At 33.3% G+C, this 72,089-nt stretch overlaps 4 protein-coding genes and 1 non-coding gene across 15 annotated transcripts; 4 read left to right on the top strand and 1 right to left on the bottom strand.

Annotated features, from left to right (window-relative positions):
* Positions 1-511: 511 nt before the first annotated feature.
* Positions 512-1,081, top strand: LOC112729771 (F-box protein At4g22390-like). Its single transcript, XM_025779920.1, has one exon. The coding sequence runs from the start codon at positions 512-514 to the stop codon at positions 1,079-1,081; it is 570 nt and encodes a 189-aa protein (XP_025635705.1).
* Positions 1,082-13,895: 12,814 nt separating this feature from the next.
* LOC114924895 (uncharacterized) lies at positions 13,896-15,173 on the top strand. The gene has a single exon (XM_029291041.1). It carries the CDS (start codon positions 13,896-13,898, stop codon positions 15,171-15,173), a length of 1,278 nt encoding a protein of 425 aa, XP_029146874.1.
* Positions 15,174-19,760: 4,587 nt separating this feature from the next.
* LOC112727003 (polycomb group protein EMBRYONIC FLOWER 2) lies at positions 19,761-32,822 on the top strand. Of its 11 annotated transcripts, none has more exons than XM_072208933.1 (24): positions 19,761-20,168; positions 20,965-21,049; positions 21,127-21,196; positions 22,383-22,491; positions 22,619-22,766; positions 23,135-23,190; positions 23,847-23,949; positions 24,071-24,242; positions 24,360-24,428; positions 25,096-25,235; positions 25,401-25,591; positions 25,890-25,922; positions 26,138-26,169; positions 26,759-26,811; positions 26,914-26,967; positions 27,051-27,110; positions 27,683-27,729; positions 27,835-27,959; positions 29,487-29,625; positions 30,345-30,393; positions 31,060-31,143; positions 31,559-31,638; positions 31,802-31,891; positions 32,419-32,822. In XM_072208933.1, the coding sequence occupies exons 4-24, from the start codon at positions 22,427-22,429 to the stop codon at positions 32,537-32,539; spliced, it is 1,911 nt and encodes a 636-aa protein (XP_072065034.1). In that variant the 5' UTR covers positions 19,761-20,168; positions 20,965-21,049; positions 21,127-21,196; positions 22,383-22,426; the 3' UTR covers positions 32,540-32,822. The 11 variants fall into 11 exon arrangements, with proteins under 11 accessions (XP_072065034.1, XP_025632382.1, XP_025632384.1 ...); XM_025776597.3 differs by having other exon boundaries at positions 29,478-29,625; XM_025776599.3 differs by having other exon boundaries at positions 22,371-22,491.
* Positions 32,823-43,745: 10,923 nt separating this feature from the next.
* On the top strand, positions 43,746-48,091 carry LOC112727002 (uncharacterized). The gene is made up of 8 exons (XM_025776594.3): positions 43,746-43,960; positions 44,744-45,058; positions 45,293-45,492; positions 45,655-46,005; positions 46,096-46,296; positions 46,470-46,540; positions 46,719-46,855; positions 47,552-48,091. The coding sequence occupies exons 1-8, from the start codon at positions 43,921-43,923 to the stop codon at positions 47,884-47,886; spliced, it is 1,650 nt and encodes a 549-aa protein (XP_025632379.1). The 5' UTR covers positions 43,746-43,920; the 3' UTR covers positions 47,887-48,091.
* Positions 48,092-64,945: 16,854 nt separating this feature from the next.
* On the bottom strand, positions 64,946-65,053 carry LOC112730892 (small nucleolar RNA R71). The gene has a single exon (XR_003166695.1). It is a non-coding gene; the product is annotated as a small nucleolar RNA R71 (small nucleolar RNA).
* Positions 65,054-72,089: the final 7,036 nt, after the last annotated feature.

Raw genomic sequence — 72,089 nt, 5'->3', positions numbered from 1 at the left:
TTTTCAAAGCAATTTCAAGTCCTGGGGTTGAGTGAATTGCTATATATGAATTGCGAAAAGCTGAGCAATCCAAGCATGGAGAAGAGTATGAATCAGCAAAAGCAGAAGAAGAGCATCAACGAAATTCTCCCCGTGGAGCTGATTCAGAGAATTCTACTGAGGTTGCCGGCCAAACATCTTGGTCGCATGAGGTGCGTTTCCAAACTTTGAAGCTCTCTCATTTCCGATCCAAACTTTGCGGAATCGCATCTTCACCTCTCTCTGGCACCCACTCATGCATGCCTCTATAGAAAAGACTCCACGAAAGCTTACGTTGTTCACCTAGAAGAAGTATTTAATTGCGACAATTACCAAGTAAATGAGGTATCTTTTCCTTTCAAGAAGCAGCCACATTCTGAGTTTCATGTGATGGGATCCTGCAGAGGCTTTGTTCTCTTAAGCCGACGGCCATGTTTTTTTGTAGTATGGAACCCACTCACCGGATTCAGAAAAAAGAATATCTTACTCTTGTATGGGTCATCGTAGTAAGCGCAGGAAGTTTAAGTTTCCCCGTGATGCGAGTCTCTATGGATTTGGTTATGATGCTTCACGGGAAGATTACTTAGTTGTTGTAGTTTGGAAGGATAGGAACTGCCAACTCTTAAAATGCTTTTCCTTGAGAACCAATTCATGGATTAATCTTGATGCTGCACTTCCCAACCCATTGGGTCTTATAGAGTGGCGGCGAGCACGTGGGTTGTTCTTGAATGGCTCTATTCATTGGTTGTTGTCCTCAATCCTTGTATTTGATTTGAAGAAAAGAAGTTTCTCAAAGATATCTTTGCCTGAGCAACTCATAATGCATGATCCTGCCACAATTGTCACACTAGAAGGGTGCCTAGCCTTGTATTCTCGGGACTATGTTAAAGGTAAAACACACATATGGGTAATGAAAGAATACAAAGTGAACTCATCTTGGACTTTGTATGTCATTCCTTGTTTACAGTTTGAACCTCTATGCTTATCCAATGGTAGTGACATTATCGTACTAGATCCTATTTCGGTATCTAGATCATTCAAGTTTGCCAAATATAATGTTTGAATCTTTATGCTTATCCAATGGTAGTGACATTATCGCACTAGATCCTATTTCGGTATCTAGATCATTCAAGTTTGCCAAATATAATATTAGGGAAGAGCTGCTCCAACATTTTACATGTCGTCCTCATGTTAGACAAGATATATACTTCTATGGAAGTTGCACTGTTTATAAAGAGAGTCTCTTACTACTCTCTAATGATAGTAAGCATAAGGATAAGAAGAACAATAATATTACTTAACCACATTATTCCTGCTAGTTTCTACTTTTTATTATTATTTTGTGATTAATGTAAAGTACTGAGCAAGATGCATTATGTATTATGCATTTTGTTGCATTTAGATGTGTCTTTTGACTATCCATAATGAATTTGATTTATCTAATATAAATATATAATGCTTGGGGGATTATTAATCGCTATCTTGCTTTCTAAAGGTATTTTTTATTAACAAAGGTAAAAAAAATTCTTTTGCTTCTACGTTCTTTTACTTAATTTTGCATTGGAATTTGAAGTTGCTTTGAAAACAGGAGACTAAGAGAAGGGAAGAGTCAGATTTGGATTGGCAATTCCAAAAGAAGACTAAAATATTTTATTTTATATTTAAATATTTAAAAAAAATAAATATTGAAAGTATTTTTAGATTTATTCAAATAAAAAAGAAAATTATCTTTTAATCAAATTGTATAAAATGATAAAGTTAGATCTGACAACTACGAATGATAAAATGATGTTTAGAAGGTTTGATATACAGGGAAGTGAATTCAACTAAAGATATCAATAAAATTAATTTAATAAATTCGTTACATATCACTATAAATAAACTTTTTATTCAATATATTTTCCACTCTTACAATCTAATTATTTATTCAATATTTTTTACTTTAATTTTTTACAAAATATGGTGCAATTAACATCAAAATATTTATACTATAATAAATTTATCAAATAAAAATATTTTAATAAATAATTTTGTAATCACTTCCTGAATGAACGACAATATTTTTATTTTCGCTTTTCTTAAATTATCTTTTGTTTTACTACATTTTGTGTTGCCCTAAGAAACTATATTACACTTTTCATAATAATAAATTTTTGTGGTTTGGCATACAAGCTGGTTAAGCATTTTGATACCAAATCATTGTGAGATGAGCTTATACTATATAGCTACTTTCTATTGTGTTATATCAATTATTTTAAATAAGTGGCATTATATTTTTTTTTTATAAAAACAGTATTCCATTAATCAATATAATACCCTTAATTATTTGAATTTACTACAAATTATTAAGTATTTTAATTATTAAATAACAATTAAATATAATTAATATCTATATTAAAAATTGTAATAATAATAATAATTTTTAATTATAAATTTTCAAATTGTGTATTATAAATTTATAATAGTCTATTATATATATATATATATATATATATTCAACAGCACTCATCTTATTATTACAATACTATTTCATCCATATATATATATATATATATATATATATATATATATATATATATATATATATATATATATATATATATATTCAACAGCACTCATCTTATTATTACAATACTATTTCATCCATCTCATAATCTCTCATATGAATTGCCATAAACGCTTTAACTACTTTTAATTTTGGCACAATATCAAAATTATAATATAGAGAATCATTCAATAAATTGGCCAATATTTATATTTCCTTTATAAGTTTGTTTAATATTATATATACAAAATAATCAAATACAATAATACTAAAAAAATAGCTAACAAAATTATGTATGACAAATTTTGTTATCATGTGATTGTGCAAAGAAATACACTTTACAAATTCAAATCTTTACTAAAGCAAATACTTCAATCTATATTTTATAGATTGTTAAATCAGTTTTTATTATAATTATTGTCATAAAATTTATTATGATACAATTCTTTATTGTAAGAGTTAATTATAAAATAAAAAATGTATCTATTATTATTTTTAATTATATAAAAATTATAAACAAAAAATTTATAATATTAGTTTTTGCGCATCGCGCGAGTCTAAATCTATTTGGTGATATTGCGAATAGAATTTTTTTTTCTTTTTTGATTTGTCATAATTTGTTTGTAAACTCCTAAAACCAATAGTGTTTAACAATGGATAAGATTAAAAAAAAAAGTGTATATAATTAGCAAAAAAAAATTTTAATTTTGCATAATTTGATGCTCAATTTACTATATATCCCAAAAAATAATGCCTATTATACTAAACATTATAAAAATAACTTAGATCCTTTTTATAACAATGCAAAAGTAATTTTTATGATATAGAATTAAAATAGTTTTATGAAAAGCCTTAGATACAAGGATCTGAGGCAGATATGATTGTTATCTAACATTACAGCTTTCATTACCTAATCTTTAGCTATTAAACAATCAAATCAAGGAAAAATAGGGACAAGCAAGTGAAGTAGTTTTTTTTGTTGTGATACTTGGATAGAGTCGCTAGAAAAACAGGGGAAAGAAAAAAAGGAATATAAAACTGTTATTAGTATCCACAACATAATTTACAATGCAAAATTTGTAACACAATCGCAAGTTTTATTTTCTCTTTTTTTAAATTGTCTTTTGTTTCACTATATTTTGTATGCAAAAAAATCTGCCTTAAGAAGTTATATTATATTCTTCATAGTAAAATTTTGTGGTTTGGCATACAAAGTGATTAGGCATTAATTTTGTGTGATATAGCATCTGAAATTTTTTTTCTTTCTGGGTTTGCCATAATTTGCCTATAAACTCCTAAAACCAATCGTGTTAACAACGAGTAAGATTAAAAAGAAAAGTGTATATTTTATCTATGTAATTAGAAAAATAAAACATCTTAAATTTTGGATAACTTAAAGTTCAATCTACTGAAAAGTCTAAAAAATAATGTCTATTACGACTAATAGTATAAAATTAACTTAGATCCTTCTTATAACAGTGTAGGAGTAGTTCTTATGATATAGAATTAAAAATAGTTCTATAAAAACCTTAGATACAAGGATTAGTAACAATGTTGAAACAAATATGATTGTTCTGTAACATTACAATATCCATTACCTAATTTTTAGCTATTAAATAACCAAATGAAAGAAAAATAGGAACAAGCAAGTTAAGTAGTCTTTTTTCTTGTGATACTCGGATAGAACCGTCTAGAAAAACAGGAAAAAAAAGAGATACAAAACTGTTGTTAATATCCACAACATAGTTTATAATGCAAAATTTGCGGCACAATCCTAAAAATTATAAAAGCCTATACACAATTTTTGAATTTATGTGATATTCTATTTAAACAATACACCAATTATTAAATTGATTCTAAGAACCACAGCAAAGAACAAAATGCAATTAATTATGTAAGCCCTTTTTATATTATAAGAAGAGGGGTTAGTACTAAAAAAACACAAACCAGTAACTTAATGAGTGTTAGAAAATTAAATCAAGAGGTATGCAAGTAACAAAAGTTTAGAAAAGTCAAAGGCAAAATTCAATTTGAATTCAAAGTGGTTACAAGTTCATGGTTCATCACCAAGATTCTACAAACTTCTTGTGCTATCTATCAACTTGCATGGATTAGAATTTTCATGAAACATGGTTAAAGAATTGAAGAAGAAAAGTTTGAGTTGAAAACAATAATCATCTATTTACTAGAAGATGTTGGAAACTTGAAGAGTTTTGAAGAACATTCAAAAGAATAGCACAACTACAATATACTACAACATTGAAGAAATTCAAAATCAAATTGAATTGAAATTAGAAGATTATGGAAACTACATGAATGCAAGTTGAAAGAAGGTTCATGAAGCCAACTCATAAAATGGTGGTCATTACAAAATTGATTTGTGATTCATAAATTATTATTTTAGTAAGAAACATTGCCTATATAAAGGCACATATGTCTTGTGTATTTTGTGTGTTCCATAATGAAATGTGTATGTTTTGAAATGTGAAAATTATCTCCTTTGTTTTATGAGTATTAGTGAGTTTGAGAGATGAAAAATATGATAGTGTCATTTATATGAGTGAGTGATCCTAGGGCCAATTAGTTGTGGGTATTATACTTACATTTGGTATCAGAGCTGGTTAATCCAGCGCCTGGTGTTTGAGAGTTTATGAGGTGTGGGAGAGTTCTCACATAGTTGTTTGTTCATAGAGTCGGTATGGCAAACACTTTTAATATTGTGTGGTCCGGTCCCAAGTTAGATGGGAAACTTGATTATAGTTATTGGGAGACTTTGATGTCTACCCATTTGAAGGCCCAGAACCTGTGGAATTTCATTGAACCGGGTTTGCAAGAAGGAGCAGATGCTGCCCAACAAAGGAGAGATCAATTGGCGCTATCTCAAATTCATCAAGGAGTAGATTATACGGTGTTTGGCAAAATAGCAAATGCCAAAAGTGCAAAGGAAGCATGGAACACGTTGAAGCTATCATACAAAGGCGTAGATAAAGCTCAGAAAGCAAAGCTACAGTCTTTGAGAAGAGAATATGAAAGGTATGAGATGTCGAGCTCAGAAACTGTTGAGCAATATTTTACTCGTGTTACAGATCTTGTCAATAAGATGAGAGTCTATGGAGAAGATATGCCCGATAGCAAAGTAGTAGAGAAAATTCTTCGCACCATGCCAATGAAGTATGACCATGTGGTGACTACGATACTAGAGTCCCACGATATGGATACTATGACGATTGCAGAATTGCAAGGAACCATGGAAAGCCACATCAGTAGAATACTAGAGAAGTCAGAAAAATCAACCGAGAAAGCCCTGAAAACCCGAGTGAATTTCAACAACGTTGCAGAATCAATCCGTACACAAGAAGGACGAGGTCATGGTTTTAATTTTCAAAGTAGAGGCAGAGGAAGTTTCAGAGGTAGAGGTCGTGGCAATTACAACCAAGGAAGTTACAATAACTTTACACCACCTAATCAAGGAAGAGGTGGAACGAATTTTAGGCCTGTCAACCGAGGAAGAGGTCGAGGCAATTTTTATCAAGAAAGAACCAATTTCAACTGCTTTCATTGTGGAAAGTATGGACACAAAGCAGCAGATTGCAGATTCAAAATGGTGAATAACAATCAAGCACACGTTGCAGAAAATCAGCATCAAAATACTGATGATAATCCGGGTACTCAAACTTTATTTTTTACAAGTAATTCATGTGCTGAAGATGAAAATATATGGTACTTGGATAATGCTTGCAGTAATCATATGTCTGGTAGAAAGGAGTTATTTTCTTCATTAGATGATTCCGTTAAATTATTATTGAAGTTTGGTAATAGTACGAAGATCCCTATTGAAGGAAAAGGGCACATACCAATTAGATTGAAGGATGGTTCTCTGAGTTATATTTCTGATGTTTTCTATGTTCCTGAACTTGATTACAATTTACTGAGTATGGGACAATTATCTGAGAAGGGATATAGGATGATAACTTATCGTGGATATTGCACTATATTTGACAACAATGGAAGGTTCATTGATAAAGCAAAGATGACTTCAAACAGAATGTTTCCATTAAAAATTCAACATGTTAATCCCTCTTGCATGAGTTTTGTGATACTTGATGATAATTGGCTGTGGCCTATGCGGTTTGGGCACTTTCATTTTTCTGGCCTAAACTACCTGTCAAGAAAAGGACTTGTTTCTGGTCTACCACGGATTCATATTTCCAATTGTGTTTGTGAGATTTGTCAACTGGGAAAGAAGCACAGAGATCCATTCCTTACAGGAAAGTCTTGGAGAGCTAGAAGATTACTTGAAATTGTGCATTCAGATCTCTGTTCTATAGAAGTTCCAAGTAATGGTGGTAGCAGGTACTCTATCACTTTTATTGATGATTTTAGTAGATATACATGGGTATATTTTCTGAAGCAGAAATCAGAAGCATGTGATGTCTTTAAGACATTCAAAGCGTTTGTCGAAAAACAAAGTGGCTGTAAAATCAAAATTCTCAGAACAGACAGAGGAACAGAATATCTTACATGTTCAGAATACTTTAAGCAACAAGGGATTCAACATCAACTAACAACTAGATACACTCCTCAACAAAATGGAGTTGCTGAAAGAAAGAACAGAACCATCATGGATATGGTCAGATGCATGCTCAAGTCAAAACAAATGCCTAAAGAGTTTTGGGCAGAAGCAGTCGCAACAGCAGTTTATATTTTAAACAGGTGTCCAACAAAGAGTGTTCGTGATAAAACTCCAGAGGAAACTTGGAGTGAAAAGCGGCATTCCATCCATCATTTCAGAGTCTTTGGGTGTATCGCTTATGCCCATGTACCAGATCAATTAAGGAAGAAGTTAGATGACAAAGGCGAGAAGTGTATCTTTATTGGCTATAGCACAGACTCAAAAGCATACAAGTTGTACAATCCAGAAACAAAGAAAGTAATCATCAGCAGAGACGTGACGTTCGACGAGAAAGACATGTGGAACTGGAACACAGAGACAGAAAAGCAGCTGACTATAATTCCAAATACATGTGACGAAGTAGAAGAAAGACAACCTGACATAACTGAACAACCAGAATCATCTAGAAGATCGCAAAGAGAACGGAGACTACCTGCTAGATTAGCAGATTATGAAGTTGGCAATGACAACGATCCGTCCGATGAAGAAATCATAAATTTTGCTCTATTTTCAGATTGTGAGCCATTGAACTTTGAAGAAGCCTCTAAAAACAACAATTGGAAGAAAGCAATGGATGAAAAAATTCATGCCATTGAGAAGAATAACACATGGGAGCTGACAGATTTACCAGCAGATAAGAAGCCAATTGGAGTAAAGTGGGTTTACAAGACTAAGTACAAACCCAGTGGTGAAGTTGGTCGTTTCAAAGCAAGATTAGTTGCAAAATGATACAAACAAAAATCAGGTATCGACTACTTTGAAATATTTGCTCCTGTTGCTAGATTAGACACTATTCGTATGATTATTTCACTCTCGGCTCAAAATAAATGGAAGATACATCAAATGGATGTTAAGTCTGCATTTCTAAATGGCACTTTAGAAGAAGAAGTGTATGTTGAGCAACCTGCAGGATATGAAGTTCTTGGAAAAGAAGATAAAGTTTATAAGTTAAAGAAAGCTTTGTACGGGTTAAAACAAGCACCAAGAGCGTGGTACAAGAAGATTGATTCTTATTTCACTCAAGATGGTTTCAAAAGATGTCCATTTGAACATACTCTTTATATCAAGTTCATTGAACCTGGAGATATCTTGATCGTGTGTCTTTATGTTGACGATTTGATCTTTACTGGCAACAATTTGAAGATAATTACAGAATTCAGGGAGGCTATGATAAAGCACTTTAAAATGACGGATATGGGCTTGATGTCTTATTTTCTTGGCATTGAAGTGGTTCAAAGAGATGATGGTATTTTCATTTCTCAGAAGAAATATGCAAATGATATTTTGAAGAAATTTCAGATGGAGCACTCAAAACCAGTTTCTACTCCAGTCGAAGAGAAGTTCAAATTGTTGAGAGAAGATAAAGGAGGAGCAGTAAATCCCACATACTACAAAAGCTTGATTGGAAGTCTGAGGTACTTAACTGCGACTAGACCAGATATTGTGTTTGGAGTTGGTTTGCTTAGCAGATTTATGGAGGAGCCTTGTACCAACCATTTGCAAGCGGCAAAGAGAATTCTTCAATATATCAAAGGTACTTTAAATGATGGAATTTATTATGAGAATACTAATGAAGTAAACCTTGTTGGCTACACTGATAGTGATTGGGCCGGAGATATAGAAATAAGAAAAAGTACTTCAGGGTTTGTATTTCATCTTGGTTCTGGTGCAATTTCATGGTCGTCAAAGAAACAACCAGTAGTAGCACTATCTACAGCAGAAGCAGAATATATAGCAGCAGCAAGTTGTGCAATACAAGCAGTTTGGCTAAGAAGAATTCTTGAGGAATTGAACGAGAAACAAAATACTCCAACAACAATATTTTGTGATAACAAATCAGCTATTGCACTTTGCAAAAATCCAGTATTTCATGGAAGATCGAAGCATATTGATATTCGGGTTCACAAAATCAGAGAGTTGGTGAATGAAAAAGAAGTTGTGATCGAGTACTGTCCAACTGAAGAACAAGTTGCAGATATATTTACAAAGCTATTGAAGACTGAATTATTTTACAAGTTGAAGAAGATGCTTGGAATGATTAATTCTACTAGCTTGATTTAAGGGAGGCAATGTTAGAAAATTAAATCAAGAGGTATGCAAGTAACAAAAGTTTAGAAAAGTCAAAGGCAAAATTCAATTTGAATTCAAAGTGGTTACAAGTTCATGGTTCATCACCAAGATTCTACAAACTTCTTGTGCTATCTATCAACTTGCATGGATTAGAATTTTCATGAAACATGGTTAAAGAATTGAAGAAGAAAAGTTTGAGTTGAAAACAATAATCATCTATTTACTAGAAGATGTTGGAAACTTGAAGAGTTTTGAAGAACATTCAAAAGAATAGCACAACTACAATATACTACAACATTGAAGAAATTCAAAATCAAATTGAATTGAAATTAGAAGATTATGGAAACTACATGAATGCAAGTTGAAAGAAGGTTCATGAAGCCAACTCATAAAATGGTGGTCATTACAAAATTGATTTGTGATTCATAAATTATTATTTTAGTAAGAAGCATTGCCTATATAAAGGCACATATGTCTTGTGTATTTTGTGTGTTCCATAATGAAATGTGTATGTTTTGAAATGTGAAAATTATCTCCTTTGTTTTATGAGTGTTAGTGAGTTTAAGAGATGAAAAATATGATAGTGTCATTTATATGAGTGAGTGATCCTAGGGCCAATTAGTTGTGAGTATTATACTTACAATGAAAGATCACTCAAAGATAATGCAACACAAGGGAGAAAAAGAATGTACATAGATAATATAAAAAACAAATGAAAATTTTCAAAAGATATATTGGATTTAACAAGATGCTAAACTCCATTTGCACTTACTCAAATTGATTCTTGGTATGTTGTATGCTACATGAAATAACTTTTTTTATTTAATTTTTTTAAAATAAAATGAAATAAATAATTTTTTTATGCACTTATTCAAAAGATATATTGGATTTAACAAGATACTAAATATTTTTAATATTTAAAAAGTTTTCTTAAAAAATTCATACATAAAATAACTTTTTTATTTAATTTTTTTTAAATAAAATGAAATAAATAATTTTTTTTATCTCTTTTTTCGATTGGCCAATCCAAAACTGACCCTTCCCTTGCCAAAGTCCTTTGTTTTCAAAGCAATTTCAAGTACCTGGGTTGTGTGAATTGCTATATGAATTGCGTAAAGCTCAACAATCTAAGCAGGGACAAGAAAGAGAGGCTGAAGCATACAATGAACAAAGCAAAACAGCAATCGACCATGGAGAAGAAGATGAAGCAGCAGCAGCAGAAGCAGAAGAGCATTCACGACATCCTCCATCTTGAGTTGATTCACAGTATCCTGCTGAGGGTGCCGGTCAAACATCTCGCTCGCCTGAGGTGCGTTTCGAAGCCGTGGTACTCTCTAATATCCGATCCACAATTTGCGGAACTGCATCTTCACCACTCTCCTGTACCCACCAACGCATTCTTCTGCTTAAAAAAACGACACCGTGGCTTACTTCGTTTACTTAGATGCACTATTTAGTGACGACAATGATGCATTACAAGTAAAACAGGTGTCTCTCCCATTCAAGAAGAAGCCACCTTCTGAGTTTCGTGTTATGGGGTCCTGCAGAGAGTTTGTTCTCTTAAGCCGACAGCCACATTTTTTTGTAGTATGGAACCCACTCACTGGATTCAGCAAAAGAATATCTTACTCTTGTATCGTTCCTCCTAGTAGTAATAAGCGCAGGTACTTTATTAAGTTTCTTCGTAAAGCCAGTCTGTATGGATTTGGTTATGATGCGTCACGGGATGACTACTTAGTTGTTGTAGCTTGGCAGGATGGTGACTGCCAACACTTAGATTGCTTGTCTTTGAGAACCAATTCATGGATTAATCTTGATGCTGCACTCCCTAAACGATTTGGTTTTATGAAGTGACAATCTCGTGGGTTGTTCTTGAATGGCTCTATTCATTGGTTGTATTACCCTCTTAAAAAATATCACAGTGAAGGTCTTCTTGTATTTGATTTGAAGGAAAGAAGTTTCTCAAAGATATCTTTGCCTGAGCAACTCATAATGCATGGTCCTACCACAATTGTCACACTAGAAGGGTGCCTAGCCTTGTATTCTCAGAACTATGTTAAAGGTAAAACACACATATAGGTGATGAAAGAATACAAAGTGAACTCATCTTGGACTTTGTATGAGATTCTTTGTTTAAAATTTGAGCCTCTATGCTTATCCAATGGTAGTGACATTATCGCAATAGATCCTACTCCGGCATATAGATCATTCAAGTTTGCCAAATATAATATCAGAGAAGAGCTGCTCCAACATTTTAGATGTCCTCCTCATGTTAGACAAGATACATATTTCTATGGAAATTACACTGTTTATACAGAATATCTTGCTGCTCCCTAGTGATAGTAAACATAAGGATAAGAAGAACATAATAATGTTATTTAACCACATTATTCCTGCTAGTTTTTACTTTTTATTATTATTTTGTGATTAATGTAAAGTACTGAGCAAGATGCATTATGCATTATGCATCTTGTTGCATTTAGATGTGACTTTTGACTATCCATGGTGAAACTTGATTTATTAAATGCTTGGGAGATTATTAATCGCTATCTTGCTTTCTAAATATATTTTTGGTAAAAGAAATTAAACATTTCTTTAATTTTTTGGCTTTTACTTTCTTTCATTTAAGCTTGGAATTTGAAATTGCTTTAGAAAGTAGAAACAGAAGACTAAGAGAAGGGAAGGGTCAGTTTTGGATTGGCAATTCCAAAAAAAGACTAAAAGATTTTATTTCATATTTAGATTTTTTTAAATAATAAATATTGAAAGTATTTTTAGATTTATTCAAATAAAAAAAGAAAAATATATGAGAGTACGTGAAATGGAGAGTGGGGAGAGCGGGGGAGAGTCTTCGAGGGTGGCACATAGCGAGGCAGCCGGCCATGTCGGCGGAAGCAATAAGGGGGAGAGCGGAGGGGGGCATGCATCTGAAAAGGAGGGGATTAAAGGAGATGGTAACAAGACTCAAAGTCAGCGGATATCGTTCAGAGATAAAGTTGTTGGTGCCTCAGCAAGGAGAGCTTTGGAGGTTGCTGATTCTCTTGATGGGGATAAGATGGCTACCGTAGTTGGTAAGTAAGGTGATTCGGAGATACCAACTGTGACGTTCACTGAGGAAGCAAAAGAGATATTGGCAGAGCCCTACAAAGATGCCATCGTGATCAAAGTTCTTGGAAAAAATTTTAGCTATACAGCGATCACGCACAGGCTTAAAGGTGTCTGGAGAACCAAAGGAGGATATGAGGTACTAGATGTCGGTTTTGGCTATTTCTTAGTCAAATTTGATCTCTTGGAGGATAGAGAGAAAGTTCTCCTTGGAGGACCGTGGATGATTACTGGAAGCTATGTTGTGATTAAACCTTGGAGTTCTTCATTCAGACCTTGTGAAAACACTTTTGGGTCTACCATGGTTTGGATAAGAATCACAGGTTTAAACATTAACTATTATCAAGAGAGAGCCATGAAAATGATTGCGTCAGCTGTTGGCAAACCGATCTGCATCGACTTAGCCACCAAGGGGGAAAGTATGCAAGAGCATGTGTGCAAATTAACTTGGGACTTCCAGTTATAAAAAAAAATTCAAGTTGATGGTCATATGTATGACATAGAATATGAGCACTTGAATTTAATTTGTGAAAAATATAGCTGCTTTGGGCATGTCACAAGAGAATGTGTGAAAGAGAACAACAATGGCATTGGGAAGGAAAGCACGGTGAAGGAGAAAAATTTGCCGTCACTTTTTCCTGTAGATAACAACGAGAAAACGGTGGAAGGTAGTCAAATCCCAGTAAAAAATCAAAATTTATCTTTTGAATTTGGAATTAATGCCAAATCAATTCCAATTATGGAGAAGCATGGTGCAGCAGATCTTGTGCATGATAATTTGTAAGACTCACGTATAGAAAGGGATACTCGTGTAAAAGAGGGTGAATGGGTTACAGTTAGTAGAAAAGGCAAGGAAAAAGTGAGTAAAGGCCACAATGTGGTGCCAAAAAAAGCCAATGTAGCAATATGCTCCAATTTGGTGAGTAAGAAATTTTCTTTTGGGTCTAATAACATGCATGCTGGATCCTCATCAAATGCAAAGGTGAAGCCCTTATCAAATGCAAAGGTGGGGCCTAAGAAAAAGAAAGATCCTCCATCCACGCTTGGCTCTTTAGGAACAACTCAGGTGGCTTTCAAAGATCAGAGTACTTCCTTTTTTAAAGCAGGGCACAAAAAACAGCGTCCTATTTCGCTTCAAAACTCACCTACTGAAGCATTATCAATGGATTCTCGAGTACAAAAAGAGCTTGATAAAGTTAGTGCAATAACAAACTTGGAGACCCAACCTCAACAGAAGAATGATGGTTCTGCGGTGCAAGTCCACAAAGAGACACTTGGAGACAGGGGTCCATCAACGTAAGGTAGAATGATTAAACATTCCAATTATTTAATTTATTTTTTATGGATTGTGACCATTTAAATATTATTAGTTGGAATGTTAGGGGGCGTCAAATAAGATGTCTCGGGTGCACTGTAAGGAGTTGGTACGAAAATTTCAACCAACTTTTTTTTATTTTGGTGGAAACTCATATTGGGTTTGAAACTATGAAAGAATTTTGGGGGAGATTAGGCTATTATCCTGTAGGGATTGTAGATGCTGTTGGACACAAGGGAGGAATTTGGTTCCTCTCTACTAATTTAAAATTTTCTTGTAAAATTCTTTGGGCTATGAATCAATGTGTAACTTTGGAAATTGATGGTGGTGGACGAAGATGGATCTGCAGTGCGGTTTATGGCAGCCCTCAAGCCACTAATAGAGTAGAATTATGGAGTCATCTGCTTGATATTGGTTTGTGCATTCAGGACCCGTGGGTGGTGGTTGGGGATTTTAATGATATTTTGAGTGTTCATGAGGTGAAGGGGGGTAATTTCTATTCAAATCGCAGTAGTATCTTTGCAAGTACTCTAGATTCTTGTGGTCTTTTTTATCTAACAACCTCTGGAAGACGGTTTACTTGGTTCTGTAAAATTCAAAGAAACAAAGAAATTGTAAAGAGATTGGATAGAGCTTGCTGTACTACAGAATGGCGCCTTCTTTTTCCAGAAGCTTTTGTTGAAGTTCTCAGTCGTTCCCACTCTGATCATTGTCCCCTACTTATCCGATGTCAAGAAGTTCCTATCAAGAAAGGAAACCAGCCTTTTAGATTCCAAGCGGCATGGGCAACGCATCCTGATTACAAGGCCATTGTTCAGAAATCTTGGGATAGTACAGACTTTGGCATCCATAGGAAGTTGCTGGGGGTCCAAAAAGCTTCGTTGGAATTCAACTCTACGGTCTTCGGCAATATTTTCATTAAAAAGAGGGAATTGGAGGGTTATTTGAATCGTATTCAACGAAAAATGGAAGCTGACGATGATCCGATTCTGAAGCACAAAGAGGAAGAATTGAGAGCTGAGTATAATATAGTTTTGGCCCAGGAAGAATTGCTTTGGTACCAGAAGTCAAGGGATCAATGGGTTCGGTATGGTGATAGAAATACTAGCTTTTTCCATATGCAAACCATCCTTAGAAGAAAATCTAACAAGGTTCATGGGTTGCTAGTCAGTGATGGGTCTTGGTCTAATGATCCGGAGGTTTTGCAAATGGAGGTTGTTCATTTCTTCAAAAATATTTTTTGTTCTACTGAGCCTGTTGAGGTTAATTGCATGGGAGAAATTCCTATGCCATCTCTTAGCCAGGATGCTTGTGATAATTTGTCTAAACCAGTAACAATGTTGGAGGTTAAAAAAGCTCTGGATAATATGAGCTCGTTCAAAGCTCCTGGGCCGGATGGTTTTCAAGTTTTTTTTCTTCAAGGAATATTGGGATGTGGTGGGTCATGAGGTATGGCGTACTGTTCAGAAAGCATTCTTAGGGGAGACGTTAAGCCATTCTTTGTTGAAAACTTTGATTGTTCTTATCCCTAAGTGCGACCCTCCAACTAGATTGAAGGATTTTCGGCCAATAAGCCTTTGTAATGTAATTTAAAAGCTAGTGACTAAAGTGCTGGTTAATAGATTACGACCATTTTTGGATGAGATTGTTAGCCCAACTCAGGGAGGGTTTATTCATGGTAGAGGAGCACCTGATAATATTATTGTCGCCCAAGAAGTTCTTCACTTTCTTAAGCGGACAAAGTCTAGAAAAGGAGCTATGGCTTTTAAGATTGATTTAGAAAAGGCTTATGATAGAGTTGATTGGAATTTTCTTGAGCACACTCTTGAATCTTTTGGCTTTCATTCTCTAATTATTCGGCTTGTAATGAATTGTGTTCAGGCCTCAAATCTTTCCATCCTTTGGAATGGGAATAGATTGGACAGCTTCCAACCTCGCAGAGGGCTCAGGCAAGGAGATCCAATTTCTCCGTATTAATTTGTTTTGTGCATGGAGAGATTGGCGTGCTTCATTTCCAAACAAGTTGACGAGGGTATTTGGGATGGTGTGGCTGTTTCTAGAGGGGGACCTAGAGTTTCTCACTTGATGTTTGCAGATGACCTCCTCCTTTTTTGTAAAGCGAAGAAAAGTCAAGTTCAGAATGTTGTGCACACCTTAGAGTTGTTCTGTAAAGCTTCAGGTATGAAGGTTAACATTGAAAAATCTAAAGCTATTTGTTCTAGAAATATCTCTAATAGAAGGAAGGAAATGTTGTCTGGTGTTTCTCATATTCCTTTTACTAGTGACCTAGGCAAATACTTGGGGGTGAACCTTAATCATCCTCGAGCTGCTAGATCTATTTTTTCGGACTCTTTAGAGAAGATCAAGAATAGGCTGGCTAGTTGGAAAGGTCGGCTCCTTAACAAAGCAGGCAGGTTTTGCTTAATTAAATCTGTTGCTTCTTCTCTTCCTATTTATCAGATGCAAGTGACTCTTTTCCTACTTCAGTTTGTCAAAAGATTGATTCTGTGCTTAGACAATTCTTGTGGAAGGGAAAGGTGGGGGAGCGTTGCTTAAATTTGGTCAAGTGGAGCAAAGTTGTCACTCCAAGAAAATATGGAGGCTTGGGAATTAGAGATACTCAATGCATAAATTTTGCTTTACTCGGAAAGCTTGTTTGGCAATTATTGCATAATAAAGATAAGCTTTGGATAAGAATTATGTTGGCAAAATATTTATCTGTGAGTTCTTGCTTTTCACCCAAATTTTCTAATAATGTTTCAAGCACTTGGCGAGCGATTTATAAGATAATAGAAAAGCTTCGTGATGGTTTTGATTGGTGTACAGGCAGGATGTCTCAATCCTTTTGGTATCATGCTTGGCGACCATGTGGAACGCTAGCTCCTTTGGTTCCTTTTGTGCACATTTCTGATTCTCACTTGAAGTTAGAAGATGTCTGGTACCTTGGGCATTGGCGGTGGGATATTCTTTGCACAATAATTCCGGAAGAAGTTAAACTTGATTTGATGCTCTTTGATCCTATCAAGCAGGTAGGAGATAAAACAGGTTGGTTTTGGACAAACTCAAATACTCTCACCTACTCGACTAAAAGCGGGTATGAATGGCTATTGAAGAAGAAATTTGGCTGGAATGATAATGAAAATTGGCTTTGGCTTTGGCGCTTGAGAATACCGGAGAAGATAAAGTGTCTGCTCTGGCTTTGCCTCAACAACGGAGTTCCCACAGTTAGTTACCGATTTCAAAGAGGTATTTCTACTTCTGATTTTTATCAGAGATGTTATCTTGCTCTAGAGGATATTAACCACTGCTTTAGGACTTGCCAAAAAGCTCGTCAGATTTGGATTAGCTTAAATTTGGGAATGACGGCTGAGGACTCTAATTTGGATTTTGTTTCTTGGATTCGTTCTAACCTCAACAAAAATGAGTTTCTCTTTGCAGCGGCCTTTTGGTGGATTTGGAGGGATAGGAACAATGACATCTTCCACCAAGATGATCCATGAAATAAGGAGAAAATTGTTCACTTAGTTAAACATGCTGCTCGAGATTTCTCTAATGTTGTTATCAACCAAAAACATATTATTCCTTCTTCTTTGAAATATAACTGGGAACCACCTCCAATGAATGTCTGTAAAGTGAACTGCGATGCAAGCGTTTTTGAAAATGAGCAATTAGCTGGCTGTGGATGTATTATTAGAGACAGCATGGGAATTTGGATAAAAGGTTGTTCTGCCAGTATACCTCTTTCTAGTGTTCTCTGTTGTGAGCTTCATGCTATTTGGAGAGGGCTTGTTATGGCTTGGGATTGCGAGTGCAAAGAGGTCATATGTGAAACTGATAATTTTGATGCGTTTCTTCTTGTTTCGCGAGGCACAACCAGCATGATTAGGAATGACTCTGATCTGCTTGACAAAATCAAAGAGATGCTCCAGCGCAATTGGACAGCTACTTTAGTAGTTACTGCCTCCTAATAATTTAGACATTATTATTAGAGAGAAGTACTACTCTTTTTCTTAGGTCTTTTTTCTTTGTGTTATGTTCAGTCACCAAAAAAAAAAATAAAAAAAGAAAATTATTTTTAAATCAAATTGTATAAAATGATATTGTTAAATTAGGCAACTACGTATGATAAAATGATGTTTAGAAATGTTAATTTTACTCAACAATTTAACTTGTTAGATTTGAAGTTGATATATACAGTTAAGTGAATTCAACTAAGATATCAATAAAATTAATTCAATAAATTTGTTACATATCACTCTAAATTAAACTTGTTAGATTTGAAATTGATATATACAGTTAAGTGAATTCAACTAAGATATCAATAAAATTAATTCAATAAATTCGTTACATATCACTCTAAATGAACTTTGTATTCAATATATTTTTTAAGTTTAATTATTCTATTGGTCCCTATAGTTTTACGAAATTTTCAATTAAGTCTCTATATTTTTTCTTTTTAATTGGGTGCTTGCACTAATTTTTTTTTTAATTGGGTCCCTACACTTTTTTTTTCCTTTTATTTAGGTCTCTATACCAATTCTTTTTTTTTTAGTTGGGTCCCTATAAAATTAAGCCAATTACTATTAAGAAGGACTTAATTGAAAAAAAATTAGTGCAGGAACCCAATTAAAAAAAAAAGAAGTATAAAGATCTAATTGAAAATTTCACGAAATTATAGGAACCAACAGAGTAATTAAATCTATTTTTTAATAATCTCACATTTTTATTATTTATTCAATATTTTCTACTTTTATCTTCCACAAAAAGTAGCGCAATTAACATCAAAATATTTATACTATAATAAATTTATCAAATAAATAATTTTGTAATCAATTCCCGAATGAACAACAATATCTTTTCATAAATTGTCTTTTGTTTCACTAATTTTTCTCTGCAAAAAATCTGCCTTAAGAAATTATATTACATTTTTCATAATAAACTTTTGTGGTTTGGCATACAAACTGGTTAAACATCTATCTATCTATTTTTATTATATAAAAATTGATACCAAATTATTGTGAGATAAGCTGATACCATATAAATATAGTTACTTTTTATTGTATTATATCAATTATTTTAAATAAGTGGCATTATAATTTTTTTACAAAAAAAAATCCATTAATCAATACCCTTAATTATTTGAATTTACTATGAATTATTAAGTATTTTAACTATAAAATAACAGTTAAATATAATTAATATCTATATTAAAATTGTACTAATAATAATAATAATAATTTTAATTATAAATATTTAAATTGTGTATTATTATGGTCCACTTACATCTATATAATCAACAACACTCTTAGTCTCATTATTATTATAGTACTACTTCATCCATTTCATAATCATATAAATTGCCAAAAATTGCTTTAATATAGAGCATCATTCAATAAACTGGCTAATATTTTTATGGAAAAATATAGGATACTAATATATTATCTGTCAATTATATTTTTAAATATATATATAAAGAGACATATCCAAAAAATATATTTATAAAAACATTTATATTAAACACAATCATAAAAAAAATATTTTTATTAGATACATCCACAAAGATATTTTTATTAAACACAATTATAAATAAGAATTGGCAGAAATTGACAAAAATATTGTTAGTAACGTAACAAAATTATATTTTTATTTCTTTTATAAGTTATTTTAATATTATATGTACAAAATAATCAAATACAATAATACTAAAAAAATTACGTATCACGAATTTTGTTATCATGTGATTATGCAAAAAAATACACTTACAAATTTAATTATTTATTAAAGCAAATACTTCAATCTATATAAAATATAGATTGCTAAATTAGTTTTTATTATAATTATTGTCATAGAATTGAATTTATTATGATACAATTCTTTGTTATAAGAGTTAATTATAAAATAAAAACATATATATTATTTTTAATTATATAAAAAATTATAAACAAAAAATTTATAATATTAGTTTTTAACATCCGATATTTAAAATGTATTTTTTAAAAATATTATTTAAGAACTTCTGAAAATTCATCCAAACCAATCCAATGAGGATCTGGGAATTAACTTTGTTTAATAGGTAGATTAATTTTTATAATATTAATTTGATAAAGTATTTCAAAAATTAATAAAAAAATCTTATATTCTAAAAGAAAATAGAAGTTTCAATTAAAAGCAAATGAAAATGGTTCTTCAATCAGAGAATTTACCCTAACGAGGTTCTCCAGCCCCTCCTCAGCCGCGTTCCTCCTCATCTCGAAGCCACCGCCGAGCAGCCCCGCAGGTCCGCCGCCTGGTCTCTCTCACTTTCACGAATCCGCTGATCAGGATCGCCGGTCCGTTGCGTTGTCTGTCTCTCGCTTTTACATAGCCGCCGCCTCCGCCGCCGTAGGCAAGCCGGTCCGTCCCCCTTTCCAGTTGTTGTGCTCTTTCCTTGTTTTTCATCAAAGGTTGTTATTCCATCCATCTTATATATTATTGTTTTTATTCTATACTAATTGATTCTTATGATGTTAGTATTAAGATTGATTGTGCTGTTTTTGTTCTTCCCTCTTTTATGTGGGGGAATTTCATCAAACATGTTCTGTGCACTATGCGTTGCAAAAATATGCTTGTGGTTATCTTGGTTTTGTGATTGCATTACACAGTTATTTATTTCCTTGCTTTCCGGAACTAGAGTTTGTTGATTAGAGTAAGAGAAGTTATGCGGAGAATTTTCACTCTCCACTGCAATTGAACTTTGCTTCTGAAATGCCTATGGCTCTTTGTATCTAGAAGTGTGACTAGAAAATACTGATGTTATAGTAATTCTCATCATGTGTAGGAACTTAGAAGTGTTAGATTAGACTAGGAAATTGTAAATATAAATTGTTGTCTTGCCTTTACTTTGTTTCTTCTTGTTGACTAGGAAATTTTAATGCCTCATAATTCTTGTATCATATTACATGTGGTGTTTCTCATGTTAAGTCTACAATACTTAGCAAATTAGAGTCATCTTTATTCAAGTCTTTAAATCCAAATTGAGGATTCTTTGGGTTGACTTAAGCTAGAGCCATAGTTCGAATAACCTTGATTTGTCTTAAATAACAAGGAAATAAATACTTAGTTGATTACAGTCATCCTTATTCAAGTATTTGTTCTTATACTATGTAAATATCAAGCAACACAATGTTATATTACCTTGCTACATGTTCTGTGCACTAAGCAATATGAAAGCTGCTTAGCTATCCTTATTGTTGTCCCTAGTCAGAAGAAAGGAACTAGAATTTTTACAAGGAAAAGAGGGAGAAAACAATCAAGTTACCCTTGTTGTGGATTGATCTACAATCAAGTAAGTGATTATGATGTTGAATTTGCTAACTGAGAAGTTAGGACTAGCAACTTCTTCACATTTGCAAAATGATGTAGGTGATGGAAGTGAATCAAGTGACCTGATTATTGTACTGATGAAAGTGCTGACGAAGATGACGACGACGAGGTTGAGTATGAAGATTCTGATGATTAGTAAATATGTCGTATTTGGATATTATATAGTTCATTTTTCTTTGGACAGTATATTGTCTATCTTAGTATAATGTCAATTGAGCTAGTTGATGTTTCAGGCTTGATAATTATTAGACTTACCTATGTTAGTTTTAATATTGTTTTACTCATCTATTTACTTGAATGTTGATTGTTGATGCCTATTTTTATATTTTAGTAGTTGTATATAGATTTATCAAATTAATCATAATGAATAAGGAGGAAGTTATCTACAAATTAATTTGTTGATAATTTTACTTGCGGATTTTGTTATTGATATTACCTACAAATAAAATTTTTATCAATTTTTCATTTAATCCTTAGCTGCGGATTTTGTTGCGAATTTAGTTTTGAATTTTATTTGCGAATGTATTACCTGCGGATTTACTTGCAAATCTTAAATATGAAATAGTATTTTTGTGGGTTTACTTGTGAATTTTGCTGCCGATTAGTTATTTGCAAAATTTGCTGCAAAAGTTAGCTGCAATTTTTGGAGTATGTTGCAAAAATTAGCTGAGAATTTCGCTATGAATGTATTACTTGTGGAATTTGTTGCCATCTGTACCTGCTGATTTTGTTGTTAATTTAGTATGTGCGAAAAAAATTCGCAACTAAATTTGCAAAAAAATTCGACAAAATTGTCTGATTTTTCATGAAATTATTTGCGGATTTCACAGGTTTTTCACGACAAAATTCACAGTTAAATTGCCCGTGAATTTGAAAATCCGCAACAACAGTTATCCACGAACTCATATGCTGCGGATTTAAATTCGCAGCAAAAAGTGCAGAAAACAAAATTACAAATTTTGACCGAAATTTACAGCAAAATCCGCACTTAATCTGCTATTTTTTAATAGTATACGAAGATTTTTAGTGATTGAATCATATTAGGTAATTCTACTTTCTACATTCAAGTGATCGGGATTTCATATGGTTTATGTTAAAAAAGAAATTATTCTGGTATCCAAACTTTTTGTTCAGTAGCAATAAACAACAGAAAACATTCAATTTCAAATAGGATAGGTGATTTTATGGAAAATAGATTTGTGGGTTAAATAGTTGGTCTATTTTCTTTAATTATAAATGGGGACTATAATCTGTTACATGGTTGTGATGATCTCTTGCTGCAGTTTCAACTGCAGGTTTGCTGCTTGAGAAAGTTTCAAAGATTCAAAGGTTCAGATAAATGTTATATATATCTGAAACTTCTTTAACGATGCCAGGCTTTCCTGTTGCAACTTGCGAAACATCGTATGTCCTCTTATGACCATTCTTTGATGTTCTCTTGGTAGTTTCCTGTTCTAGAGAAACAAATGCAGGTGTCTTTTCAGAAAAGTGGTGCAGCATAGTCAGTGTTTATATCTGTTTGCCTGTGCAGATATTCCAGAAACACAAATCAAATAAGCTATCCAGATGCTCATGGGCATTTATCTGCTGAAGAGGAGCTTGCTGCAGAAGAGAGTTTTGCAGTTTATTGCAAGCCCGTAGAATTCTACAACATTCTTCGGCGACGTGCTTTACGGAATGTACTCCATCTGATTGGTTAAAATTATCTGCCATTGTTAATTATATCAATGTGATTATTTATAAATTTTTCTTTGGATATGTTGCATGAACATAGTGGATTTTATTCTAGGTAGCATTATTGTTTCCCTTCCTGATGTCTTAGAAGGATTTCTTGCAGTTTCTGTTTACTTGCCTAGTTGCCTTGTCACTTGCTTACCTCAGACTTGGTTATTTCATTCTCTTGTTAATATTTCTTCTTATTTTTTGCGAAAAAGAAAAAAATTGAAAAAATTATCCTGTTTGGTTCCTCATGTTATGCTGATTTCTGGTCCTTAAAGATAATGACTTTGCATGTTTTATTCTAACAATATGCTTTTCTATTGTGTAGCCTACATTTCTTCAGAGATGTTTGGAGTATAAGATAAAGGCTAGGCAAAAGAAGAGGTAAGAACTATCATACATAGTCTTCATTCTCCTATTTACATCCTTCTTTTTCAATTTATGCGATGTGATTTTATGCCATATGCCTACAGGGTGGATGTGGTACATTGAGTTTAGACAGAAACTTTTGTGAAGTCTAGGAGTCATTTAGTGGTTTTGGGTTGCTATAAATTTGATCATTTGTTTTGATTTAATAAGAACCGATGGATATTCATGTTTGTGAGTCTGATCACCATTCAGCCACAAATCAACATCAGAGCATAACCTTCTTGTTGTCCAATCTATACAAAGACCTAAAAGTCAGTGTTGGTATAGCTCCAAAGGTCTCAGTAAAATGGGATGAGGATTTTCCAACTGTGTCTGAGTAGTTCTTGCAGACATATGACATGCTTTCTCAAATAGCAACTAGTAATCTTTTCTAGCATGGGATTCTATGCAAAGATAAATGAGATGTACATTATGTAAACCTTGTGATCCCATTTTTAATCTTCATATTCGGCTATGGATATGTACCTGTTTATACATCTGGTTGAATTTTATGTAGTTTGTAATGATTTCATTTAAGCCATAATTTTTGTCTGGTTTTGCCTAATTTTCTTTCATTGTACCTAGGTAAAGTATCTTATTTGTGATACTGATGAATTACATTTCAATATTAGGATACAATTGACAGCTTTGCTGAGCGATACAGATGAAACTCAAGTTTCGTTTCCCTTGTATATTTGTCTAGCAAGGCTGGCTTCTAAGGATGAGGATGCCGAGGTAGGAATTCTGTATGTTATTCTGAGCTAATAAATATTACTCACACTATTTAGTTTCTTAGTTCATATACTTTATCTAATAAATGTTTCTGCTTCATCGTGTTTTAACTACAAAAACAAAGAGGTATTCTGCTGAATATCGCATTGGTCGGGTTTTCATCCTTCGAGATCCTTCTGAAGTTGATGGTGATACTGGTGATACTCACCTCAAAGCAAACTTTTTGCTCCCCGACATTCATAGGCTAGCTCTGACAGCTAAATCTGGGTCACTTGTTCTGTTGTTTTTCACAGCTGGTATGCATGTGCTTGTCTAATCACACACATAATATGCACGTGCACACAGTCACACACACACACACATGCACACATGAAGTACAATATAATTCTTGCTAATTTTTGTTTCACTTGCAGTGGAGGACCCAAATTCCTCATCTGGGGTCAATGCAAGCCTGATGCCTTTGGATCCAAGTTCATCTGAATGTGAGATATGCTTTTATTGCTTACAGATGAAATGTGAAATTTAGTTGTGAAGGACCATATTGATATTACCTTACTGCCAGTTGAGCCACATGTACACACAACACGTGCACACACACAGTGACACACTTCAAACCCCATTGCATAATAACCTATTCAATCAAGTGCTTAAAAATTTAGTTTGAGGCTTGATGTGTGAGAGATGATAAACAACCCATATATGTTGCACTTAATAGCATAAGCTTTTAGTTTGGTTCTTGACAAGAATAATATCCTAATACTCAAATGACATGATTTGTAACTAATGGTTTATTAAAGATCATAAGATTGAATAGATCATTTTACAAATTCTCTTACAGGTATGTTGAGGGGCTGTTCACCTTTGCTATATTGATTATTTAATTATGTATTTTGTTTCTTGTTAACGAGGATCCTTATCCTCTTAACTCTTATGTAATTATATTCTCCTTGTTGTAGTGATTTTGTTTTAGAAAAGAAGTCCAATGTTTCAAGGTGTAGTAACAGTTTACACCTCCTCTACCCCCCCCCCCTTCTTCCTCAAAAAAAAAAAAAAAATTGTGTTGATTTTAATGAAATGGGTAATTTGTGAACTTAATCACTCCAGTGCTAGAATTCATCTTTTCTTTTCATTTTATTCTGTGCTTGATAGCAAGAGATGGACAGTACTGCTTATGTGGGAAAGTATCTCTGGAAAAAATTTTTCAGTCATGGGATGAATCTCCAAATTTAAGACTGGGACTTCAAGCTGAGGCTGTGTCAACTGTTGATCTGCATCCTTGTTTTCTAAAGGTATGTGGTGCTAAGAGTTAATATTGTCTTTATTGTTCTTTCTTTGTGCTGATTATTAAAGCATATGCTATTCTGACTGTACTATTTTATGTTAGCAATTTCAAACCTTTTTATCCATTCCAACTAAGATAGATGTGCCATATTACAATTTTTTTAATGCTGCAGTATGGTGTTCGATATAAGGAACAGAGCATCTCAGTTCAAGTATCAAATAATTTTGAGAATGGGTTTCTAAAGAGTACATCAAAGCAATTGCAAATCAAAATGTATGCCCAACAATGTGGGGCTAAGGAGAAATCTTCCCATTATACAAATGTAACTGCACTAGCATCGGCATCATTATCTCGTATCATCCGGTAATTACCATTTTCTCATAAGATTCTTTTGCATGAATAATTGGGGCGGTTTGCAAGTGCTAGTTCTTTGCTATTTATTTATTTTAACTTTTTGTTGCACTATCTAGTTCATTTTTCCGTTGATTTACCCTGCTGAACGCGAAGCAGATATTTGAATTGGTAACTATGAGTAGTGTAGTTTCCAAACCAATCTTATAAATTTACATGTATTTTCTTCTTATTTGGTTGGAACTGTCTTGTACTTTATATTAAATAAATTGGTCTTCATTCTAACTTCCTCCCAACTTATATGATTCAGGTTGAAGGAGGGCAATGTGAAATTTAATTACAGGTATTAGATTTTAACTTCTTTATGATACGATCTCAGGTTCTTCTATGGGGATTATGCTAATGGTCTTTTAATGGGGCAAATACACAGTGGTACTGAAGATCGCATTTATTCTTATGTTTTCTGCATCTCTTTTGCATTTCATGTTATTTGCTTTTAGAAGAAATGCTGAAATGTTGCTACTGATTGTTCTTCCGTTTTATAAAATTATATTACAGGTATTACTATGATAAATTGCAAAGAACGGAAGGTAATGAATGTTGGTTTCATGGTCTTTTTTTTTTGGGTAATAATCAATGTAGTTTGATCCATGTAGCTGATTACATATTTATCGTTGTGTAGTATAGCTGTTTGTGGGTTCTATTTAAGATGCATAGCTAACTGTGGGATATATAGATATCTTAAAAGAAAATGATTTTATTCTTGATTAATACAGTGATTTTTGGATTTAATCTCTACAAAGTTTTTGGTTTAGTTTCAATCCACATATTTTTCAAATGTTGTGTTTTGATACCTATTCTGTTAGCCTAGTTGTCGAGTGGTAATATTTATAAGCAGCAAAAGTAAATTGTTAATATTTTAATCACCAAACAAAAGTTATGAAATACTTACAGGGACCAAAATTTAGCACAACAGTGTTTGAAACCAAACATGTTAAAATAATTTGGATCAAAATCAATCTAAAAGTTTTCAAGAGATTGAAACTGAAATTGACCATATTTTTTGCAACCAAAAACATATTTAAGCTTAGATTCTTATTTTACATTGATATCTGTTTCCTTGTTAATGTCAAAGCATGCTGGCAATCTGATTATCTAATAACAAAGTTTTAATTGCAGTCACTGAAGATTTCTCCTGTCCGTTATGTTTGGTTAGATGTGCAAGCTACAAGGTTAGACTGCTTTTGAGTTTTGACTGATAATTTAAACATTTAATTTTTAATGTGATAATTATAAAATTATTTTTTAATGTTTCTGACATGTTCTGTTTGTAGGGCATAAAATATCACTTGCTCGCATCTCATGATCTTCTCAACTATGAATTTTCGGTCAGTCTTCTTCAGATCTCTGGCAAGCTTACATTCTTTGAGCTGTATTAAACTGTTAGTTTCAATTATAAATCATTTTGCAGGCATGGGAGGACTGTCCGACGATAAACGTGTCTGTGAAAACTGATAACTGGAAATCTGAGGTTAGAACAGTTTGACGTCAATTTGTTTTTAAATTTAAGTTTGTATGGTTTTATTATATTCCTTCTTACAATAGAACTGAATATAATGTGCAATGCCTCTTTAGTGTTCAGATCCAGCCTGCCTGGCCCAAAACTTATTTTGTAAAGTTCGGATTTGCAATCTTCAACCAGTGTAATTTTCGGGTTGGGTTCAGCTTGAAACACCCCCCCCCCCCCGGGGAAGTTATATATTTATATTTGAAGTATACCTTTTAGTAAAATTTATGATAAATTGTTTACTTTTATACTTCAACTAATATTTTTTTATATTACATGTTTTTTTTTTAATTAAAGCATGTATTTTATAAGTATTGTATAATATCTATTGGATTTCATCTCTTAACTTCTAGGATTTTATTACTTTGCTATGTATAATGTCCAAAATTATAAATGTTGATAATTTTGTCCTTTAGAGAAGATGAGGTTCCTAGAAACATGGAAGTAAGCATGACAAAACTGTGTGAACTTTTAGTATGAATTCATTTGAAAATGATTTGTTCACTTTAATAACTTACTAATTAATTTCCCTCCAGATTTTTGCAAATATTGTTGATCCCAAGTTGTACACTATTAACTTTTGGTAAGCTATTCTCATTTCTGCATTGTTTTGAGATTTGCTTGGCTGCATATACTTTCATATAGATGCATTTTGTTTCGTAAACTGGTAATCTAAAACCTATTTTAGTGCCAAACCACTTAAGCGAATACAGCCAGCGGATGAACCTTCTGAAAAAGCAAAGGCTGCGGATCCACTTGTCTTAGAATCCGAAATCCCAACTGGAGAGGGTGATCTTTTGGAGAAAGCTGATGGTATGTATGGCAACTATTTCAAGTATTTTACTAAGTGGTGCAACTAATTTTAATTAGCCAAGAAAAATGACAGTTAATTCAACATTTTCTATAATTCAAAGATGGTTGTTACATAAGTCAAAGTGATGAGAACCACTTTTTGCATTGAATTATCAACAACAGCAGCAACAACAATAGCGAAGGCTTGTCCCACTAGGTGGGGTCGGCTACATGAATCAAACGGTGTCATTGAGCTCTATCGTGTATAATGTTTATAGAGAGACCGTTTACATGTAGATCTCGTTTGACCACCTCATGAATGGTCTTCCTAGGTCTTCCTCTACCTTTCACCTTTTATCCATCTTCCATCTCATCCACCCTCCTGACTGGGTGTTTTGTCGGTCTTCTTCTCACATGTTCAAACCATCTGAAACGCGATTCCATCATCTTTTCCACAATAGGTGCTACTCCAACTCTCTCTCTTATATCTTCGTTCCTTATTCTATCAAATTGCGTATAACCACTCATTCATCTCAACATCTTTATCTCTGCCACACTCAACTTACGTTCGTGTTTTCCTTTGACCGCCCAATACTCTGTACCATAAAGCATAGCCAGTCTGATAGTAGTGCGATAGAATTTACGTTTAAGTTTTAAAGGCACTTTTTTGTTACATATAAAACCAGACGTACTCTGTCATTTTGACCAACCTGCTTGGATCTTATGATTTACATCCTGTTCAATCTCTCCATTATCCTGTATGATGCACCCAAGATATTTAAAATTTTTAACTATTGAATTATCAACAACAATGCAAAATCATCCTGGCAGAAAGTAGTATTTACCAAAACTTATATAAGGCGCTAATCTTATTTATCTGCACTAACTTTTCCACATGACAGCAGAAGTCCTCAGAATTAAAATACATGAAAATTTGGTCTTTGATAAATTAAAGGTAGAAATTAGGGGAATATATGGCTTGCATAGGATATTTGAGGACACTGCGGTATATCCTTTAATAGAATTTTTGCTTGTGTATGTATTCATTGCTGTTGTGAGATTCGCCTGGAAACCTCCTCCTACCTTATTGCTGCTTTCCTTGTCTTAAAAAAGGGAAAAGATGAAATGAAATACCACCAGAGGATGTCATCTCCCCTTTTTATGGCTCTGATTTGACATCCAAGCTGGTCCAGATGAGTGTGGGTGATGTAATTTTGTGCAATCTGGGGTAGCAAGTCTATAGGATCTCTATCCTGACATTCTTGAAAAACCCAATGGTCACATGTGCAATAAGCCAATAACTAGTCATAATTTATTTGATTCCAACTTAAAGTTTAAACCTCCCTTCTTTGTTTTTTCCCCTTTAGAAATGCTTGTTAACTTTCTGATATGGTCTTTCATATTTTTTTTGTTGAATATGACTTCTTGGTCCAAATATTTGTGGGATATTTGGTGATAAAAAGGGGAAAGAGTAAATCTTATGGGATATTTGTGGTAGCATTAGTGTTATAGTGTGATGAATGTGCCATGAAATGCTAGACATTGCAGGGGTTTCAAACGCAATTGTACAATTGCATCATCAAGATTGTGTCCTGCCTGAACCACCGACATATGAGAATCCTGCAGTGTTACCAGATGCTACAACAGGGAAGTCAACAATTCAGCGTTATAATATTGACCCGCAAATGTATGTCCTTTGGGATATGAAAATACATAAATGAAATCTTGCATTTTAGGATATTGTTAGATGCATAATTTTATTACAAAATCATTTGGCCCTACATTGAAATTACAATCCTTATGTTATTGAAAATGTTCCTCTTGTACATTCAATTTTACTTTGACTTAATATTTTAGTGACATGAGTAAGATGTAAAGCTTCTGATAAATTGGCAATGCCTTTAATGCCAATAAAGGTGTCTCGCTCAACTTGAGCACTAGCTTGCTTTATTAATTGATTTATACAACTAATGTATTGCAGCAACTTGTCAATATGATGTTTGGAATCTAGTTGTAAGTGGATTTTGTTTATTTATTTGGGTTTTGTTTATCTTTCATTTGTCTGTTAATTGTAATTTTTTATGCATGAACTTCATTTGCCACTTTATTTCTAAGTTCAGAATTTACTGTCTTAATATCTTTCGTTAAATTCAGGGACCAAAATCTGTGTTTTTTATTTAAATGACAAATGTATTACTATCAGAAGTTTTCAGGGATTGAGCTGTAGTTTTTCTCAATATTTACTAAGAGGGAATAGAACTGTTCTGCCTATGATACTTGGACTGGTATATATAGGAAGTGTGGGAACAAGTTGTCATATATCACTCTCTACATGCGATTATAATTTTTTCCCTGTAAATTACTTGATGTACACAGTTCTGACATTGTTCTTTGAAAACATTTCAGCCTTTCCCAGTTAAGCAAGAGAAAATTCTATCACTCTCACAAATACCAGGTAATAAGTGATTGACATTTATTAGTTTACTGTTCTGCACTTCAATTTCCTTCACATGTCACACATATAAAGCATCTTGAAAAACCATGAGCCAAGTACGATGAGAGGCCTATATAGAGTGCTCTGTGTATCCGCTGTGGAAATTCTTCTATTTGTTTGCAATTGGTTGGATAATAAATGTGATTTTAGACCATGGATTCCTTAATATTGGAGATTTGAATAGAAAATTTTCCCAAAAACATTTTTTTACTTGATATGTTTATCAAAATGAAAAGTTCTTAATAGATACGCTGGGAAGTCTCAGGTAGGCATATAGAACTAGGAATAGCAATAACCACCTCCTCCTAGCTGGGATGACAGCTATACCAGCTTTAACTAACTAAACACCAAAAGGTCCAAACTACCCTTAGAGTAGCTTCCTCCACAAGATAGGATTTGCTTGTATAGTTGTATATAAATGAGAAGTTCCTCAATTGAGAACTTCAGAATCATCCGACATATTTCAGAGAAATGTTTCCTCTCTCTCTCTCTCTCTCTCTCTCTCTCTCTCTCTCTCTCTCTCTCAAAAAAGAAAATCAAAATGTGTAATTACATGCCCTTTAATGCTTATTTATGTCTCACAAATAGTTTCTCATTTTCATTTATTTTTTATCCTTTTCCTTCAAGCCAATGGAACTTGAAGAAGTTCTATCCGAAGAAGATAGTGAGGATGAAGTTGATGATGAAGTAGCAAGTTTTGAAGATCGAAGGGTATGCATGATTATATCTGTGATCCTTTGTTTTGAATTTGTAATTTCTTTTACCTTTTCCGAAAATGTAGCTCTTGTTGTACAAGAATGGTCTGTTAGAGCTTTGTGGATATAATTGGATGGCCCTGTGGCTAATTACTTAACCCATTAGAGTCTACTAATTACTCTATATACTTTTTTCTTAACAGATTGTTGTCTGGATTTACATCATCTGCGCCTAAATTAGATGGTTTAGACCTTGTTAGGAGAGCTTACCATTTGTGATTCTAATTTGATGGTTAAATTTCTGCTTGATCATTGTATAGGTTTAGGTTGAGGCTCGGGGGTGGAAATATGAAATCTATTGCACCTTTTAGTATTTCTTCATACTTTGATTATGTTTTGAGGATTCATTGAAACATTTTGATACCTTGCAGATGCTTGGTAATTTTGTGGATGTGACCGAAGCTGAGAAGAAATTCATGCATATGTGGAACTCATTTGTTCGAAAGCAACGGTAAGTTCTTTTCATTTTGACTCTATTTGCTCACCGTTAGTTGCGTCTTCCTTATTTTGTTTATGGCCATTTCACCTTCCAGATTTGTTTTAAAGGGAAAGGTGATAGACTTTTTCGTTTGAATGCAAACTTTCTAGCATCAGTTATTTTCTTCATTTGGCAGGGTGCTAGCTGATGGTCATATTCCATGGGCATGTGAGGCTTTTGTAAAAGTTCATGGCTTCGAGCTTCTAGAGTGCCCCATATTGCCTTGGTAACTAGCCTTTCCTTTTGCTTGTATCAGGGTGCTCTCATTTTATATTATAATAGCGTTTAGGGTTTAGGGCTTATCTTAGCAGAATCCGTAAAGAGTATTACTTGAAGAGACTAGGTTTGACTCCCAACCTCCCACAATAACCATTTTAGAATGATTTTTTACAAAATTTTGCGAGACAAATGTGAGATAGACCGAAATTCAAATCAAACTACCTCAATTCTCTCTCTCTCTCTCTCTCTCTCTCTCTCTCTCTCTCTATATATATATATATATATATATATATATATATTGAAAGGATCTGTTTTATATTGGAGTGAGAGACATAAATCTGGATTTCATGGAAGAGTAAATTGACACTTTCAATGCATTTATTTGATTTCTCATTTTTGATAGAATTGACGCGCTCTATTATTTGCTCTTTTAGCATCTTTATGACTCTAATCAAAATGTCATGCTTCATTATCATCATATTTTTTGGATGTTTCAAGATTTGCAAATAATAAAAAATTTGGTCATGTTGGCAGGTGTTGGAGACTGTTTTCTATCAAATTATGGAATCATGGTCTTCTTGATGCACGAACTATTAATTTGTGCAGCCTTATTCTTCAACAATATCAGAGGGAGAAACCAGCCCCAAATAGTTAAACACAATTCATCATCTTTTTAAATACAAAAGACAAGATGACGTATAGAAAAAAGGACCATTTTTTTCTTCACAAAACAAATTGCTGTCACCAAATGGGGGGAATTTTTATTCGTTTCAATTTTATACCCTTTTGTATGGTTATACTCATTACCGGGATTTGTACCATAAATTTGTATAGGGATAAAAGTTCCATCCCTTGTTACATTTTTCTGGGGAATGTAGCCGAAGAAATTATTCAGCCACATTGAGTATTATATTCCTGATTTGTTTATGCCTTCAAAACTATTTTGTTTCGGAAAGTTTGTTTCATGTGAAAGTCTTGATTTTTATCATTAATTTGATGCGTTTTCGTTTCATACTTAATCTCACTTTCTTGATCAACAGTGAACATTAACACATAACGAGAACACATGATGTCTTCATGAGAGAATCTATTGTTATATAATCATGTTCTTCGGAGCCAATGTTACCTAAGTTTTGGACTTGGGTAATCTAGTTTCCTTTGGTGTTATACATTTCTTAGTTTTAAAAAAATATTGTAAAATAAAAATCTGCCAAAATTTAAATATGGTTAAATATAGTCTAGAAGTTAATGAAAATTTCATACAAACCGTCGGGGAAAAAATTGAAAATATCGTATATATCTTTTACTTGGATATTAATTATGAATAATTAAAAAAAAATTTTTCTAGTGTTGTAGGAATAGAATTTGTCACCTTTGAACATGTAACAATTTCATATAAATAATAATAAAAAAAACTAATCTCCGTTGAATTATTAAATTTTATCCGTGAATCTAAAAAAAAATAGTATACTTGTTAAACTTAATGACGTCTACAATATGGGTTAACCATAAGTGGTGGTCTCGTTGATTTTTAGTTTAGGTTTGACTAAAATGAAAAGGGAAATATTATAATGCATCATATAATGCATCATATATAGCTATATCCTATTTTATTTATCATTATATGGACTATGGTGATTGCAGATTTTACGGTTCTTGAGAAATTGTCAAATGGAGAATTGAGTTAAGACTAACTTTTAAACTCATAACAAATTCTGTTATTTCTGAGATTGTAGGAATTTCTTTTGTTAAATCTTACAAATTTAAACTAGCAAGAAGATCTTCAACTCAGAAAATGTCGAAAGCATACCTCAAGCTTAAAAGGCTAAAAAATCTGAAATTTTTAAGATCAATGAATCCTATCCAAGTCTGAAGATCTATAAAAAGTAAATAACACTGAAAAAATAAATAAATAATTACTTTTTTAGATAACTGTTCTTAAAGAAGAATATTCGAGTCTGATAAACATAAATGAAATTATAAAAAGAGAATCATATGTTTCTGAGCTTTAAAAAATAAAAACTCTTGAAATAGAAACTTAGAAGATAGATTTTGCAATCTCAAAAGCCATCCTATAAAGACAGCACAATGGAAAGAAACAAAAAATATCCGAGATCATAAATGGCTCTAAAATTCTGGATTTGATATTTGGTGGTCAAAGATCATATATTCTTATATTTGGTCTTAGCTAGGTGGAAATTAAAAAAAAAATACTACACATTTAAATCTTTTTATGAATCAAGTACAACTAAATTAAATAATAAGATTTAGAATAATGCTAATCATAACTGATTTTTATTATGTTAAACAAATTTAATTGAACTTGTTGTGACGAGGATGCTATAGATAAGAATGGATGTCCATTAATGAGCAATTCAATTTCCTATGTTGAGAGGAGCAAATCTTTATGTTGAAGGAAATTAATGAGGTTTGAAAAAGTAAATTTTATTTGCCTATAAAAATATGTACGGGGCAAATGAAATATATACAAGTAAGCAATAAAACAATATTCTCTCTCATACTATTCTCTCTCTTATATACTTTATTATAATAATTAATTATATCTACTATATTGATATAGTAATTCTAGTGAATATTACTACTTGAGCTATCTAATTATATTTTCATATTTTATATTTGTTACTTCTTCCTTATTTATTTAGTTATTTTACAACACGTTATTAGCATGAGACTCTGATCAAATTTTTTTTAGGAAGATTCAGGTAACAAATTTTCATTATGTCGAAACTCTCTCATTTTGAATTCAATGCTCTTCATATATCTGGAAACAATTATTTATCATGGATATTAGATCCTGAAATCCATCTTGATTCAATGGATCTTGGAGATACCATTAAGGCTGAAAATAATGCATCGCAGAAGGATAAAGCTAAGGCCATGATTTTCCTTCGTCGTCATCTTGACGAAGGATTGAAAAATGAATATCTCACATTAAAAGATCATGCAGATCTGTGGAAAGACCTTGAAGAAATGTACAATCATCAAAAGACGGTGATACTTCCTCAAGCCCGATATGTTAGAGAAAACTTTCTCGACCTTCCATGCTTCGAATGTGCTCCTGTAGCAGCAGTATCGAGAAAAAGGATTTAAAAATTTTTTTTGAGCTAATTTCTTACTTTCTTGTTGCTAAACGCAACAATGAGTTGCTCTTAAGAAATCATGAAGCGCGCCCAGCTGGCGCCGCCCCATTTCCTGAAGCAAATGTGGCAAATCATAACCACAGAAGAGGTAAATGGCAAGATTTTGGTAATAAAAAAAAATTATGGAAGGAAGAAGAATTATATTCACAAGAAAGGATCTCACCAGAAGTGGGATAAAGAAAGAAACAACGGGCAAAGTAAATCAATTGAGGATAAATGCTTCTGTTGTGGTGGAAAGGGTCATTGGTCACGTACCTGTCGTACCCCAAGGCACCTAGTTGATCTTTATCAAGCATCCTTGAAAAAGGATGACAAAGGAAAGGAAACAAATTTTGTTTCAAATGATGAAAATTCCACCATTCATTATTATGTATCTAATTTCTTTAAGGATTCGGAAGGAAATATTGGCTATTTGATCAATGATGGAATAGTTTGATATGTGTATGTGTTTGTTAAATATTCATGTGAATAATTTTACTGTGCATGTACTTCTACTCATTTTATTATTATTATCATTTATTTTTGAAGAAAAATGGCAAGGACATATTCTGAAGATATTTGCCTTGCAGATAATCCAAGTTCGCACACTATTCTTAAAAGTGATATATATTTTACCCATCTTGTGCCAAAAGAAGAGTATGTTAATACTATTATTGGCTCGGACAATGTGATAGAAGGTTCCGGAAGAGCTATAATTTTGTTTCCTAGAGGAACAAAATTCATAATAAATAATGCACTATTGTCTACCAAGTCTCGAAGAAACTTATTGAGCTTTAAAGATATTCGGCGAAATGGATATCATATTGAGACTATGAATGAGGAAAATCATGAGTACTTATGTATCACAACTCATGATTCAAATAAGAAAGTTATATTAGAAAAATTACCTTCACTTTCATCTGGGTTATATTATACTAAAATTAGTGCAATTGAATCACATGCCACTGTAAACCAGAAGTTTACTAGCCCAAATGAATTCATAACTTGGCATGACCGATTGGGTCATCCGGGAACAACCATGATGAGGAGAATTATTGAAAACTCTCATGGACATTCACTAAAGAACCAGAAGATTCTTAAAACTAGTGAATTTTGTTGTGCTGCATGTTCTCAAGGAAAGTTAATTTTAAGGCCATCACCAGTAAAGATTGGATTTGAGTCCCCTGAATTCCAAGAAAGGATTCAAGGTGATATATGTGGACCTATTCATCCACCATGTGGATCTTTTAGATATTTTATGGTTTTGATAGACGCATCTTCGAGATGGTCACATGTGTGCTTATTGTCTTCTCGCAACCTGGCGTTTGCAAGATTACTGGCTCAAATTATTCGATTAAAAGCACAATTTTCAGAAAATCCAATCAAAGCAATTCGTCTTGATAATGCTGGTGAATTTACTTTCCAAGCATTTGATGCTTATTGTATAGCTAATGGAATAAGTGTTGAACATCCAGTAGCTTATGTTCACACACAAAATGGGTTAGCAGAATCACTTATTAAACGCCTCCAATTGATTGCTAGACCCTTACTTTTGAGAACAAATCTTCCAACCTCAGTTTGGGGACATGCTATTTTACATGCTGCAGCACTTATTCGTTTGAGGCCAACGAGTTACCATCGGTTCTCTCCTATGCAATTAGCTTTTGGCCAGCAGCCAAATGTTTCTCATTTAAGAATATTTGGGTGTGCGATATATGTTCCCATTGCACCACCTAATCGCACCAAAATGGGACCCCAAAGAAAATTGGGGATATATGTTGGATATGATTCTCCCTCTATAGTGAGGTATCTTGAGATACAAACTGGTAGCTGTGGCAAAACGGGTCGAACCCGCCGGGTCAAACCGCCAAAAAAGGCGAGTCGGGCCGAGATTTTGAACCCGCCAAATTTTAAAAAACTGCCTAAACTGCACCGCCAAACCCGCGGGGCGGGCTGACATCTTATTTTTTTAAGGGCATTTTTTTAATTTTACATATCATATAAATAAAATTTTTTTACTTTTCCTTCCCACAATCAAGTGATCAACACAGCCGGCCCTAATTTGATTTCCCATTTTCCCTTCCCAGCTTCCCTGACCCTGACTCCTTGAGAGAATGAGAGTTGAGAGTGAGACCCTGACCCTGAGTCGGTGACTTCCTTCAGCAGCTCATTGTCGTCGCCCGTCCCCCGTCGGTCTCCCAGTCGCTGGTTGCTGCCTCACCGAATCGCACTTCCGGCGGCGCTGTTTGGTCTTGCCTCTACTCATCTCTCCTCCTTTGCAGCTCATCGCCGTCGGTCTCCCAGTCGCTGCTCGCCGGTCCCTGTCTCATACGATTCTGGCCAGTCCTCACCGAATCGCACTCCCGGCGGCGCTGTTTGGTCTCGCCAGTCCTCTGCTCATCTCTCTTCTCTCCTCCTTTGCCTCTCGGGTCTCGACGGTTCTGTGTCCGACCTCCGGCGGATTCCCTGCGCGCTCCTCTCTCCTCCTCTGCTTCTTGGCGGCTGTGTTTCAGACTCAGTAAGTGAAGTTATTCATTTTCTTTTTTTTTAAATAAAGAACTGTGATTACAGTTTAGTGAGTTTACCTATTTATTGTTTTTGTTATGGCTATATCGTATAATCATATATTCATGTGTTTGTGGTTGACTGGTTCTGGACATATTGTTTCATGCTTATCAAATTTTTTGTGAATTTGTTTAGGAAACTTGTTTTACTGGACACTGGACAGATTCTTTCATGCTTTTGTGGACAGCTTCTTTTTCCTATTTTTAAAATGCTAACTAACTTCTAATTTATGAATGAATTCAAACATCGAAACTAGTTTGGTGGCTTGGTAGCTTGATTGAATATGCTATTGACTGTTTATTCTTAATTTCTTATTTATGTTGATATGCATTCTGTATTTCTGTTTTAATTCGTTGCTTTAATGATTTTTGCCTTTTTGGGATGCTTGGTGTATTTGTTTTGAATTTTTGATGCAACATTATTGAAAATTATTGATGGTTCAGTTCCTCTGCTTAGCTTCTTTCATACTTGTTCTGATGTATTTGTGTTATTTAGGTTGAGTTGTTGATTTTGCTATGGATAACCCTTTCTCTATGGAAGTTGATAGTGGGAATGTAACACAAAATCCTGAAAATATGGAAACATCTGAAACGACAGAAGATATTAAAAAGAAAAAGACGAAGGCAACAACATCTGATGTGTGGAGATATTTCACAAAGCTTGGACCTGGTGATGATGGTATAGCTCGTGCTCAATGTGATGGATGCAAACAGAAGTTCAAGGCTGGTGGTAAACAATATGGGACATCGTCACTTAAGCGTCATTTAGACAGGTGCATGAAAATAGACTTTGAGGATATTGGTCAAACTTTGATAGAAATGCAAAATAAAATGGGGGCTCTCAAGATAGATAATCATGTATCGCGTGAGATGTTTGCGGCCTTTGTGATTGATTGTGATGTTTCCTTCTCTATTGTTGATAATAAAAAATTTAGGAATTGGATAAAATACATCAGTCCAACTCTAGGCCTGATTACTAGAAATACTCTTAAGGAGGATGTGCTGAAAATTTACACAAGGAAAAAAGAAAAGCTTAAAAGTACTTTAGTAGCCATTCCCAATAGAATTTGTTTGACTTTTGATTTGTGGACATCCATCACTACAGAGGGTTATTTATGCTTAACTGCTCACTTTGTTGATTTAAATTGGAAATTGCAAAGTAAAATATTGAGTTTTTGTCATATGCCTCCTCCTCACATGGGATTTGAATTGTCTTCCAAGATTTTTGAGCTTTTAAATGAGTGGGAAATTGAAAAGAAGATTATGACTCTTACACTAGATAATGCATCTGCTAATGATACATGCCAAGATCATTTGAAAAGTACATTAAATATGCATGATTGGTTGTTGTGTGACGGGGAGTTCTTTCATATTCGTTGTTCTGCTCATATCTTGAATCTTATTGTACAAGATGGATTAAAAATTGCTCATGATGCATTGGATAAGATTAGGGAAAGTGTGAAATATGTAAGGGGATCGGAAAGTAGAATGATAAGGTTTAAAGAATGTGTTTCTGCGATTCCTGGTTTGAATTTTACAAGTGGGTTGCATTTAGATGTTACTACTCGATGGAATTCTACGTACATTATGCTCGAAAGTGCTATCAAGTATCGGAAGGCCTTTGAGTATTTAAAGGCAACTGATCATGCTTATAAGTATTTATATTTTGTTCTAAATTTGGGTATTCTTCTAATTGTAGGTGAAGGTGAAGATGTGAATCCTCAAGATGCTAGGCGAGGCGGTGTTTCAACTTCCAGATCAGATTCAAATTTTATTGATTTGGAAGTTGATAATTGATTTATGTGGATTGATTTAAGGATTTTTTTTGGGTGTCTTGTTAATTTATGAATTATGTTGTGTGTTTTGTTTTAATTATAGTAGGATTTATGTGTGGATTATGTGTTTGTTTTATTATTGTTATGCACTTAGCCACTTATGTTTGAGACTTTGATACTTATTATTTGTTATGTTATTTTCAATGAAAAGAGTTATAATGGTTAATTATAATTTTTTTATGAATTAATAATTAATTTAAGATATTACTTTATATGTTAAAAAATTAATTCAATAAAATAATTTTATTTAATTTTATTATAAAATAAAATAATTGTTAGTAGTTAGTAAGTTAGTACGTTAAATTGAAAAATATAGTTAATTTTTTTATATGGTTAAAAAATATTAAAAAAAAAAGAGGCGGGTTGGCGGGCCCTTTGGCGGGGCGGGGTAGCAAGTTGAGCCTATATTAGTTTGGCGGGGCGGGCTGGCCCGCCCCATATTTGGGCGGGCTTTGGCGGGGCGGGGTGGGCAAGCCCGCTTTGCCACCCCTACAAATTGGAGATGTATTTAAAGCCTGGTTTGCAGATTGTCATTTTGATGAATCAAAATTTCCAACATTAGGGGGAGAGAATAAGCTTCCTAAAAAGGAACTTAATTGGAATGCATCATCGTTGATGCATTTAGATCCTCGATCAGGGCAATGTGAACTAGAAGTTCAAAAGATTATACATTTGCAAAGAATAGCAAATGAATTGCCTGATGCATTTTCTGATACAAAGAGGATAACCAAATCTTATATACCAATGGAAAATGCTCCAATTCAAATTGATGTCCCAGTAGGACAAGTAGTCACTGAAGCAAATTTACGCCAGAAGCGTGGCAGGCCTGTCGGTTCCAAAGACAAAAATCCTCGAAAGCGAAAAGAGGTGAATACTATTCCTGTTGAAAAAGACATAGTAAAGACACCTGAAGTTGTCCAAAATTCTGATATAGTTTTAACGCAAGAAGACGTTCAGGTACCTGAAAATTGTGAAAATGACGGCATCTCGATAAATTATGTCTTTACATGAGAGAAATGGGACCGAATAGACAATTGTCAATGAAATATTTGCATATAATGTGGCATTAAATATCATGCATGAAAGTAAGGATCTTGAGCCAAGATCAGTCGAAGAATGTCGACAAATGAATGATTGGCCAAAATGGAAAGAAGCCATGAAGGCTGAGTTAGACTCACTTGCAAAACGTGAAGTCTTTGGACCTGTAGTCCGTACACCTGAAGATGTAAAACCTGTTGGATACCGATGGGTATTTGTGAGAAAATAAAATGAGAAAAATGAAGTTGTGCGCTATAAAGCCCGACTTGTGGCACAAAGTTTTTCACAAAGGCCCGGTATAGATTATGAAGAAACGTATTCCCCTGTAGTGGATACAATAACATTGCGTTATTTGGTTAGTTTATCTGCATATTATAAACTGCATATGCATTTAATGGATGTAGTAACAGCCTATTTGTATGACTCATTAGATGGTGATATCTATATGAAAGTCCCTGAAGGATTAAAGATATCTAAACCATCCAATGAATATTCGCAAGGGTTATACTCAGTCAAATTGCAAAGATCTTTATATGGTCTGAAGCAATCTGGACGAATGTGGTATAATCGTCTTACTAAGTATCTGGCCAAAAATGGATTCAAGAATGATGATATCTGTCCATGCGTTTTCATAAAGAAATCTGCATCTGGATTCATTATAATTGCTGTGTACATTGATGCTTTAAATATCATTGGAACTTCTGAAGATATTCCAACAATTATAAAAACTCTAAAAGAAGAGTTTGAGATGAAAGATCTCGGAAGAACTAAATTTTGTCTCGGCCTGCAGATCGAGCATATAAAAACTGGGATCTTTATTCATCAAACAACATACACAAATAAGATCTTGAAAAGATTTTATATGGATAAGTCACATCCTTTGAGTACCCCAATGATCGTAAGATCTTTGGATGTGAAAAAGGATCAATTCCATCCTAAGGAAGAGAATGAAGATATCCTTGGTCTTGAAGTACCATATCTTAATGCTATTGGCGCACTAATGTATCTTGCTAACAATACACGACCTGATATATCATTTGCTGTGAATTTACTAGCAAGATATAGTTCCTCTCCAACCAGAAGACATTGGAGTGGAATCAAACAGATCTTTCGATATCTTCATGGAACGGTTGACATGTGATTGTTTTATCCCTATGGATCCAAGTCACAATTAGTTGGCTATGCAGATGCTGGATATCTGTCTGATCCACACAAAGGGAGATCTCAAACAAGATACCTGTTCACGTATGGTAGTACACCTATATCATGGAGGTCCACGAAACATAGGATTGCTGCAACATCCTCTAATCATGCCGAAATACTAGTGATACATGAAGCTAGTCGCGAGTGATTTTTGGCTGAGGAGTTTAATCCAATATATTCTGTCATCATGTGGACTGATTGATCAGAAGATAGCTCCAACTGTCCTGTTTGAAGATAATACAGCATGTATTGCTCAACTTAAAGGCGGATATATCAAAGGTGATAGAACAAAGCATATTTCTCCCAAATTCTTCTTCACTCATGATCTTTAAAATCAAGGGACAATTGATGTCCAACAGATCTGCTCAAGTGACAATCTGTCAGATTTATTTACAAAGTCACTCCCAAAATCCTCCTTTGAAAGATTGGTACACGAGATTGGAATGCGCCGATTTCGAGACATTAAATGATGTCGACAAGAGGGGGGGACTGTACTCTTTTTTTCTTGGTCAGGTTTTTTTCTCATTGGATTTTTCTTGACAATGTTTTTAATGAGGCAGTCCCCATCACAATGGATTTGTACTCTTTTTCCTTCACTAAGTTTTTTTCCCACTGGGTTTTTCTTTAGTAAGGTTTTAACGAGGCATAATCCTAAATGGACATCCAAGGGGGAGTGTTGTGACGAGGATGCTATGGATAAGAATGGATGTCCATTAATGAGCAATTCAATTTCCTATGTTGAGAAGAGCAAGTTTTTATGTTGAAGGAAATTAATGAGGTTTGAAAAAGTAAATTTTATTTGCCTATAAAAACATATACGGGACAAATGAAATATACACAAGTAAGCAATAAAACAATATTATTTCTCTACTCTTCTCTCTCTCATACTATTCTCTCTCTTATATATTTTATTATAATAGTTAATTATATCTACTATATTGATATAGTAATTCTAGTGAATATTACTACTTGAGTTATCTAATTATATTTTTATATTTTATATTTATTACTTCTTCCTTATTTATTTAGTTATTTTACAACAGAACTTGATTAATAAAAAGAATTGGAGGTGTAGTATTATTCAAAAAAAAAAAGACAAATTCTGTCACATCTGTTAAACTTGGACACGACACTAAAGAATGTTTTTAGTTTAAGAAATAGAACTTTGATAAATCTAAAAAAAAAAAAACTATTTAAGAAACTTTAAATAGAAAATTTTAAGAAACCTCAAACAGATTTTAAGAAATAACTTATAAGGATTCAAGCTGTTCGATTGTTCGTCGGAACGGTGAATCAGATAGTTGGCGGGTTGAGAGCAACGGGTGGATGAGAGACTTGGACTTGAACGCAAGCTCCTGGAAAAGCAAGGTTAACTGGATCGTTGGTGGGTCAGCGGATAGAGCCACCTACAAGGACACTCCAATACTAAAATCAGTATTCATACGATGAGACAGCTAATTAAGTTTAAAAGTGATGTACTTAAAATATGTTTCTCCCTACTGTACTCAAATAAATCCTTTGTCTCAAGTTCATCTGCTTAAAAGCTTCTATAAACAATCCAGATCTAACAAGGCAATGTGTGAAGTGGCGCACAAGTCACCTTTACGTACGGGTCAATTACAAACACTTCAATTATTTCATACTCAAAAATAGTGGCTCAGTAAAGTTCACAAACAAAGTTTAAGCCAAAGTTTCTGTTATAAATAATGTGGATAAATATAACTCATTTTATTTCTAATGTGCTTTTAATTGATGGATTAACTCAGAATTTGGTGCACATCAATCAATTCTATGATCAAAGTTATATAGTTATTTTTTTTTTAATTTTATGGACAAAAAATATAACTAAATTTAATTTTTATTTATAATTAAATTAGATTCATATTTTTACTAGAAAGATAAATAAAATTACAAAAATTTAATAATTATTAATTGGTGGCCATTATTTTTTATGCTTATAACAATTTAATTATTTTATTATAAAAAAAAGTTTGATAACTATGTTGTAAAAAGATTTAATTATCTTATTATAAAAAAAAATTAATATTTTAATATATTTTTTTTAAAAAATGCCTCCTACTATTTTAGTTAATTCACAGTCAATTCATTCAAGAGGTTTCCACTCTACGCTTTTTCATTTGGCGGTGCTTCAAGAACCCATTTCCACCTTCTTCTTCTTCTTCTTCTTGATTTAGATTCTTGATTTTCTAAATCAATTCGTTTCTTCAATTGTGTATCTTCCATCTTCTTCAAGAAATGTATCGCCAGAACGTAAAGAATCTTCTCCGCAACATCTGTTAGTTCTTTTTCCTTCTTCTGCTTCTCATTCTTTTTCATTTTTCTATCTCACTTTTTTTCTTTGAAAAATTATTTCTATTCTTCACTTCAATGCTGCATGTGATAGAGTTTTCCGGAATAGGCCACAACTTGTTTTTGTTTGCACAAGAACAGCATTCTTTGTTTCCATTATAGAGTTGCTATGAAGGAATTATAGGTTTTTGTGATTGTTTTTGGATATTTGTGATGAATTATTTGGATATTTGTGATGAATTATTTGGTGGATAAATGAAAAACCATAAGTGGAATGATTCAAAGGGATTCAGATTTTTAATGTTTTAGTGATGTGAACATGATTTATGACTAGATACCTATATAACGCTGAAATGTTCATAGTTAAGACAAAATGTGAGCAGGGGCGGGGGGAATTCTACCATTTTAGATTCTCAAAATTAGGTGGTTTGTTAGATTATGCAATTTTTGTTCATTTTTACATTGTGTGAATACAAATGTCAATGTATTTATTTAATCTTGCTTCTTTTCCTCTATGTTAGGTTATAGAAATCTTGTCATATTAACGTATCACGTCATCAGTTATGATAGTTTAATCCACACCTATGACATAGTTTGCGAATTCTTGTAAGATGATCTTTGATTCATTTACATAGTCAGTTTGGTTAAGGGATTCATGCAGTAATGTGCTACACTCTTACCAAAATGTTCTTGAAGAACTGATACCAAGAAATATCTTCCTTCGTTTGTCTGTGTCTGTTAATTTATTAATTTGTCATACAATGTGCAGATTCTGCCAAACTTCTTTTCAGTAAAGAAGAGCCGTGTTGGAACTATATGCATAGCGTTTTTTACCAGCTTCAGTTACAACGGCCAAGATCAGATAAGGTAGAAGAAGATAAGCTAAAAGAAGGGAAACAAGCGCGGAAGACTTGTTTCAAATCTGAAGTTAAGAAGAAGAAGGAAGATAACAGTTACAAAGTTAGAAAAGACAGTTCTGATGACGAAGATCCCCCAGATAATAATAAGTGGAAATTGGAGCTAGCTTGGCTCACAAAGGCTATAGAACCAGCTGTGCAATTTTGTAAATGGGCTATGCCAACAGGTATGTTAACTTTGAGAGATATTCCGTAAACATTGTTGGTATCTTTCAGTCAAATGATTTGTCTGTAAAAAAGTATGACTCAGTTAAATTATGTGTTATATAATTTCTTAATATCTTAACTATTTGTTCTGAAAAATGAAAATGATCACACATTTTATGAGTGAAGGAAAGACGATCCAATGTTGCAGTTTGCATTAAAGTAATGCAATGCTGAATTGATTTTACATATTGCAGTAAATGGAACTGGAAACAAACCCCCACCAAGCAAACGATCCCTTATGGAAATCATTGCCTGCATTAAACAAAGCAAGCTTGGAATCCAGGATTGGAGTTTGAGTGACCTTACGATTGGCTTGTATCTGATCTATCTTCGTCAAGCTTCTGCACATCCACTTGATGATATCAAAGGCATTGAGATATCATCAGAATCAACAGTTAAGTCGAAACTGTATTTTAGAGGCAGAAGTGCATACAAGATCATGTGATATTATAAGATACTTATATGCTTTTATACTGTTATTGTTAACATAAGGCTAGAAATGATTGTGATTCACTGCCTCATCCATTCTTATTAAGATAATATTATTGAATTTCAGGTTCAAGATCTCATTTATTATCTTGAATTGGCTAAAAGTGCTTATAAGGATAGTCCTGCTGCTCTTGCAAGGAACAGCATGCTCCGAGAAAGGAATATCATAAAATTCATTAGAAATTCCAGCGTAATGACACCTAGCTATTATATAGGGGTTGATCTTCGTAAAAGGCTTGTAATTTTAGGTATCCGTGGCACACAAACTGTATATGACCTTATCACTGACATTCTTTCCTCAAGTGATGGGGAAGTCACTTTTGAGGGCTTTTCAACCCACTTTGGCACTGCTGAATCTGCTCGTTGGTTTCTTCATCATGAAATTGACGTCATAAGAAAATGTTTGGAGAAACATCAGGTGGGATTGATGTTAAGTTCCTATTTTGGTTTCCATTTCTTAGTTTATTATTATTATTCATGCTATAAAGTGTGACTAACTCATTAACAGGGATTTAGGTTACGACTTGTCGGTCATTCTCTAGGAGGTGCTATAGCTTCTTTATTAGCAATAATGATCCACAGAAAATCATCGAAGGAGCTGGGTTTTAGTCCTGATATTGTATCTGCTGTTGCATATGGAACTCCACCATGTGTCTCCAAAGAACTTGCCGAAAGCTGCTCTGGCTTTGTTACGACAGTCGTGATGCAGGTGTGTGATTGCATTTTATAGTGTCTGTTACAATATTTTGTCTGCACAAAAGTAATTATGTTTAACTCCTGCTGATGAATCACATTCTTTTGCCAAGTTTTGTTCGTCTTTATCTGTTGTGTTTTCATTGTTAGTGGATATTTACAGGACTTATTGTTTGTGGATACTTACAGGATGATATTATACCTAGATTGAGTGTAGCTGCCTTATCAAGGCTTCGAAATGAAATCCTTCAAACTGATTGGTGAGTAACATTTAGTTTATAGCCTTCAAGGAATTGGACATACAGGAAACTAAGGAAGGCACTCAGAACAATTGTAATTTCGGTCAATAAAATGTTTTAATGAAAGATTCTCTTTTTCTCTTTATATCTGTTTGGAAGTTAGCTAACAAAAGATTTAATTGAATTGCATTTTCTTCAGGATGAGTGTAGCTGAGAAAGAAGATTGGAGAAGCGTCATAGATTTAGTTGCAAATGCCAAGCAGGTTGTCTACTCGGTGCAAGATGTAGCTAACAAACTTGCTGACTATGCAAATTTCAGGCGAATCAGAAGTTCAGGTTATTGAGATTTTTCAGTGCTGGTTCAAAACTCTGTTTATTTGTTTCTCATTTTATGATACCAACATCTTAAACCTATCTGCCTTTCCTATAACATCAAAGCATTTGGTGCTGTTGGTGGCTTTTTTTATTTATAATCAACGTTCTCTGAAAATAAATCAGAATTGAAAAAAGAAAGAATAGTGGCACATTACCATACTAATCTTGTACCATTAACATTCATCCTAATATGTTGTCATTTCTTTGAATGGTCATGGTAGTTTTATTAACGAGTTAGGACATGTACCATGGCAAAATTTTACTTAGTTTCTTCCTTTATACCTCTTCTGGAAATACAATTTTAATCCCCTGAAATTTATATTTTATCCGTTTTCCATGTCCTATCATCCTAGTGTGTCGCCCTAACATGTAATTGATTATGTTAAGAACTAATTCAACTTCTTATAGTCAATGAAAATTTATGTGGATGCAATATCCAAGAAGAAAAGGAAGAATGCTTAGACATGAATACTTGACTTATTAAACTAAAACAAAAAATGTTATTGGTACTAGATATTGCATTAAAATCACACATGAAAAAAGAAGAGGAAGAAATTATACATTAAAATTGTTCTTGGTTTTTTAATATTTACTTGCACTCTCTAATTGCCTTTGTTGCATAATACTTAAACGCGCTGCTTTATTCTGTGTCAACAGCTGGTCCTAAGAAGTTGCCGGTTACTAAAGTGGCGCCTTCACCCCGAAAATCTGCAAAGGAAAATTCAGCTGTCACGAAAGTCAAGGAAACTAAGCCTGTGTTACCTGAGGAATTGTTTATACCTGGTTCTGTTTACTATTTGCGGAGGAACTTGGAGTCCAAAAAGGGTACTGATTTCTTCACACTCTTCAAGAGGCAACCTGGTGAGCATTTCCAGAAGATAATTCTTTCAGGAAATTTGATAACTGATCACAAATGCGATAGCCACTACTATGCCTTAAGAGATGTTCTTAAAGGTTTGCCATGGAGCAGCGAGGAAGGTATTTTTAGATAATAGATCATACAGATGTATTCATTAATTTCTTTCAATTTTTTTTCCCTTTCTTGATGCCATTTAATTGGAATAGAAGTGTACATTGTATAACTAGTTTTTCTGCACTCAGGGTGTACATTGTATAGCTCTGTAGAATGTATAAGAACAAGAATAATAATGGATAGTGTTTCCATACTCAGAATAAACTTTAGGTTCAATTTTTGCAGTGTTTGTTTACTTGATTTGAGGGTCAATATGTTTGGTGGTTCTGTTTTGAATTTTCAAATGTTGATTATTGAAACTTGTGATTTTGAATTAGGTTTCTTTGAATTTCTTCATCCTTTTCTTGATATCTGGCTGTTTATCAGCATGTGTATTTCATTGTTATTTCTTTAGCTAAGTAGAGAGAAAAAATAAGGGCCATTTTCTCACTAGATATGATCAATTGGCTATATTAATCAAACGATGTTTTGAGCTAACTAAATACTCAAATCTAAGTCATTCTTAATGATATTGCCTATGTGGTTGTGGGGAATTTGATTTAAGATTGAACAAAAAGTTTATGAAAAGTTTTATCAAATTCTAAACCTTAAACCCTTAATCGGAACAGATTTTCAACCGAAGCAAGTCAATCTTGATTTTCTTAGATTGAATGATCAATTGATCATGTGATGGGGTAAACAGAATTGTATTAATTAATTGACTTTCCTAACCCAGAATGATTGAAGAGCCTTCTTTTGATGTGGTTTGGGATGTCCAATGCACAAATGCATTCATCTTCATCTTTTCAAATAGTTGTGATTATGTCTTGTAGTTATTTGTCGTGCAATACTTTGCACATATGCTTCACTTTTATGTCTTGTAGGTATTATGTCTTTTTATTCGAACATCAAATTAGAGCACTAACAGAAAGTGGTAAGAGTAGGGGGACATGGGTGCTATTATATAGTAGTGTCATATATTTACTAATATTACAAATTCGGAAAATGTTTTAACTTCTCTAATGTTTAGAAAATCACTTTCGAAACCTCCCAAAATAGAAATTCTATCAAAATATCAACTTGATCAACTTTTGTCAAACTTTAGGAATTTCATAAGTTTTTTCAAGACTTAATAAGGGATTTTTCAAAAGATTATTATTATTATTATTATTATTATTATTATTATTATTATTAAATTAGGAAAAAAATTTGGTCAGATTTGTTTTGACATTATTATCCCGTTATTATATATGTCCCGGCCTAATCATGGAAGCATAAATAAAGCAACGGATAAGTGCATCCTCTGATAAACGTTATGTGTAATCTTTTTGTTCCTACATTTAATTTTAATAAGAAAAATCCACATTATTACCAAGCTCTTTGGGTAGAGCAAGGGGACCATCCTATATGCTTCATCATTTTTTTTTTGTAGCCTTTTCATTTTGTTTTCTTTTCCCCCTTAATCTCATATTATATGTTTATTAAAATTTTGGATGTATTTGTAGCCGGTGCCACACCATATCTAGGGTAAAAATGCATAAATGTTTTTATTCATTTGTTTAAGTGATCATCATCAAAAGCTTGCTCTATATGGTAACAATTAAAACATGTGTTACATTGCATTGGACACACTTAAACAAACAAAAATTGTATTTTGTTTTTCTTTATGATAGATCATGATACTTGGTCCCAAACCTATGCTATATATAGCTTGATATATATTATCATCATGTGACTACCATAAGTGGTTGAGTTGTGATTCATGGATTTGTAATTGATTATTTAAACATTATAAACTTTCCAGGTATTTATTAGAAAAATACAATGTTCTAAAAACTCAACTGATTATTAAACCGAATTAATTAACAGTTCAAAGATTTTAAAGGTTCAAGAGTTTTAATTGGGGATGAATTAGATATAAAAAATAATATATATATTCATTTAGGAAAGGATTTTTTAAATAATTTTTAACCAATTTTTTAAGGTCTTTTATTGCTTTTGTAGATTTTTTTTATCGGTTTTTTGCAATTGATTTTTGTCTAAATCAAATTAATCAGATGACCGATTCTCGATTAACTTTAAATTGACCGGTGTGTTTCGATTTTTAGAACAATAAAAAAAAATATATTCTATAACATTGTCATCGATATCATTCTTCTTAAAATATGTACTTTTGAACAATCTTAAATTATTATTCTAAATATGACGGTGTACTTTTAATTTATATTAATATTCTGAAAATGTAGGATTAAAGTTAGTTTGAATAAATAATTTAATTAAAATTTTTGAAAAAAATAAAATATAAATATTTATATTAAAAGTAGTTAATAAATAAGTTAGTTTGTTTTTAGTTTTTTAGTTATAGAATTATTTATTTTAAAAGAAAAGTGATAAAACAAAATTTTTATTATAGGAGAAGTTATTTTTTTTAACTCTATAAGTATTTTAAATAATTTTTGAAAAATCACAAGTTAATTTTAAAAATTATATCAAACATTAATGCTGTGATTTTTCATAAGTTAAAAGTTAAAAAAATTATTTCTAAACCTTTCCAAACAATGCCTAAACAATTTCCCCAAATATTGGTGTACTTTATTTATATTCATCCTTTGTGCCATTATTTTTAGGGTGTTAGATTAGAGATATAACCATTAGTGTTACATTCTCCTATTAGCTTAAGCTTTTAGGATGAGTGGTTTCATGACATGGTATCAGAGCTTTATGTCCAAAAGGTCAAGAGTTCGATCTTTGGTGAACCCCAAATAGCAAATTAAACAAACCCAAAAAAGAGAGGCTCTCACTCTTGCTTGAGAGGGAATGTTAAAGATATAACCATTAGTGTTACCTTCTCCTATTAGCTTAAGCTTTTAGGATGAGTGGTTTCATGACATACATGACATAGAGCAAACAACGAATAGGTCCCTAATTTTTTATCTCAAAGATAAAAAAATTTTCGACTAATTAAAAATACAAAAACGTTAATTTCTAAAATGCAAGACATCTAAATCTCTTCAAAGATCGATTTGTTCTTATATATTTTGCACAGAAAAATTTAAATGTCTTATATTTTAAAAAATTAGAAATATTTTTATATTTTTAATTAATAAAAAATTTATGTCTTTAAATTAAAAAATTAAACATTTATTTATTTTTTTCTCTTATTTTTAAATATCAACCGGTTGGACATGACATTTAAGAAAAACAAATTAGACATAAGTCACATAGCTATTATTCTGAAAGTAGAGATACCCCTTCTATAGTTCTATCAACTTCAAAATTAAAACTAACGAAAGAAAATTAGGAACAATAAAATATAAATTAACTAAAGAAATAAACCTGATGGTGCGTGGTTTGCATTAGCCACCCTATCCACATAACTGTTGCTCTTCCAATAAGTGTGACTAAGCTAAATGCGCCAATCTTTTGTTAGGACTAGAAGTGACAAATGGGTCAAAATCTATTAGATTGATTTACGTAATTTGTCAAAATAAAATGAGTTGGACTGAAAATTTGAAATTACTAAACTTAAAAGGTCTGTCTAATTCGTCCCACCTAATCTGTAAATTTTGATGGGGTTCGACGGGACAGACTTTTTCAGCGGACCAAGTATTTTTTTGGTCAGAGTCGTTTTTTTACAAATTTTTATGATGTTATTGATCTGCAAGAGAATGAAGATGATCATTGAAGATGTTCTAAGTTATATTTTGGATTATGTTTTATATTTGATTGATTATAAACTTGAAGATGTTTAATTATATGTTTTGGATAATGTTTGTTTTGCTTTGGACAATGTTAGTTTTATTATTTTGTTTCAAAAAACTTGATTTATGATTATGTTTATCACATATTTATAATTATAAGGACTTTAATATTTGTTAATTTAAAAATTATAATTTTTTATGCATTTAGAAATTATAAATATATTGAAATAATTCTGAAATTATATATATTGTTTAATATTTAATAGTTTAACAAAAAAAGAAATTTGGCGAGTTTGATCCATCAACTCACCAGCACGTCGTTAGGTGGGGCAGGGCGGGCTTTCCCGTTTGCCACGCCTAACTAAGAGGACTCTAATGTCATGCGCAAGAGCAGGGGCAGATTTATGCATAAGTGTTCATAGATTGGACCTGATACGTATATTTTCGGTATTTATTCCAATTCGATAAAAAAAATTATGAATATGATCTGATTCACAAGGCTGTCGGATCAAATTAGATCCAATCCACACACTAATACAATCAGATTACGAATTTCAGGTAGATATCTGCAAATAAAAAAAAATAATATTTTTTTAATATTTTATTTTAATTAATAATGATCATATATGTTATACTATTTTATTTTTATTATTAAAAAAAATTTATTGATGTTTTTTTTAATAAAAATAAAATTTTTAAAATAATTTTATATTTTGTGAATATATCTAATATTTAATTCAATATATAAATGTTCCAAATTTAAACATAATATTAGATCTGATATGCATACATTTCTAAATTTATGGAGTCTAAAGTGGTCATGGCCCGCTTAATTTTTTTTAGAACAATTTAGTAGTAGTATTATTGTTATTATATAAAATATATGTACTATGGATTAAATATATATTAATATATTAGACACTCAAAAAATATTATGCTAATAACTTAATATTTATAATGTATTGTAATATAGTAGTAGCAAGTAATATTTAAAATGTAAAGTCTATATCGATTGGAGAAGAGAACGAAGCATGCCTTATAAGGGTGTGGATATTTTTTTCTAACATGACGCGTTTTGACGAATGAGTGTGAGGGATTTTGGCTATCATTTCTATTGTCAATGGCAAAACCGTGAGATTTTGTGTGCCAAAGCAGACAATATCGTGCTAGCGGATGGTTTGAGTTGTTACAGATGGTATCAGAATCGGAGTCCAAATTGATGTGCCAGCGAGGACGCTAGACTCCCTTAGAGGGGTGGATTGTAAGGTCCCACATCGGTTGGAAAGGGGAACGAAGCATGCCTTATAAGGGTGTGGATACCTCTTCCGAGTATGACGCGTTTTGACGAGTGAGTGTGAAGAGGCTTCAGCTATCATCCCTATCGTCAAAGACAAAACCGTGAGGCCTTGTGTGCTAAAGCGAACAATATCGTATATAATAAACAAAAGAATATAAATATATAAATAATTAAATGTGTAATAAACTTGTAATTAATATGGGTTGGACTAAAACAAAAATAATAAGCTAGCCTAATTATAAATTAAGGTGATTCAAATAAAATAAAATTATAATTAATAATTTTAATTTTATAAAATATCACCAAACAAGTTAAAAATACTAAAATATTAAAATATATAGTTAAATATTAACTTTTTATATAATATAATTATTAATTTGATATATATGTTATAAATTATATCTTTGTTAATTTTTGTTATATTATTTTTTAATTTATTTTATATTTAGTTTAGCCGCCTTCTTATAAAATTTTTTTATTCTGCCACTGCACAAGAGGATAAGGATTGTGTTGGAGTTCATACATATCGTGAATTCAAATGGACATTGAAAATGTCAAATCAATTCTTCCAAAAGTTTAAATAGATATTGATTTTTTTTTTCTTTTTTAGAATAACATGAATTAAATTTTAGACTTTTGTAATAAAATTTTTAATATTATGTTATAAAATCATTTCTTTTAAAAATTTAAACTAATAAAAAAAAACACTCAGATTATTATATTTCTAATAAAAAAGCTACTATAAAATTATTGAGAGAATTCCAGATAATACCACTATAGGTTGCAGAACTCGTATTTACATATCGACTTGAAAATTAAGATTATATTTATAAAGCATGTTTTGTTTTGCTCCCTAATTAGTGTGATCCTTTGTATTTCACCTTCTAATGATTCAGCGTCTTTGTTAGCACATTGATCCTGTCATTAATACGGGTGGCAAAGTGAATAGGCCATTCTAAGGTTCGTCCAAAAATTGGGACGAGCTATAAAGCAAACTTAAAATGCTAATATGCTCCGTTTTATGGTGGAACAACGGGTAAATCTTCCTAATTTTCTTTTTTACAAAAATAATAAAAATAATTTAAAAATATAATTAAAAAATTAAATACAAATAAAAAATAATCAAATTATAATATAAATTTTTTATTATTTTTTCTGAATTTAAAAACTTTAATAGAATTATTCGTAATAATATCTATTAATAAAATTATTTTTATTTTAAAAAATAAGTCACGTAACTTGAACACATAGACGAGAATATAAAATAAAATAAAATAAACAAAGTTAATAACAAAAAAAATAATAAAAAAAAAGTAAAAATAAAATATGTTTAAAAATCGTATAATTATATATATATATATATATAATCACTCTTTTATACAAAGTAAAAAAAACCTTTGCCCCGACGAACCAGTTCGTACCATCCCGCCAAAACTTATACCTTTGGCAAATATTATTTTTATTTGATGGGTTATAAATTTTAGTCTAATCCGCCTTTTTGGTAAGTCAATATATCGGCTCGGCATGTTCAGCCTGTTTTGTTACCCTAGTAATTGACTCTGATAACATCTATAATAGCCTAGTCTCAAAGTCACGAACAAATCCATGAACAAAATGTTATGTGGGGCAAGTATTAACATTTTTAAAAAATATAAGAATGTATACATAAATACATATGTGTATTCTCATTGTGAAATTGTTTGTCTTCATGTTAAAATAAAGTATGTTTCGTTTCTCTTTTTAGTTAATAAAAACCTTGGCAATCGATCTTATTTTTTTATTTATGGGTAAATATATTTATCGGCCTCTAACTATTTCTTTGTGAGACATATCGCATCCTAATCATCCTTAAATTTCAATCAGGCCCCCACCCATCAACAAAATTGGACAAATCGACCCTTGCAACCGGTTAGCAACGAGTTTTCTATCTGACGTGTCTAGTGGAGTTTAATGTGTCAATGCCAAGTACCACATGTCAATAGTTGCAGGGACTAAAAACCCCCTCTTTGCAACTCAAACGTCGTCGTTTGACACTCATAAAAGCCCTTCTTCAAATGATTGAAAGAGTAGAATTTTCATCCTCAATCTATGTGAAAAGACTCCGCAACAGTGGATATGGGTACTGCAAATACTGATTTTTTATGTAGTCGCGAGAAAAGATATGGTGGGTTTGAGGAGAGTTGGAGCACTCGGATAAGTACTGGTGGAAGCAGTCTCAAAAGAGCGTCGAGGAGGAGAAAAAAGAAATTTGTTTCTCCAATGTACAATTGTAAAATGTACGCCATCTTATTCGAATATGGCATTTCACATAATCTAAGGAAGCTTTTTTTTGTTCTTATTTTAAGGTAATTTTTATGTTTTAGTTGTTTAGATTTTTTGAGTTAATTGGTGATTTTTGTAGTTTAACAATAGGCAACTTTGCTATAGAATAACACACCATATTGTAAATACTTTGTTTGACTAGATGAGTATATTGCCTCTTTTGGTATTGATAAAGTGGCCACACAATATAGAGTTGCAGACCCAATAAAAAAGATGGAAGAATGATAGAAATGAAGATGGTTGAATGCAAAAATGTTGATAATTATAGCAGTGCTCTTAAATGTAAAAAGTGTTTGAGTTACTTTTGTTAGGCATTATAATAGCAAAAGAATTTATTTTAATTACTAATGCACATATTAGTATGCTTTTGTTAGTGTAATTTTAATGTTTTGTAAGTGGTACAATTTGAGAGTACAAGAAAAGATTTGACTATAAAATTGTAATAAACTATGATCCTGGATTAATAGAAAAAATCTATTAGGTTATCCCTGTTTTTCATATTTGATTACTTCTGTATTATTGATTGACAGAATTAAGGATTGAAGTAGTAGAAAATATAATAATATGACACATTTACACTAAGATAAGATATTATCATTTCATAATGACAAAGTTTTCAAAATGTAACTCACAAACTATGTGAGGCCTTGTCCAAAATGTATTACAAATCATGCCTTAGTTAAATACCAGTTTTTCAAATTCAAGAGTAACAACAAGAAAACACAAACAGTTAAAAACATATAATTAAAGTCCTTGATTTATGAGATAACCATCCTAAATAACTAAATTTACCTAAGTGGCCTAGAATTTGGTGTTGGAATGAACTTGAATAATCTTGAGAAAGTTCCTCCACTTACTGTAATCATTGTTTTTTTGGAGATGGCCTCAGAATTTTTTGGTGCAGTGGTAAGCTGGCTCGATGGAGTCTCAGTTGAGACAGGCCTAATTGTTACAGGTGATTGAATCTGAGTTGGTACAGGCTGAGTAAGTCCATGAACGTTTGATGGTCGTAGATTCAGAGGAGCCGATGGCCTAAAAGTCCTCTGCTTAGGCCTGAATCCAGGAGTTGGCTAGACTGATGGTGCAAGTTCATTTTGAGATTACTATGCAATAACATGCACAAGAGTTAATTAGTTCCTCTAAAATAAGTTTCACAATAATGTAGTAGGCCAAAATGAGTGGAAAAGAGAATTTACCATTAGAGGAGCAAATTGAATGATTGAAATTTTCTCCTATTCATCTTATGGGATATGTGGTCTCTTTGGCATCTTTTTCTTATTCTTTTTAGCCTTAGCCTGATTTAGTGCCAAAAACCAAGATGCAAAAAATATGAACAACTATTAAGTACCAATCACATTTCACAACATAAGCATCTATATCTTACCCTAATTTCATCTGAAGTAGGCTTCTGAGCCTTGGGGTTGTTGTGAGTCAAACCAGAGGTTCCAACCTAAACCATGAAATAGGTTCTAGTCACCCTTAACCTAGAATTACAAGAATAAAAACTGACTAAAAATTAATTTATAAACTATTGAACCTAAATTGGAGGAGTAGACACTGGTGCAAGATCAGCATCTGGAGAAACAGATTCAGTGTTGTTCCCATCTTGATTAACTAGTGCAAATTTCAAACAGACCTTCTTCTGTTTCTTTCTTTTTGGTTGCCACTTAAGATTTTTAGGGACTTTGATGCACCACTATTTCGTGGTACATTTTATACTTAATTGAGTGGATTTTATCCACTAAACTCACACGTATTCATATAATTCGCATGTTTTACATTTTCCTTCCTAATTTTGTGCTATGATTGAAAACATGCTTCTTTGGCCTTAAATTTGCTAATTTTAATCCTCTCTTATTACCATTCGATGCCGTGATATGTTTGTTAAGTATTTTCAGGATTTATAGGGCAGGAATGGCTTAGAGAATGGAAAGGAAGCATGCAAAAGTGGAAGGAATACAAGAAATTGAAGGAATTGCTAAACTATCAAGCCTGACCTATTCGTACTATATAGATCATAACTTGAGCTACAGAGGTCCAAATGAGGCAGTTCCAGTTGCGTTGGAAAGCTAACATCTGGGGTTTCAAAATGATATGCAGTTTGCCATAGTTGCCATGCAGTTAAGCGATGCGCACGCGTGCATCACGCGTATGCATGACCTTGCAAAAGTTCAGCGACGCGTACGCGTGACAGAGCCACGTGCTGCACGTATCAAAAAATGCTGAGGGCGATTTCTGGGCTCTTTTTGGCTTAGTTCCAAACCCGAAAACACAGAATAGAAGCTGCAGAGTGGGGGAATCATGAAAACAACTTTCATTCACAAAAATTAGGTTTTAGATGTAGTTTCTAAAGAGAGAGGCTCTCTTCCTCACTCTAGATTTTAGGGTTCTTAGTTTTAATTTTTCTTAATTTTAGATTTCTATCTTAGTTTAATTTAGTTTCTTTTCTACTTTTTTTTGTCTTAGCATTCTAGTTTATTTATTTCCCTTATTGATTACTTTATGTTGCCAATTTAGTTTATGAATTCTCATGTTAGATTTGATTTTCTATTTAATGCAATTTGAGGTATTTCATGTTTATTGCTTCTTCCTTTATTTGTTATCATTGATTTTGCAATTATTGATTTTAGATTTTACATTCTCTTATTGCTTTTCTATGCTTTTATTTTGCGCCTTCCAAGTGTTTGATAAAATGTTTGGTTGGATTTTAAGTTAGCTTTTTATGTTCTTAGCTTGGATTGAGTAATTGGAGACTCTTGAGTTATCAAACTCTTTTGTTGATTAGCAATTAAAAGTTGCTAGTTGATTTGAATTCCACTAAAGCTAGTCTTTCCTTAGGAGTTGACTAGGACTTGAGGAATCAAATTGATTATTTCCACTTGACTTTCCTTCATAGTTAGAGGTTGACTAAGTGGAACAATGGACGATTCTTGTCACAATTGATGATGATAATGAGGATAGGACTTCTAATTATCAATCCTTGCTAGGACTTTTCATAATTATTAGTTTATTTTCTTATCATTTACATTCCTTGTTCAACATTTAAAAATCCAAAAATATACCATCCCGTAACCAATAGTAACATACTTTCCTGCAATTCCTTGAGAGACGACCCGAGGTTTGAATACTTCGGTTATTATTTTTATTGGGGTTTGTTACTTGTGACAAACAAATTTTTGCATGAAAGGATTATTTGTTAGTTTAGAAACTATACTTGTAACGAGAATTCATTGAGGAATTCTAAGCCGTCAAAAATCCGCTCATCAAAATGGCGTCGTTACCGGGGAGTTGCAAACGCGTGCCTTATTATTGGTTATTGTGAATATTGTGAATAATTTTGCTTTTTCATTTTTTTGTTAGTTGTTTCTAGTTCTAGGAGTTTAGTTTCATTTTTCCTTATTAGTTTTTATTTTTATTTTCTCTTGATACTATGAATTCTCACCCCTTTGGCTATGAGTTTGGTTACAATCATGTTGTAGGAAGAGGAGATTACAATGAAAGCTTGCATCAAGGATGGGACCATCAAAGATGGGAGGAGCCACAAGGATTTGATCAACCCTCTTGGCAACAACCCCCTCCAACTTACTACGAGCAAGAGCCATTCCAAGGTGCGTACCAAGACGATGGATATGGTGGACCCCCTTGTAGTTACCAACAAGCCCCACCATATGCCTATGAACCCCCTCCTCAACATAGCTTTGAACCCCCATACTCACAAGCCCCTTTCCACCATTCGCCTCCATATGACCCCAGTCCATATCCACCTAACCAACCACCATATGAACCATATGAACCATACATAAACCCACCCCAATTCCAACATAATTACCCCTAAGAACCACCACCTCAATATTCACCATCTTCATATCCTTCCCAAGAAGAACCACCTTCCCATTATGAGCCCTCTCTCCCAACAAATAAACCCTCCTATCTACCCCAAGCTCCCATAGATGATACCTTTAGTGTTATTCGTCAAGGGCAACAGGAGCTTCAAACCACACTCATTTCTACTTTCACCGGTCTCACTTCTACTCTCCAAGCTCTTATATCCCGTATGTATCCATCCTTTACCCCCAATACTCATCCCTCAAGCTCTGGTGCACTTACTTTTCACCCATATCCAACAATCCAAGAGCAACATGATCCCAATTACGCTATTGACATGGAACAAGAGAGAAGGGATCGTCTTAGGGACGTAATGGATCGGGTTCACGCATACATACTTCAAGAGAAGCAAGAGGAGGCCCGAAAAGTAGAGGTAGGAGAGACCCTTGATGAAAGTTGTCAAGAGGTGAAAGTCATCGAGGAGGGGCTGGATTTTATACTAGAGAAAGTGGAGAACGCCGAAATTATTGAAGAAGAGGAAGTGGTTGAGGACTTAGGAGATGCAGAACCTCCATGGGAAACTCAAGTCATAGAGCCTCCTTCCAAGACGTTTGAATTTGATGTTGAGGAGGGTGTACAACCTCTAAGGCATGTCATGGTTGAAAACTTGGAGGAGGTTGATCAAGAGATAGATTCAGGAATCAATGAATTTCTATTCACAATTGAATCCACTCCCATTGAACTTGAAGACGAGGTTAATGTTGAAAAAGCTTGTCAAGAGGTGGAGATCATCAAAGTGGAGCACACGGGAGTGGACCTTGCTTTGTCAAAGTGTGGGGAGGTCACCCTTCCTAAGTCACCATCATCCTTTACACCATTAAAGTGGATAAATCTCTTATCTCTAGGCTTTCTAATTCCACTTGAATATGGGTCGCTTGAAACAGATGGTCAACTTAGATCTCTTTGCGGATTGAAGAGTAAGGGAGAATTGTGTAGTGGTTGGAAACATCACTCTAGGTTCATGATGGTTGCACGCTCAAGGTTTGATAACAATGGTTGGTATAGAACCAAAGTGAATGGGTCCAGGAGGATGTATGGGTGCTTACACGAGAATTCCAAGGCTAAACCACCCGGATGGAATCATGATGATCAACTTACAGACGGGTGTAGAAACAAGATTTGGGATCCGGGCATACAAGAGGATCGACTTTGGGAGCTCAAAGCTTGTGGAGAACTTTATCAAGGCTTAGTGAATTTATCTGAAGATGTTGAAGCTCATTGGAAGTCCAAGCGTTTGTGAAAGTTTCAAGATGAGTTCAAGCACAAGCCACTATGACAAGGAGCTCATCAAATGTCCAACTTAAGGACTTTAACTAAAAGTGCTAGGTGGGAGACACCCCACTGGTATGCGAAATTGTTACTCAGGTTGTGAATTATTGTTCGAAATTGATTCCCTGGCGATGGCACCAAAAACGGATGCACAGAACCATGGTCTAAACATATCTTTACAACTTCGCATAACTAACCAGCAAGTGCACTGGGTCATCCAAGTAATACCTTACGTGAGTAAGGGTCGAATCCCACGGAGATTGTTGGTATGAAGCAAGCTATGGTCACCTTGTAAATCTCAGACAGGCAGATATAAAATAGTTATGTAGTTTTTGAAATGTAGTAATAAAAGAAGGATAGAAATACTTATGTAAATCATTGGTGAGAATTTCAGATAAGCGTATGGAGATGCAATCGTTCCTCTGAACCTCCGCTTTCCTGCTATCTTCATACAATCAGTCTTACTCCTTTCTATGGCTGGCTTTATGCAAGGGCATCACTGTTGTCAGTGGCTACATCCCCTCCTCTTGTGAAAATGGTCCAAGATGCCCTGTCACGGCACGGCTAATCATCTGAGGTTCCCGATCATGCTAGAATAGGATTCACCCTCCTTTTGCGTCTGTCACTACGCCCAGCAATCGCGAGTTAGAAGCTCGTCACAGTCATTCAATCATTGAATCCTACTCGGAATACCACAGACAAGGTTTAGACTTTCCGGACTCTCTTGAATGCCGCCATCATTCTAGCTTACACCACGAAGATTCCGATTAAGAGATCTAAGAGACACTCATTCAATCTAAGGTAGAACGGAAGTGGTTGTCAGGCACACGTTCATGGCGCACTCTCAATTGCGTTAGAAAGTAGACATCTAGGGCTTTCCAGCAATATATAATAGTTTATACTTTGCTCGAGTTTAAATGACGCAAACTGGCATTCAATGCCAGATCTCTGCCCTATTCTGGAGTTAAACGCCAGAAACAGGTTGCAAAGCAGAGTTAAACGCCAGAAACAGGTTACAAACTGGCGTTTAACTCCAAGGAAGACCTCTGCACGTGAAAGCTTCAATGCTAAGCCCAAGCCCACACCAAGTGGGCCCGGAAGTAATTTTCTGCATCAATTACTTATTTCTGTAACCCTAGTAACTAGTTTAGTATAAGTAGAACTTTTTACTATTGTATTGGAAGTCTTTTTCCCTATTTTCGAATTCATATGCCATTTTGGGAGGCTGGCCATTCGGCCATGCCTGGACCTTGTTCTTATGTATTTTCAACGGTAGAGTTTCTACACACCATAGATTAAGGTGTGGAGCTCTGCTGTTCCTCATGAATTAATGCGAAGTACTATTGTTTTTCTATTCAATTCAAGCTTATTCCTATTCTAAGATATTCATTCGCACCCAAGAACATGATGAATGTGATGATTATGTGACGCTCATCACCATTCTCACCTATGAACGCGTGCCTGACAACCACTTCAGTTCTACATGAAGATGAGATAGAATGAGTATCTCTTAGGTATCTAATACAGGGGACCGAGTCCGAGATATTAGAATCTTCGTGGTATAAGTTAGAACCCATGGACGACCATTCCTGAGATCCGAAAAGTCTAAACCTTGTCTGTGGTATTTCGAGTAGGATCTGGGAAGGAATGGCTGTGACGAGCTTCAAACTCGCGAGTGCTGGGCGTAGTGACAGACACAAAAGGATAGTAAATCCTATTCCAGTATGATCGAGAATCGACAGATGATTAGCCATGAAGTGACAGCGCATTGGACCATTTTCATAGAGAGGACGGGATGTAGCCATTGACAACGGTGATGCCCAACATACAGCTTGCCATGGAAAGGAGTAGGAATGATTGGATGAAGACAACAAGAAAGCAGAGGTTCAGGAGGAACGAAAGCATCTCTATACGCTTATCTGAAATTCTCACCAATGAATTACATAAGTATCTCTATCCTAGTTTATATTTTAATTATGTTTTAATTATCAATTCTCTATACCCATTTGAATCCGCCTGACTGAGATTTACAAGGTGACCATAGCTTGCTTCAAGCCGACAATCTCCGTGGGATCGACCCTTACTCACGTAAGGTTTATTACTTGGATGACCCAGTGCACTTGCTGGTTAGTTGTGCGAAATTGTGACAAAGTGTTATTCATGTTTGAGAGCACCAAGTCATTGGCACCATTGTTGATGATCACAATTTCGTGCACCAAGTTTTTGGCGCCGTTGCCGGGGATTGTTCAAGTTTGGACAACTGACGGTTCATCTTGTTGCTCAGATTAGGTAATTTTATTTTAATTTTAAGTTTTTGTTTCTATTCTTTTTATTTTTCGAAAAATTTTCAAAAAAAAATATAAATTATTCTATGTTCTTCAGAATTTTTAAGAATGAATTCTAAAGTTTCATGAAGCATGTTGAAGCCTGGCTGGCTGTAAAGCCATGTCTAATTCATTTGGACTAGGGCTTCCACTTATCAGCATAGAATGAAGTTGGATGAAGTATCAGCTGTTGTATGCCTGATTTGTATGCTAAAGCTTGGCTGGCCATTGGCCATGTCTAGTGTTTTGGACCGGAGCTTTCACTGAAAGCTTGGCTGGCTAGTAAGCCATGTCTAATTCCTGGACCAGAGCTTTAGACTAACATTGCAAGATTCCTGGAATTCCTATTAAAAATTTTGAAATCCTTATTTTGCTTTTTCCAAATAATTTTCGAAAAATACCAAAAATTTTAATAAAATCATAAAAACAAAAAATTTGATGTTTCTTATTTGAGTCTAGAGTCAATTTTTAAGTTTGGTGTCAATTGCATGTTTATCTCTTTCTTGCATTTTTCAAAAATCCATGCATTGCATTCTTCATGATCTTCAAGTTGTTCTTGGTAAGTCTTCTTGTTTGATCTTTAAAAATTCTTGTTTTGTGTCTTTTCTTGTTTCTCATATGCATTTTTGAATTATTAATGTCTTAACATTGAAAATTTCTAAGTTTGGTGTCTTGTCTTGCATGTTTTTCTTTTCTTAAAAATTTTCAAAAATAAGTCTTGATGTTCATCTTGATCTTTAAAGTGTTCTTGGTGTTCATCTTGACATTCAAAGTGTTCTTGCATGTTTCCTTTGTTTTGATACAAAATTTTCATGCATTGAGTCTTTTTGTTGTTTTTCTCTTTCTTCATTAAAAATTCAAAAATCAAAAAAATCTTTCCCTTTTTCTCTCATAAATTTTCGAAAATTTGAGTTGACTTTTTCAAAAATTTTAAAACTTAGTTGTTTCTTATGAGTCAAATCAAATTTTTAATTTAAAAATTCTATCTTTTTCAATTTTTTTTCAAAAATCAAATCTTTTCCATTTTTTTCTTTCATATTTTCGAAAATTTCAAATTGATTTTCAAAAATCTTTTTCTTATCTTGTTTCATAATTTCAAAATCTTTACTAACAATTAATGTGATTGATTCAAAAATTTTAAGTTTGTTACTTGCCTATTAAGAAAGGTTCAATCTTTAAATTTTAAATCATATCTTTTTGTTTCTTGTTAGTCAAGTAATCAACTTTAATTTTCAAAATCAAATCTTTTTTAAATTTCTTTTTCAAAATCAATTTCAAAATCTTTTCTAAACTCTTATCTTTTTAAAATTGATTTTCAAATCTTTTTCAAACTAATCCTATCTTTTTGTTTCAATCATATCCTTTTCAAAACTACCTAACTAATTCTCTCTCTAATTTTCGACAATCATCTTCCTCTTTTTCAAAATTCCTTTTTAATTAACTATTTGTTTTAAATTTTAATTTGATTTAATTTTAATTTAACTTCATTTTAAAATTTTCGAATTGTAACTTTATTTTTTAAAAAAAAAACAAAAATATTTTTATTTTATTTTATTTAATTTTCGAAATTCTCTCCCCCTCATCTCTTTCTAATTATTTATTTATTTGCTAACACTCCTCTTCATCTAAGAATTCGAACCCACTCCTCTCCCTTGTGTTTGGATTCTTATCTTTTCCTTCTTCTATTCTTATCTTCTTCTACTCACATAGAGGAATCTCTATACTGTGACATAGAGGATTCCATATTTTCTTTTTTGTTTTCTTCTTTTTCATATGAGCAGGAACAAGGATAAGAACATTCTTGTTGAAGCTAATCCTGAACCTGAAAGGACTCTGAAGAGGAAGCTAAGGGAAGCCAAAGCACAACTCTCTGGAGAAAATCTGACAGAATTTTTCGAAAAAGGAGACATGGCCAAAAATAATAACAATACAAGGAAGATGCTTGGTGACTTTACTGCACCAAATTCCAATTTACATGGAAGAAGCATCTCAATCCCTGCCATTGGAGCAAACAATTTTGAGTTAAAACCTCAATTAGTTTCTCTGATGCAACAGAACTGCAAGTTTCATGGACTTCCATCTGAAGATCCTTTTCAGTTCTTAACTGAATTCTTGCAGATCTGTGATACTGTTAAGACCAATGGGGTTGATCCCAAGGTCTACAGGCTTATGCTTTTCCCGTTTGTTGTAAGAGACAGAGCTAGAGTATGGTTGGACTCTCAACCTAAAGATAGCCTGAACTCTTGGGATAAGCTGGTCACGACTTTCTTAGCCAAGTTCTTTCCTCCTCAAAAGCTTAGCAAGCTTAGAGTGGATGTTCAAACCTTCAAACAGAAAGAAGGTGAATCCCTCTATGAAGCTTGGGAGAGATATAAGGAACTGACCAAAAAGTGTGCTTCTGACATGCTTTCAGAATGGACCATCCTGGATATATTCTATGATGGTCTGTCTGAATTATCTAAGATGTCACTGGACCATTCTGCAGGTGGATCCATTCACCTAAAGAAAATACCTGCAGAAGCTCAGGAACTCATTGACATGGTTGCTAATAACCAGTTCATGTACACTTCTGAAAGGAATCCTGTGAGTAATGGGACGCCTCAGAGGAAGGGAGTTCTTGAAATTGATACTCTGAATGCCATATTGGCTCAGAACAAAATATTGACTCAGCAAGTCAATATGATTTCTCAGAGTCTGAATGGAATGCAAGCTGCATCCAACAGTACTCAAGAGGCATCTTCTGAAGAAGAAGCTTATGATCCTGAGAATCCTACAATAGCAGAGGTGAATTACATGGGGGAACCCTGTGAAAATACCTATAATCCCTCATGGAGAAATCATCCAAATTTCTCATGGAAAGATCAACAAAAGCCTCAAAAAGGCTTTAACAATGGTGGAAGAAACAGGTTTAGCAATAGCAAACCTTTTCCATCATCCACTCAGCAACAGACAGGGAATTCTGAGCAAAATCCATCTAGCTTAGCAAATATAGTCTCTGATCAATCTAAGGCCACTCTAAGTTTCATGAATGAAACAAGGTCCTCCATTAGAAATTTGGAGGCACAAGTGGGCCAGCTGAGTAAAAAAGTCACTAAAACCCCTCCTAGTACTCTCCCAAGCAATACAGAAGAGAATCCAAAAAGAGAGTGCAAGGCCATTACCTTGCTTGGTATGGCCGAACCCAAAGAGGAGGAGGAGGGCGTGAATCCTAGTGAGGAAGACCTCCTGGGACGCTCAGTGACCAATAAGGAGTTTTCCTTTGAGGAACCAAAGGAATCTGAGGCTCATCTAGAGACCATAGAGATTCCATTGAACCTCTTTTTACCATTCATGAGCTCTGATGACTATTCATCTTCTGAAGAAGATGAAGACATTGCTAAAGAGCAAGTTGCTCAATATTTAGGAGCAATCATGAAGCTGAATGCCAAATTATTTAGTAATGAGACTTGAGAGGATGAACCTCCATTGCTCATCAAGGAACTAAATACCTTGGTTCAGCAAACTCTACCTCAAAAGAAACAGGATCCTGGTAAATTCTTAATACCCTGTAACATAACCACCATGACCTTTGAGAAGGCTCTGTGTGACCTGGGGTCAGGAATAAACTTAATGCCACTCTCTGTAATGAAGAAACTTAGGATTTTTGAGGTGCAAGCTGCAGAATCTCTTTAGAAATGGCAGACAACTCAAGAAAACAGGCTTATGGACAAGTAGAGGACGTGTTAGTAAAGGTTAAAGGCCTTTACATCCCTGCTGATTTCATAATCCTAGATACTGGGAAGGATGAGGATGAATCCATCATCCTTGGAAGACCCTTCCTAGCCACAGCAAGAGCTGTGATTAATGTGGACAGAGGAGAGTTGGTCCTTCAACTGAATGAGGACTACCTTGTGTTTAAAACTCAAGGTTCTCCTTCTGTAACCATGGAGAGGAAGCATGAAAAGCTTCTCTCACTGCAGAGTCAACCAAAGCCCCCACAGTCAAACTCTAAGTTTGGTGTTGGGAGGTTCCAACAATGCTCTGAACATCTGTAAGGCTCCATGAGAGCTCACTGTCAAGCTATTGACATTAAAGAAGCGCTTGTTGGGAGGCAACCCAATGTTATTTAATTATATCTATTTTATTTTATTTTATTTTTTTTAGGTTGATGATCATGTGAAGTCACAAAAACTACTGAAAAATCAAAAACAGAATGAAAAATAGCAGAAGAAACAGCTCACCCTGGAGGAAGAACTTACTGGCGTTTAACGCCAGAAACAAGCACCAGACTGGCGTTTAATGCCAGAACAGAGCATGGAAGTGGCGTTAAACGCCAGAAACAAGCAGCAAGCTGGCGTTTAACACCAGACATGCACTCTGAGGGCGTTTTACACGCCTAATTGGAGCAGGGATGCTAAGTCCTTGACCCCACTAGATCTGTGGACCCCACAGGATCCCCACCTACCACACCTTTTCTCCTCTCCCCCTCACACATTTCCATAACACTCTTTCCCAAAATAACCTCCACCAATCACCTCTATTACTCCTCCAAAACCATCATACAACCCACCTACACCCACCCACTCAAATTCAAACCATCACTCCTTCCTTTTCACACATCATAACCACCTAAAACCCCCTTGACCAAACTATTCACACACCTCCATCTCCTCTATTTTCTTCTTTTTCTACTCACTTCTTTCTTCTTTTGCTCGAGGACGAGCAAACCTTCTAAGTTTGGTGTGGTAAAAGCATTGCTTTTTGTTTTTCCATAACCATTTATGGCACCTAAGCCTAGAGACATCCTCATTGAAGAGGACAAGTCCATCACTAAGAAAAGGATGGAGCAAACAAGAGATCATGGACCTCAACAAGAGCATGAGAAAATTTCTCACCATGAAATCCCTGAGATGCCTCAAGGGATACACTTTTCTCCACAGAACTATTGGGAGCAAATCAACACATCCCTAGGAGAATTAAGTTCCAACATGGGACAACTAAGGATAGGAGCACCAAAATCACTAGGGATGAAGCAACAAAGACAAGAAAGAGACATAGAGGAGCTCAAGAGCACCATTGGTTCTTCAAGAAGAGGAAGACGTCACCCTCACTAAGGTGGACCCGTTCCTTAATCTCCTTGTTCTTATTTTTCTGTTTTTCGGTTTTTGAGCCCTATACTTTATTTATGTTTGTGTCTTTATTACATGATCATTAGTGTTAAAGTGTCTATGTCTTAAAGCTATGAATGTCCTATGAATCCATCACCTCTCTTAAATGAAAAATGTTTTAATTACAAAAGAACAAGAAGTACATGGTTTCAAATTCATCCTTGAAACTAGTTTAATTATTTTGATGTGGTGACAATACTTTTTGCTTTCTGAATGAATGCTTGAACAATGCATATGTCTTTTGAAATTGTGGTTCATGAATGTTAAATATGTTGGCTCTTGAAAGAATGATGAAAAGGAGAAATGTTATTGATAATCTGAAAAATCATAAAAATTGATTCTTGAAGCAAGAAAAAGCAGTGAATAGAGAAGAGAAAAGAAAAATGGCGAAAAAAAAAGAGAAAGAGAAAGAGAAAGCAAGCAGAAAAAGCCAAAAGCTCTTTAAACCAAAAGGCAAGAGCAAAAAGCCAATAGCCCTTAAAACCAAAAGGCAAGGGTAATAAAAAAGGATCCAAGGCTTTGAGCATCAGTGGATAGGAGGGCCTAAAGGAATAAAATCCTGGCCTAAGCGGCTAAACCAAGCTGTCCCTAACCATGTGCTTGTGGCGTGAAGGTGTCAAGTGAAAATTTGAGACTGAGCGGTTAAAGTCGAGGTCCAAAGCAAAAGAAGAGTGTGCTTAAGAACCCTGGACACCTCTACTTGGGGACTTTAGCAAAGCTGAGTCACAATCTGAAAAGGTTCACCCAGTTATGTGTCTGTGGCATTTATGTATCCGGTGGTAATACTGAAAAACAAAGTGCTTAGGGCCACGGCCAAGACTCATAAAGTAACTGTGTTCAAGAATCAACATATTGAACTAGGAGAATCAATAACACTATCTAAATTCTAAATTCCTATAGATGCCAATCATTCTGAACTTCAATGGATAAAGTGAGATGCCAAAACTATTCAAGAGGCAAAAAGCTACTAGTCCCGCTCATCTGATTGGAGCTAAGTTTCACTGATATTTTGGGATTTATAGTATATTTTCTTCTTTTTATCCTATTTGATTTTCAGTTGCTTGGGGACAAGCAACAATTTAAGTTTGGTATTGTGATGAGTGGATAATTTATACGCTTTTTGGCATTATTTTTACATAGTTTTTAGTATGATTTAGTTAATTTTTAGTATATTTTTATTAGTTTTTAAATAAAATTTACATTTCTGGACTTTACTATGAGTTTGTGTGTTTTTCTGTGATTTCAGGTAATTTCTGGCTGAAATTGAGGGACTTGAGCAAAAATTAGATTCAGAGGTTGAAGAAGGACTGCAGATGCTGTTGGATTCTGACCTCCCTGCACTCAAAGTGAATTTTCTGGAGTTACAGAACTCCAAATAGCGCGCTCTCAATTGCGTTGGAAAGTAGACATCCAGAGCTTTCCAGCAATATATAATAGTCCATACTTTGCCCGAGTTTAGATGACGCAAATTGGCGTTCAACGCCAGCTCTCTACTCTATTCTGGAGTTAAACGCCAGAAACAGGTTGCAAAGCAGAGTTAAACGCCAGAAACAGGTTACAAACTGGCGTTTAACTCCAAGGAAGACTTCTGCACGTGAAAGCTTCAATGCTCAGCCCAAGCACACACCAAGTGGGCCCGGAAGTAATTTTCTGCATCAATTACTTATTTCTGTAACCTTAGTAACTAGTTTAGTATAAGTAGAACTTTTTACTATTGTATTGGAAGTCTTTTTCCCTATTTTCGAATTCATATGCCATTTTGGGAGGCTGGCCATTCGGCCATGCCTGGACCTTGTTCTTATGTATTTTCAACGGTAGAGTTTCTACATACCATAGATTAAGGTGTGGAGCTCTGCTGTTCCTTATGAATTAATGCGAAGTACTATTGTTTTTCTATTCAATTCAAGCTTATTCCTATTCTAAGATATTCATTCGCACCCAAGAACATGATGAATGTGATGATTATGTGACGCTCATCACCATTCTCACCTATGAACGCGTGCCTGACAACCACTTCCGTTCTACATGAAGATGAGATAGAATGAGTATCTCTTAGGTATCTAATACAGGCAGGGACGGACCTACATATAATGTAGGGGGGCATTTGCCCCCACAAAATTTAAAAAAAAAAAATATAATAATACATATATATATATTTTCCCTTTTATATTATGTTTACTCAAAATAAAATATAAATGATTTTCTTCTGTTTTATGCTAAATTTTTTTTTTGTTAAACTTAACATATAATAATAATAATTATTATATTATTAAATTTGAGTTAGTATAATAATAAAAAATAAATAAATAAACTAAAAAAATAGTGATAATTTAATTTTATTATATTAGTTAATTAGTTGATAATTAAATTAAAACTTAGTTTTTTAATTAAATACAACTTAAATTATTAGTAATTTGTTAAAAAATTATTTAAAATAAAAAATATATTATCTGTATATTAATATACTGTATTAATATTTATTATTGAAAAGGTCTTGATTATAATAATTACTTTAGTTAAAAAATTTATTTATACTATAAAGACTATAATAAATAGACCTAACAGTTAAATTCTTAAATATGAGATTATAAAAAATAAAATAAATTTTTAAGAACATATATAGAAAAATAATATTACCATGTTAAAAATAAAAAGAAAGCTATTATAAATTATTATTTTTATTATTCTGAATATTATACCGTAGGTGTGAAATTATTTTTTATTATTTTAAATACTATAATAAGTGATTGCGTGTATATTTTTAGTTTTTATCAATATGTATATATAGTTATAATTTAAAATTTTAAATATATCTAAATCAATTTGGGTTGGTCAAGTGATCAGCTTAATAGTCGTCCGCAGGGACGGACCTACATATAATGTAGAGGGGGCATTTGCCCCCACAAAATTTAAAAAAAAAATATAATAATACATACATATATATATATATATATATATATATATATATATATATATATATTCCCTTTTATATTATGTTTACTCAAAATAAAATATAAATGATTTTCTTCTGTTTTATGCTAAAAATTTTTTTGTTAAACTTAACATATAATAATAATAATAATTATATTATTAAATTTGAGTTAGTATAATAATAAAAAATAAATAAATAAACTCAAAAAATAGTGATAATTTAATTTTATTATATTAGTTAATTAGTTGATAATTAAATTAAAACTTAGTTTTTTAATTAAATACAACTTAAATTATTAGTAATTTGTTAAAAAATTATTTAAAATAAAAAATATATTATCTATATATTAATATACTGTATTAATATTTATTATTAAAAAAGTCTTGATTATAGTATTACTTTAGTTAAAAAATTTATTTATACTATAAAGACTATAATAAATAGACCTAACAGTTAAATTCTTAAATATGAGATTATAAAAAATAAAATAATTTTTTAAGAACATATATAGAAAAATAATATTACTATGTTAAAAATAAAAAGAAAGCTATTATAAATTATTATTTTTATTATTCTGAATATTATACCGTAGGTGTGAAATTATTTTTTATTATTTTAAATACTATAATAAGTGATTGCGTGTATATTTTTAGTTTTTATCAATATGTATAGATAGTTATAATTTAAAATTTTAAATATATCTAAATAAATTTGGGTTGGTCAAGTGATCAGCTTAATAGTCGTCCGCTTAAGCAAGTGTTAGGAGTTCGAATTCCATCTTGTATGTGTAGTAACTCATTGGTCAATTGTAGACTCTTAAATAAAATTCAAATTCATAATGGAATAATCCTTAACTTGTTAGGTATTATATATATATATATATATATATATATATATATATATATATATATATATATATATATATATATATATACCTAAATTTTATTATATTTTTGCCCCCACTATAAAATTCTTCTGGGTCCGTCACTGGTCGTCCGCTTAAGCAAGTGTTAGGAGTTCGAATTCCATCTTGTATGTATAGTAACTCATTGGTCAATTGTAGACTCTTAAATAAAATTCAAATTCATAATGGAATAATCCTTAACTTGTTAGGTATTATAGAAAGCAATATATATATATATATATATATATATATATATATATATATATATATATACCTAAATTTTATTATATTTTTGCCCCCACTATAAAATTCTTCTGGGTCCATCACTGAATATAGGGGACCGAATCCGAGATATTAGAATCTTCGTGGTATAAGTTAGAACCCATGGATGACCATTCCTGAGATTCGGAAAGTCTAAACCTTGTCTATGGTATTCCAAGTAGGATCTGGAAAGGGATGGCT

Source organism: Arachis hypogaea, chromosome 12 (assembly GCF_003086295.3).
Source record: "Arachis hypogaea cultivar Tifrunner chromosome 12, arahy.Tifrunner.gnm2.J5K5, whole genome shotgun sequence".
NCBI classification, from domain to species: domain Eukaryota; kingdom Viridiplantae; phylum Streptophyta; class Magnoliopsida; order Fabales; family Fabaceae; genus Arachis; species Arachis hypogaea.
Note: the sequence above shows the minus strand (reverse complement) of the source record. Positions and strands in the feature narration are given on the sequence as shown.

Excerpts from the sequence above, each read along its gene's own strand:
- LOC112729771 (XM_025779920.1), top strand. The coding sequence starts at position 512 with ATGGGTCATCGTAGTAAGCGCAGGAAGTTTAAGTTTCCCCGTGATGCG.
- LOC114924895 (XM_029291041.1), top strand. The coding sequence starts at position 13,896 with ATGAAAGAATTTTGGGGGAGATTAGGCTATTATCCTGTAGGGATTGTA.
- LOC112727003 (XM_025776597.3), top strand. The coding sequence starts at position 22,427 with ATGTTATATATATCTGAAACTTCTTTAACGATGCCAGGCTTTCCTGTT. Across the intron at positions 24,429-25,095 it reads GGATCCAAGTTCATCTGAAT|CAAGAGATGGACAGTACTGC; the intron begins GTGAGATATGCT and ends TGTGCTTGATAG. Across the intron at positions 25,592-25,889 it reads TCATTATCTCGTATCATCCG|GTTGAAGGAGGGCAATGTGA; the intron begins GTAATTACCATT and ends TATATGATTCAG.
- LOC112727002 (XM_025776594.3), top strand. The coding sequence starts at position 43,921 with ATGTATCGCCAGAACGTAAAGAATCTTCTCCGCAACATCT. Across the intron at positions 43,961-44,743 it reads GAATCTTCTCCGCAACATCT|ATTCTGCCAAACTTCTTTTC; the intron begins GTTAGTTCTTTT and ends TACAATGTGCAG. Across the intron at positions 46,856-47,551 it reads CAGGCGAATCAGAAGTTCAG|CTGGTCCTAAGAAGTTGCCG; the intron begins GTTATTGAGATT and ends CTGTGTCAACAG.